Here is a 72089-nt window from a genome sequence, read left to right as displayed (position 1 = left end):
GGAAAGAGCACTGGTCCAGGAGACTGGATACCTGAGTTCCAGTCCCAGGTCTGGAACCAACTAAGCTGTGCCACTTTGGTCAAATCACTTGTCTTCTTGACCTTGGTCTCCTCATGTGTAAAGTAAGTCTGCAAAATGATAAATCACGTTGATGAGAAATTTTAAAAAAAATACGCAATTCTATTAGTAATTGCAGAAAAACCTTTGATAACATGTAGCATCTATTTGTCAAAAAACCACAAAACATATAAGAATGGAAGGATTTTTTTCCTTTATATGATCCAAAATTTCTATTTGAAATCAAGAGCTGCTATTATATATAAGGAAGAAACAGGCATTTCAATGAAGAACCAGGCACTAGCTCTATCTAGATATCTGAAACTACACAGGACCTGGTCACTATCACCATTTCTACTGGAGAAAGTTTTAGAAAGGTTTTAGAAGGCAGTCAACATAATATAGGAATAAATGATAAAAGAGCTGAAAATATCTATATGCCAAAAAAAAATCCAGGAGATTTAACCAAAAAATATAGTAATAAATGACTCCCCAGTACTCTTGGGTGTTAGATAAACAAAACAGAAAGGTAGGTCACTAGAACACAATAAGAAATCTAGGACCTGATGCAGGTAAATATGTGTTTGAGACGGATGTTTGATAAAAACAAGATTATAAAACTTTAGGAAAATCATTATTACTTCAATGCAAGTAGTTGGGAAATTTGGAGAGCACTGTGGTTAAAAATGCATTCAGGTATATATCTCACTAGCAGATATTATAAACTCTAATTGGACACTCAATCTAATTAAAAAACCAGATCAAAAAATTTAAAGAAAAAGGAATATATTCTGTCTCAGTCATAATGAGGGGGAATGTTTTCTAACTGCTCAACAAATTGCTGAACACATAACCCGGGGACTTGGTTATACAAAAATAAGATAATTTTGTAGGACAAAAGAAAACAATGTTTCCAAAATAAAAAGAAAAAAAGGCTTTGGGCACGTTGTTTACTGAAAATATAGCTAATAATAACTTGCCATCTAGAATCTATAAGGAATGGCTACCACTTTATCCTGATGGACACAAACAAACAAATTGTTAAATCAATGTTAAAACTGTTCAATTTCAAATAATCAGATAAATTCAAATGAAAATCACTTAAATCCAGCTTTTAACCATCAAGTTGTCAGCAATGGGAAACGCAGAAACTCAGTAGTACTCAGGCTTCAGGAGGAAAAGCAGGGCATTATAAAATATATGTTACAAAATGTAGTTGATAAACAATTGTCAAGAGCTTACTATGCTCCAGGAGTTGACCGGCCTAGAGAAGAAAGTTCATTGTGGCATGATAATGTGATAGAACTTGTGCTATAAAAAGTGACAAAATGAGAAAGATAAGAAATGCGTCAAGATATTTATAGCAAAACAAGCAAAAACTAGCAGAAATAGAATACTATGATCGTTGATTACGACTTTATCTTTAAAAAAAGATTCACAATGGCAACAAAACTTTCTAACTATAGATGCAAATGACCTTGCAGGGAGAAAAAGCAAAGAAGTTATTTGCTTGTTCAGCTTTTTACCTTCTCCTCGTCTCGCTCTTTGAAAAAAAGAAAAATGTTTGTAGGATCACAGATTAGCATTGGAAGAACCTTTGGACGTCATTTAGTTGGACTCCGGGACTTTAGGACTCCCAAGTCCCAGGCTTTATGAAGTTTACCAAATTGCCTCTTAGTGGAGAGAATGCTGGCTTTGGGTTAGGGGTCTAGTTCAGCTCTGGTTCTTATGTACATGACGTTGAGCTAGTCCCTTGCACTTTCTGGGCCTCAGTTTCCTCATCTGTAAATTAAGGGGGTTGGCTTATACTTTCTCTCTCTTAAGCTCTTCTCCAGTTCTAAAATTCAATGCCTTGTGACCCGTCTGTGGCCTTGTATTTTGGCCTGTGCTGCTGCTGCCCTACTGGCCTTCATCAATATAGGGAGCCAAGCTAGGGCAAGGAGATTCAACCTATATGTAGCTCTGTGCTTCCTGTTTCGGGACAGGTAGGGGGACATCTCAGCTGTGTTCAGTTGCCAGCTTACAGCTAATTCTCTCACCACCATGGGGCCATGAAATAAGTGAGCAATCAGTCCCATGGTGGGGCCCTGGGAAAAGGTGCTAAGAAGAAACCCAACTAAGACTTGCTGGGGGGTGATTCTCACTCAAGTTGTGGCCCAAAAGATTTTAAAAAGCACTGACTCTGGAGTCTGAGGGCCTGAATTCAAATCCTATATCTAATGCTTACTACCTTGGGAAGTGTGGCCTTGGGAAAGTCATTTCTGATTCCTTGTTCTCAATCTTCCCCTCAAAATGAAAGGGTTGGATTAGATGGTTTCTGAGGTCCCTTCCAGCTGTAGGAAATAGCTAAGCACCACAGTAGACAGAGAGCCTGGCCTAGAATCATGAAGACCTGAATCGAAATATTATCTCAAATGTTTACTAGCTGTGTAACCTTGGAAAAGTCATTATTTGCCTATATTTGCCTCAGTTTCCTCAACTGTAAAATGGGATAATAATAGCACCTCTCTTCCATGATTACTGTGAAGATCAAATAATAGAACAGCTGTTAAGCATTTGGGCATATAGGAGACACTAAATCAATACTTATTCTTCTATTTCCTAGATTTAGGATCTTACGCCAGCTCTGTCAGTTACTAGTTCTATGACCTTAAGAAGGCCCTAAGCCTCTTTCTTTATTCGTAAAACAGGGAGAATCAATCCTTTTTCTACGTACTGCACAGGATTCTTGGGAGGATCCAACAGATTCTCAAGTACGTGTTAAGTATTTACTGCGCTACTCTTTTTATGACTGGAGAGTCTCTCTCCCTTTCCCTCCCTCCCCCCTTCTGTCTGTCTGTCTGTCTGTCTGTCTGTCTGTCTCTCTCTCTCTCTCACACACACACACACACACACACACACACACACACACACACATCAGGTAAGAGCTGTGACAATACTTGGATTCCTGCTGAGTAGTACCTTGACTGGGTACAGCACACACAGACCACCACAGGCCCATTTCCCCTACCTAGTCATACAGATGGTCACATCCACTGTGACCATCGGCAAGGACTAATATCTTCAGTATTTGGTAGCTGGGCTTTTACTTCTGAGTGAGGTCTTCAAGGGTGGGCCATCTTAAGGGAAAGAGAAACACAGACACAGGCCAATGAGCAGTAGAGCTCTTCCTCCAATCAGGAAGGGCTAGGGCCTGGAATTCATAAACAGGCTTTCTATTTGGGGTTTCAATATTTGTAGTTGAGGCAAGCTTAATGAAGAGATAAAAGAAATCAGTAAATGGAGCTGGGCATCCGGTTCCACAATAGGGACCACATCAGTGTCTGCTGATCTGTACCCTTCCTGCCCCAAGCACACCTTAGTGCCCTGATCTGTAGCTAGCTTACCTCACTAGGGTAATGGGTGGTAATGGTTCCCTGTGCCATTGTGAGGGTGGGGAGGGGGAAGGGGTTGTTTCATTAAAATACTACCTTAAACTGAAGGACAGACTTTGATGAGGGGAATTTCTGACAATAAGGAATGTTACCCAACGATTTAGAGCTAGAAGAGGCCTTAGGGGTCGTCCAACATCCCCCTTTTACAGATTGGTAAACTGAGGCTTAAATGAGGAAAATAACTTGCCCAAGGTCTCACAACTACTGAGTGTCAGAGATGGTTTGGAGTCTGGAGTCCTACTCCAAGTTGATTTGAGGGCAGCAGAGGGGGCTTCCAGCTAGCCACCTTTGTGGCCTCCTGCCACATGGTCATCAGATCCTACAACGTGGTCAACAGGTCAGATATGGTCATCAGATCCTACAACACAAATAACTGAAGCTTGGTGGAAGAGGCCTCCACATGCCTGGAGGCCAGGTTTGCCTACAACTTCAAACATTCAAGACAACCATATTGGTATCTGAAGGCCTGTGTCTTTTAGGGCCCAGACAAGACTTGGGATTAAAGTTCCCCAGCAAATCCAAGGCAGCAAGGACACTGACACTTATAGTGGTCCCAAATCCCAAGAAGAGACAATAGCTAACCATAGTGGAACAAAGACAGAAGTCAAACCCCAGCAGTCTGGCCCAGGGCCAAAGAGTCCTCCCAAATCAATTAGCCCTGAGAACCGCCCTGTATTAGAGTTCAAAAAATGATTGCTTTCCAGAAGGATGGCATGGAGCCATCTCTACTCTGTTTATAAAAAGGAAGTTGAGTATGTGACCCATTTGAAAAAGGTTTCCAACCCCATCTCCCCACCTGCACTGGCTGTCCCCCATGCCTGGAATATACTCTTTTCTCATCCCTGCCTCTTGGAATCTCTGGTTTTCCACCAAACTCAGCTCCAATGCTACCTTCTACATGAGGCTTTTTCTGTTCCCTTCAGAGGGCACTACCTTCTCCCATCCAAATTATCTTGTATTAGTTTTGTAAATATTCTGACTATATACATGTTTTCTACTCTCCACCCCCACCCCCACTCCAAATGGAAGTTCCTTGAGGGCAAGGAGTGGGTCATTTTTTTCTCTCCATCCCCAGGGCTTGGCACAGTGCCTGGTACATAGTAGGTCCTTATAAATGCTAGTTCATTGATTAATCCACCCCAAATAGGTAAAAGATAAAAAACGAATACCTTTAAGGAGACAAGCTCTAGTTACATGGAGATTTCATTCCCTGATGTTGATTTGCTGTCCTACTTGGCACAGCAAAGCCCAGTGTCCCATGAGTCCAGACGGACTGAATGTGTAAGCAATCCAAAGATTTGGATGAGTTCGCATGGGCCAAACCCATAATAGGCTATTAAGGGAAATGAGAATTTTTTTAATTGAATCCTAGATCTAGAGCCAGAAGGAACCTCAGAGGCCACTGAATCTATTCCCACTTCCTTATTTTACAGAGCAGGAAGCTGAGGCAGAAGTGGTTCCCTGGGTCACACTGCCTAATGTGGAATTTGGACCCAAATCTTTTTTACTCCAAGTCCAAGGTCCTATTCATAGCCTTGATGTTGGGGAGGATAACTAGGCCCTCCCCCAGTATGGATTCATCTGTCCAAGATGGAATCCTGGACTGATGGACTATGAGGCAGTTCACATGTCAGACCAATGTCACTCTGACCCTAACTGGCTAGTTCTAATCTCCTTGCATTCAAAAAAGTCTCATCTAGAAAGAGGACTCTTGGAATTCCTCAAAGCCCCTAACACTGGACAGAAAACAGCTAAGCCTTTATCCTGGATATGTACCAGCTGGTGCAAGTTAGGGAAGGGTGGGCATTCTACACTTACTTGGAAGTGGTCACCAGGCCTCAGATGTGTGTTCTATACTGGTGAAAGTTGGGGAAGGGTGAGCATTCTACACTGCTGGCCATAGTAGGGGGAGGGGTTGGAGACAAAACATTCACAGGGAACAAGGTTCCAAAGGGTAAATTTTCTACATAGATGGTCCCAGAGAGTAATAGGAAGTGATTACATTATATGATCTCCTTTTCCCTCTCCTTAAGTAAATCTGTCTTTCTAATTAGAATCAAAGGATCTTAGATCCAGAACTGGTATAGACTGAAGAAGCCACTAGTCCAATTGCCACATTTCATAGATGAGGAAACTGAAGTTCTGGGAGGTTTGTCCCATAGGGTCCTAGTTCTAGAGCTGGAAGGGACCCTCTAGACCATCTAGCCTCACCCCCTCATCTGACAAAGGAGGAAACTGAGGCTCAGGGAGGGGCAAGGTCATCCAAGCAGTAAGTAGTAGAGTCAGAATTTGAACTCAGGGGCTCTTTCCCTACATTGTCATAGTTTTGCTTTGGTTACTATCACAACGAGGGGTGTTTCTTGAGCAGATTCTAACTGATGGGGCAGGCAGAGGTGCCCCGGAGCCTACTGGAGGCAGGCTAAAATGACTTGTCTGCCATAGTCAATCCAAATGCAATTATTTAAGAGTCAGCAGTATGTATATACTGTGCAAGAAGGGGTGCCCTGGCTAATAGGTAACGCTGAAGAGTCCAAGACTGACCTGTCTCAAAGCCTTATCCAGTGCAGCCATATGCCACCCCCCCTTTCTCCCCCTTCCTGGGCAGTTCATCCTTCTATTCTCAGAAGCTGTCATGCTCACTCAATTGGCTGAAAGTCAGCTGTGAAAGAGAAGTACCCTTGGCCTCTTGCCAGCATAGGCAGGCACAAGATCAAAATGAGGGAGCATCTCTGAGCCCAGCTCGTGGGCCAAAGAAATGGCTTGTGTGGAGTGGGGATGGCTTAACACCCACCACTGCCACTGCCAGGTTGGAGGATACACCCTGAGTGTCAGTGGGCTCATCTGCAAAATGAGAATGAATCTCTTCATTGATGGCTTCAAGAGAGTTGAGGGTGGTGTAGAAAGGATACACACAGGCCCCCCAAGCAAAATAAGTCAACCTAGACACTTATTGGCTGCTATCCTTTTTCTTGAATGGGAAAAAGTCGGTCAGTATAGCCAAAGAACTGTGACCAGGGACTTCGAAGTCCTGTGTAGAACCTGGCCAAGATTAAGCATTAAGAAAAACACTCAGCTGAGGGCTAGCGGCTGAGGTCATTTGGCCTTGTGCACAGCGCAGTCTTTGGGGGCATTTTCCCGACAGGTCCTGGGAGCTGGAAAGCTTGCTACTCAAAACCAACATGTGAACTGCTGGCTGGCATGAACCAGCAGGCACAAGAAGGTTTCTAAGCAAAAGGCATGTCTACTTTGGCTCTCAGACCCCCAGTGGGCAAGGTTGAGGCAGGCTGGCTAAACAGAGAAGCATGGTGGAGTGGAGAGGCAAGACACTGGGCTGCTTTCTTTTTCAACTCTTTGAAGTATCCTAGAGGAAACCCAAACTTCAGAGGCTTAGGTTAGGTCAGCCGAATGGGCAGGAAAATTCCCCAAGATGGTTCCTGGGTGTGTAAAAACACAAAGCTACTGCTATACAACCATTCATCTGGCAGCCAGCTATTAAGCACCCGCTGTGTGCCAAATCTCATCTAATACACAATTAGTGGTGATTGGGTATTGAGAAAAGGGCTTTCTAGGACTAGCTAGTTAGGTTTGCAGTAAGCTGCTGTCTACCTACACCCATCTAGTTTCCCCTCCGATGACATGAGGTAGAGAGATAGCTGACTGGGGGCAAGGTTCCCATAAGGAATGACTAAGGAACTGAGCAAAGCTAAGAAAGGGAAACCCATGCCCTCGGCCTCATTGAAAACATGTTCCATTCCAAGTGGCAGCCTTCCCTCAGTGGGGAGTGCTGGGGGGAGGGGGGATGGAAAAACACTTTATCTCTGTGAGGGAAGTTGAGGTACAAAAGGCACAAACAGAAAACCAGGAATGTGAATCCCTGTGATCAAACTGTGTTGGCCCATGATGGAGAGGGGCATTATGGATAGGGAGAAAAAAAGAAATACCCTCACTACCAGCTACAAACTACCTAACTGTTGACATTTTCCTTGCTGAGTTAGGAACTGGCTCGGAGATAAGTGCCCTGCCACAGACATGGCCTCCAAAGGCCACTTGGATCCAGAACAAGATGGAACTTTCTCATAAGCTAAAACCTCCAAGTGATACAGCTGTTCCTCCAGTTGGATTAGGAGGCACTGCCTTCAAGGCAAGATACTCTGTTAAGTACAACCATTGTCTAGCACAAGGTGGGTGGTACATGTGGCCACAAGACCACAGGTTCCCCATCCAGTATCTAGCCTACCTAGCCTGGATACTGCCATTGGATCCCAGGCCCACATCGAAAGGGTCTTGATCAAAAGTATTTCTTTCTTTTTCTTTCTTTCTTTCTTTTTCCTTCCTTCCTTCTTTCTTTTTCTTTCTTTCTTCCTTCCTTCCTTTCTTTCTTCCTTCTCTCTCTCTCTCTCTCTCTCTCTCTCTCTCTCTCTCTCTCTCTCTCTCTGTCTCTCTCTCTCTCTCTCTCCCTCCTTCCCTCCCTCCCTCCCTCCTTCCCTCCCTCCATCCATCCATCCCTGCCTTTCTTCCTTTCACTCTTTCACTGACCCTGTGATTTGATTGGCATAGAAAATTTCCTCTACAACCTTAAATCTTCAACTATCCTGGAATTTCTAATTTCAGCCAGTTTCAGGGGACACTGAAAGGTTAAGGGTGTGAATTGTCTAGAATCACCAAGGGAGACATTGGACAGTAGGCATCAGAGGCTTCAAACCAGGCCATCCCAACTCTGAGTATAGCTTTCCCCCACTACTCCAGGCTATCTCACTTGTTCCCAGACAGGTGGCAGGATCTACGACAAACTCTTTAGGTATCTTGAAATGCAAATATACAGATGCACCTGTAGCCAATTTTGTAATGAAAACAATGTTAACATGTTCCAGAATGTTGCTGAAAGTAACACATTTCTGCAAAATTCACTATCACCTGCTCTGAATTTTTGAGAAACATAGACCATGTTACCAACTGAAGTATCTCCATGTTTTTGCCTCCCCTCTGTCTTATCTACTACCTTCCTCCCCAGAAATAAACAAGTGACATACATCAGAATTTTGTCTCTTAACGTCCTGCTTGTATATTAAGGATGTTTGCTTTAGCTATGTCACTGCCTAAACTCAGATAACCACTAAATAATAAGTTACTTTTTATATGATGCTCTACAAAATGTTTTTCTATGATTTTCACAACAACCCAGGGAGGCAGGTATAGCAAGTATATTCCAGTTGAAAGAATTGTGGCTCAAGAGAGACTGAGAGAATTGCCCATAGTCGCATAGCTAGGAACTGACTGAGACACGATTTGAACTGAGATCTCACTAGATGTGTGACCATGAGCAAATCCTTTCCGTGCTCTGTGCCTCAGTTTCCTCCTCTGTAAGATGAAGGGGTTGGACAAGATTAGCTAGTTTCTGAGATCCCTTCTAGTCCTGGTTCTGGGAACCTAAGACTAAAATGTTGAAGTCTTTGTCTCCCTAATTATTAGGACCCTCCTGAAGAGTTTTCTCACCTAGAATCTAGGCTAGCATTCATATGAAAAATCCCAAGGGAAAGTTGTAAATACTTGAAAGCCAAGGCCCTGTAGTCTTTTCAAAAGAACCTGCCTCAAGGTCATTCCCCTTGGCTGTGGCCAAGCTGTTCAGAAAGAAAGGAGCTCCTCAGGATGCTGATTGCTTATTCTCTGGCTTACTCTGGCAATTTCACTCTTTTGTTTTAATACTCTAAACTGCTGGAAAGAACATTGGCTGTTTCTCATCAGAGAGTAGCTTTAAAAAAATTTACAAATTTAAAATTTTTTTTAAAAAAATAAAAAAAAATCCTATAGATTTCCGAGTATTATTTTGTCATTATTGTTATCATTACTATATATTCTGTATGTTATGATTCTGTCTATGTTGTATTAATTATATATATTATATATTATATTATGTTATATTATGTCATGTTATGTTATATTATGTTATGTTATGTTATATTATGTTGCATTATATTATATTATATTTCTAAAGGTATAAGAATGATCAGTCTTTTGATCTTACACCCTCCATCCCAGTCAGAAGATCCCCGGCAACTAGAAAATCAAAGTATTATAAACTTGGGTCAGAGATGAGACCTTTTCTGTATGAAGTGGAAACCTGGGGAATGCCTTGCCCATTCCCATATGAAATGCAGCCACATCATCTTGAAGTGTGGGATAGTGGAAAGTGGGCTGGTGTTGGAGTCAGAAGACCTGGGTTTGAATACTAGCTCTGTCACTTATTTGTGTGACCTTGGGTAAATCCTTTCCCTTCCCTGGGTTTCAATTTCCTCTTCATAAAAGGAGGGACTTGGGAGACAGAGCCAAGATAGCAGAATGATAAGAATCAACACAGCAAACTCCCCTCCAGACTCAATCCTGATAGGCAAATCTAGGGAAAAAATCACAGTGAATCATTTATCCAGCTCAGTTTGGCATAGGGAGACGGAAAAAAGAGATCTGCAGACATTGGGGACAGGGTTGGTCCAGGAACTTACTTCATTGCCCAAGGAGAGTCTGCACAGGGGAAGAAGAAGCTCCAGCCCCACATTGCGACAGTGCAAGAGGGATAGGTATGAACTGGCAGCTTTGTCACCCGAGCCCTAGTTCTGGGTCACAGATCCAGGGCAGACTGGGAAGGGGACCTTTGCCCAAGGGTGGTATTCTGCACAGGGAGGGTGGTATATCTGAGAAAGGAAGTTCAGAAGCCAGCAGCAGCAGCCATATGTCTCAGACTCCAGGAGCAGAATGAGGTCTCATTTCCAGCATCTAGCCCAGGTTGCAGAGAATTGACCAGGACTGGAATCCCAGACCGAAGGGGAACCTACAATTCTAGCCTCTGAACCAACAGTCTTCCAGCTGGTGTGCAGGGGTTGAACCTAGCAGCAAGCTTTTCTTGTTCAGACCCAGACCCAAATCAGAAACTTACAGAACTCAGTCAGGGGGGTGGGGGTGGGGGGGGGGGGTGGACAGCGATCAGACTTTGCCCTGGGTCAGATGAGAGTGGAAGCACAGGAAGTTTGTAGGTCTCCAACCTGTTATTGAGCTCCTGGGGTAACAGCATTCCCAACCCCAAGAAAGAAGCAATAATACCAACACAGACCTCCCTTGTAGAAGTGTTGCAGAACCTAGCTCTAAGCTCAAGTCCCATATCAGGAAGTAGGCTGGAAGAATGAGGAAATTTAAAAAAAAAAAGGTTCCCACTCTATAGAGCTATTGTGATGGCAGGCAAGTCCAAGACTCAGTCCCAGAAGAAGAGAATGACTTCAAAACATCTACAAGTAAAGCATCAGAGAAAAACACAGATTGGGAACAAAATCAACTAAAATTCCTGGGAAAGATGAAGCAAGAGTTAAAAAAAAAAGTTGAAAAAAATCTTTTTCTAAATAAAATGAGTGCTTAAGGAAAATACTGGAAAAGAAATGAGAGTTATAGCAGAAAGAATTAGAAAGGGAATTAAGAGCTTGGCACAAGAGTGGAAAACCCGGCCCAAGTAACAACTTTCTGAAAATTAGAATAACTCCATGAAGCAATATGAAATATGACAACAAAGTTAAAAGATTGAAAATATAGAAGAAAATTTAAGGTATCTGTTTCGTAGCCAAAACAATTGACCTGGAAAATATAGAGGAGAAAAATATTAAGAATCATTGGACTATTTGAATCCCATGACCAAAAAATAAAAAGTCCAAGTCATCCTATTTCAAGAAATCTTAGAAGAAAACCCCCAGATCTCTTAGAACCAGAGGTACAGTGGAAATAGAAAGAATCCACCAGTCACCTCCTGAGAGAATCTCAAGATGGAAATTCCCAGGAACATCACTGCCAAAATCCAGTTTCCAGGTAAAAAAAAATACTGAAAACCTCCAGAAAAAATAGTTCAAATACTGTGGAACCATAGTCAGGATTACATACCATTTAGTAACCAGCACTATAAGAAAGTGAAGATCTTGGAATACAAAATTCCAAAGGATATGGGCTTACAGCAAAACTGAGTATAATGCTATGGGAAGGGGAGGCAATGGGGGTGATATGGGTCTTTAATGAAACAGAATTTCAAAGTATTCTTGATGAAAAGATGAGCACCACGGAGAAACTGAAGTTCAAGCACAGGAGTGAAAAGAAACATAAAAAGGTAAACATGAATGAACAATGATAAAGGGATAAACCACTTACATTTAAATATGGGGAGATGCTACATGTGTCCCCTGTGAAGTGTATAACCTTCAAGGCTCAGAGAAGGAGTCCAGTTAGACAAAGCTTGAGAGTGGTTCTGTTATGTCATTATGATCTTAAGAAAAAAATGGAAAGAGGAAGACACTGGGAGAAAAGGGAAAGGAAGGTAGGGGAAACATCACACATAATCAGGATGCGCAAATAGACATCTCTACAGACATGGAGAAGGCAGGGGGAACAGCTGACTAGTCAAAAGAAGGAAGAACACACACACAGACACATACACACAGACACATACACACAGAGTTGAGTACAGAAATATATTTCCCTCAGTAGGGAAATAGGAGGGAAAAGGGAGAAGAGGGAGGGGGAATTAGAGGAAGGGTAGATTAAGGAGAGGTAGCTGGGTGGTGCAGTGGATAGAGTACCAGACCTGGAGTCAGGAAGATTCATCTTCCTGAGTTAAAATCTGGCCTCAGATAATTACTAGCCGTCTGACCCTGGGCAAGTCACTTCACCCCGTTTGCCTCAGTTTCCTCATCTGTAAAATGATCTGGAGAAGGAAATGGCCAACCACTCCAGTTTCTTTGCCAAGAAAACCCCCAACAGGGTCATGAAGAGTCAGACACAACTGAAAAAATGACTAAACAACAACAAAGATTAAGGATAAGTTTAATCCTAAGCAAAACAAACTCTGAGGCTGTACAAAAATATTCATAGCTCTTTTTAAGGTGGCAAAGAATGGGAATCTGAGGAGGTGCCCATAAATGGATGAACAAATCTTGGTACCTAAATGTAGATGGAACACTGTTGTACTGAATTCATTAGCTAGCATATGACTAATCGAGATTCTAGAGGACTAATGATGAAACATGCTACCCACCTCCTGATCAGAGGCAAAGAATTCATTGTGTATAATGGAATAAATTTTTTTTTGGACATGGCCAACGTAGAAATTTATTTTGACTACATATATTTTGATTGACTATACATATATACATTTTTCTCCTGTTCTTGATTTGGAGGGATGGATAAGGTAGGGTAGGAGGGTGAGAAGGCAGATTTTGGCTGATTAAAACAAATACAATATTTTTTAAAGTTAAGAAAAAATAAAATGAGGGGGTTGTATTCCTCTGTGATTCCTCTCAGCTCTAGATCAATTATCCTATTATGGGCAGGAATCGGAAAGAAGCAATAGAACCATGGACCAAAAATGATAGTGAGCCCTCGTTTTACAGAAGAGGAAACTTTGATCAGAGAGGATCAGGGACCTGCCAGGTCACACAACCAGTAAGTGACAAAGGAAGGCCTAGAATTGATGTTACCTGACCCCCAGCTCACTGTATCAGGCTGCATTTCACTAAAGTCATTCCATCACCACAAATTTCATTCATGTCTTCCTTCCAGTTGGATCCCAAAGCAGAAACCCTTAAATCAGGGAAGTGAATTAAAGGCCTTAATGGAGAAGAGAAAAAAGCCAGGTTTGTTAGAAGGGTTAATTCAGGCATGTCCTTGGTAACTCTAAGACAACTGTGGCCACCTTCCCAGAGTTCTCTGCTCTTAACCAGAAAATCAAATGTAGCAACAAGCCGGAGGCAGGAACAAAATTGCCTTCCTGCTGGGAGAAGTGGGCCTCTGGGCCAGTCATTCAACAGCTAAAGGACATAAGTAATGCTCACACACAGAGGTAGGGTGCTAGAAGGCACTGGCCCAAGAAGCTGTGTCTCTGGTTACTCTGAGGCCTGCTTACAAGGTCTCAGATGTTGACTAAGGGAACAGCTCTGCAGGGGCCTCCAACTTGCTATAAATTGATGAGTTCAGAGCTGACTCACATCTTATTCAACCCCCAACTCTTATGATTTCCTGTCACCTGCTCAGAAAGAGTATTTCTTGATTCTGGTATCAGAAGACTTAATTTCAAATCCTGCCCCTGACATTTACTCAGTATATGACCTTGTAAAATGGGACAGCTAAGTAGCACAGTGGATAGAGTCCTGGGCCTGGTGTCAGGAAGACCTGAGTTCAAATTTGGCCCCAGACACTTACTAGCTGTGTGACCCTGGGTAAGTCACTTAGTAGGTAGATGGCACAGTGGATAGAGTGCTGGGTCTGGTGAATCAGGAAGATCTGAGTTCAAATTTGGCCTCCAACACTTACTGTGTGACCCTAGGAAAATCACTTCACTCAGTTTCCTTATCTGTAAAATGAGCTGGAGAAAGAAATGGCAAACCAGTCCAGTATCTTTGCTAAGAAAACTCTAAATGGGGTCACAAAAAGTTGGACACAACTGAACAACAATGACCTTGGAAAAATCACTTTACCTGCTTGGACCTCAGTTTCTTTCTCTGTAAAAAGAGGAGGTTGGCTTCCCTTCCAGCTTTAGCTCTATGAGCCTATGTGTGACTTTGAGTAAATCACTTAACTTCTCTGGGGCTCAGTTCCCTCACCTATAAAATGAGGGGTTCAACCACATCAGAGGTTCTTAACCCTTTGATAGTGTCAAATGAAGCCTATAATGTTTTTAAATGCACAAAATTAAATACAAGGGAATTTTTAAAAAAGAAACCAATATTGAAATAGTTATCAAATAATTTAAAAAATAAATTCATCGACCTCAGGGTAAGAACCCCTTTGGATAAGGAGGCCTCTAAGGTCTCCTCCAGCTCTCACTCTATAAGCCTCTGTGTGACTTTGACCAAATCACTTGCCCTGGGTCTGTTTCCTCATCTGTCAAATGAAGGAGTTGGACTAGATTACCAAAGCACCTTCCAGGTATTTCCTCACTACTAGAAATGTAGAAAAAATAGAAAAAATATTTTTAGAAAAAATACCAATAAATTAATTGATTCTAATGATGGATAGGTCACTGACCTCAAACATCAAGTTCCTAACCACTTACAGTGGACAAATAAACCCACCCAAACCATACATCTGAACAAAAGTGACAAATTGAACAAACCAATATCTGGTCTATGTGCCTTTCTGAATCCAGCTACTTATAAAGCAATCGTGGCCTTGCTTTGTTGTCCTTAGAAAAACGTTGACACATATGTCACTTAGGTTCTGATTCTATCTATCTTGCCGTCTATTCTCTTGTAGGGTAAGTCTTTCCATGTTTCCTCAGTCTTCGTATTTTATTTTTAAAGGTACCATAACATTCTTTTTCACTTCTATAGACTGACATTTATTTGATCATTCTCCAAATTACTGTCATTTTCAGTTGTTTTTTTTTAACTTTTCTATTACAAATAATGCAGCTCTCAATAGTTTTTTATGTAGATGAGTCCCTTTTTTCTTCTTAATGATATATTTAGAGTTTAGATTGAGCAAAGGATTCATCTGTGCCTCTTTGTCTTGCAAGACTGCTCTAGAGAAAGTTTGCCCCTGTCTCCGGGCCTACCCCACAGGCTAAGGGCACCTGTCTTCCTGCCACTGTGGGCAATTTTGGTCAATTTAATGGTACAAGGTAGTACTTGACATTTTTCTTGATTTATCTTATTCTGATCATTAGGCAATTGGAACATTTTGTCTTGAATTATTAACAATGTGCAATTCCTCCTTCAGAAATACTTTTTAAACAATTTCTTCATCAGCAAGCTTACATTACTCGTGTGTGTGTGTGTGTGTGTGTATGTGTGTATTTGTGAAGTCAGCCCTTTAATCTGTTATGTCCACTACAAATAATTACTTTGAGGTCTTTTTCTTCTTTATTTGAGTGATACTGTTTTTGTCATGTCAAATCATTTTATCTTTGCAATAGATTGAGAGCTAGAAGGGACTTCAGGCCATCTAGTTAAACCCATTCATTTTACAGATGAGGAAACTGAGGCCCATAGAGATTAAGTGACTTGTCCAAGGTTGTTCAGCAGATCATTGTTTTAGAATTGGAAACACCCCAGGACCATTTAATTCAACCTCCTCATCTGACAGAGGAGGAAAATGGAACCAAGAGAGGAAAAGTGACTTGTCTAAGGTCATACAGGTAGTTAAGTGTCACATGTGGTATCTGGACTCTGATTTTCTGACTCCAGAGCTAGTGCCCACTCCTCTGTACCATGCCACCTCAAACTAATTTATTGCTATTTTTTTGGTTTCTAATAATAGCTTTGATTTATCTGTTTCCTTTGATGAATCTCAGGTTTCAGCCTCAACTTCTATTGTCTATGACTCACTTTCACCTTCTCATCCTGTGCAATTAGTGACCACACTCTCTCAGAAATCATCGTCGGATCCACCCAGAACATCACATGCCTTCCTGAAGGGTCTCAACATCAGTATTCAACCACCTTTACCAAATGTGTGGGGGAGGGCTGCTTTCTTTTGAGCTCTTTTGAGTTCTTCCTATGATTTATTAATTTCTAAAATCTTTTTTACTTCCTTGGTGATTTTCTTACCAATCTTAAGACTTGCTTGAATTCTTTAAAATGAGTCATCTATCCATTTGACGTCTCCTGGGACACTGTGCATTGTTCCTTTGCCTGCCTGTGTTCTTCTGGTAACTGGCTATTTCAGTGACTCCACGGTATTTTTTTTTTAAGTGCAGCAATATTAATTTGTTCGCTTTCGTTTTGGGCACATCTGTCTGTATTAAAGTGTGCTTTTCAGCCATTTTCCTTCCTTTCAGGTTGTTTTTTTCAGAGAATGTGAGAAGCCTCACTCTCTCTCAATATCTTGCGCTGCCATCTTGACTGGTGGATTCTTTTATTACCTGCTTAGGCAGGGGATACTGAACAGAATGTGGTTAAGGTGACATCAAGTTGTTCTTCCAGAACATGAGGGGAGGGTTGATATAGCTGCCACAAACTCTCATTCCACATGGTTAGGAAAGCATGTCCACAGTTCCTCCAAAGCAGAGATAGGAAATATACTGTTTTATCAAATCCTAGAAATAAGAGTTGGAAGGGACCTTAGGGACATTCTAACCTAACTCCTCTCTCTTATTTTATTTTAGTCTCCTCTCTTATTTTTTATTTTTTTTCCAGTCCTCTCTCTTATTTTTTTCAGTCCTCTTATTTTTTATTTTTTTATTCCTCTCTTATTTTTTATTTTTTAAAATATTTTTCAGTTCTCGCTCTTATTTTTATTTTTTTCCTTTTAAAAATTTTCCTTATTTATTTTTTGTTATATTTTGAGTTCTCAGCTGTCTCTCTCCCTCTCTCCCTACCCCCAATTAGAGAGGGTCAACATTTGACATAGATCTATATATGGAATCATACAATACATACTTCCATATATCAGTTCTTTCTCTGGAGGTGGACAGCATCTTCCTTCATAAGTCCTGCGTAGCTGATTTGAATATTCACATAACTCAGAATAGCTCAGTCATTCAGTTACCTTTTGAATGATATTACTATTTGCTGTATATAACATTTTCTTGGTTCTTCTCGCTTTACACTTCATTATTTCATGCAAGTCTTCCCTTGTTTTTGTAAAATTAACCTGCTCATCGTTTCTTACAGCATAGTAGTATTCCATCACAATCATATACCACAACTTATTCAGCCATTCCCCAATTGATAGGCATCTCCTCAATTTCCAATTTTTTGCCACCATAAAGAGAGCTGCTAGAAATATTTAGAGCATATAGGCTCTTTTTCTTTTTCCCTGATCACCTTGGGAAACAGACCTAATAGTGGTATTGCTGAGTCAAAGAGTATACACAGTTTTATAACTCTTGGACATAATTCCAAAATACTCTTCAAAATGGTTAGATTAGTTCACAGTTTCACCAACACTGTGCTAGTATCCCGGTTTTTCCACATCTCTTTCAGCATTTGTCATTTTCCCCTTCTCTTATTTTAGTCAATCTGATAGGTATGAGATGGTATTTCAAAGTTGTTTTAATTTACGTTACCCTAATCAATAATGATTTAGAGCATTTTTTTTTCATGGACTATATGTAGCTTTAATTTCTTCTTTCAAAAACTGCCTGTTCATATTTTTGAGCATTTATCAATTGGGGAATGACTCACATTCTTATTAATTTGATTAAGTTCTCTATAGATTTGAGATATGAGACATTTATCCAAGAACCTGTCTATAAAAATTTCCCCCAATTTTCTGCTTTCCTTTTAATCTCAGCAACATTGGTTTTATTTGTACAAAGTCTTTTCAAATTTAATGTATTTGAAATTATCCATTTTACATCTTACAATGCTCCCTATCTCTTGTTTATTCATAAATTCTTCTCTTATCCATAAATCTGATAGGGAATATGTTCCATCCTATTCGACTTCACTTATGATATGTCCCTTTATATCTAGGTCATGAATCCATTTTGACCTTATCTTGGTAAATGGTATGAGATCTATACCTAGTTTCTGCCAGACTGCCTTCTAGTGCTATTCTGTTTTTAAAGTCCCAGAAACTGAAGCCCAGAGAAGGGCAAGGATTTTCCCATGGTTGTACAACAACTTCACAACACAGCTAGAACTAGAACCCAGGTCTCCTGACTTTCCACTGTAACTTGGGAAGATTTCTAGGGGAGCTGATAGTCATGCAGGATCTCAAATGATTTGGGTGGGGATGTTGTATTTGAGTAATCAATAACCCATCAACTATACTTAAGATAAAATTAGGATTCAAATGTCTGAGATCCTTGAGAACCTTCTTAAAAATCTAGGGGAAAGGAATATATGTGATCAAATTCATTGTAGTAACCATTCTTCTCCCATCCTCAGAAACAATGGTTTCCATAATTCCAGAGGACTAACGATAAAGCATGTTACTCACTTTCAGACAGATAGATGATAGTGTAGAGAGAAACAATGGGATATTTTCTGGACGTGGACAATGTGACAAATTTCTTTTGTTGGACTTATTTGTTAAAAAGGGTGTTCTTTTTCAATTTATAGGAGGGAGAACAGGAGATAGAGATATGGTAACCAAAAAAGAGGACAAGGAAAGAAAGATAAGAGGGACATTGAAGCATTTTTAGGAATGCACAAAAGAAGATGAAAGGCCAGAAATGAAGATGCCCCTTCAAAGTTACATGTTGAATTTATTATATACTTAAAACAGAAAAGCAAGCTATATGTAATAATAATATGTAATAGTTTCATGTACCATTTTTTATTCTACTTTGCATTTGGAAATGCCAACTTTATTTGGTGTTTAAGTTTGAAAAAAAAAAAAGAAATATTTGGTTTCCTTAAGGGATGAAATTGCATGTATTTGATTTTTAGAACATGATTAGTTTGTGTTACCCACCAAGTCTTAAGAATGCCTTCTGGGTAATTAAGTCGTGCTGGACACAAATGTCCTCTACAGGTTACCGTAATAGTAGCTGTCTCATGGGAGACCATGCTGGTCATCTTCATCAAAAAGCTGGGCTGTATATAGAGCTGTTCTAGGCCAGACAGAGGAGGATAGCTATATAGCTCAAAGGGACCTTAAAAGGCCAATGAGTCCAGCTCCCTCATTTTACAGAGCAGGAAACTGAGGCCCAGAGAGGTGAAGAGATCTACTCAAGATATAAAGCTAGAAGAGATCTCAGGGGCTACCCAGTTCGAGTTAATTTTACAGATGGGGAACCCAAGGTTCATAAAGGGAAACTGACTTTGCCCAAAGTCACACTACTAGTAAGTGTATGAGGTGGGATTTAAACTAGAGGCGCAGTAGATAGTGTGCTAGACTTGGAGTCAGGAGAACCCGAGTTCAAATCCAACCTTACTACTTATTATTATATATTAGCTGTGTGACTCTAAGCAAGTACTTAACCTCTGTCTGCCCTCAGTATAACTATCTGTAAAATGGGCATAATAATAGCGCCTCCCTTTTAGGGTTGTTGTAAAAATAAAATGGAATATTTAAAAAGCACTTTTCAGACCTTAAAGTGCTATGTAAATACTAGCTATCATCATCATCATCAAACTAAGTGCTCTCTCTATTATACCAGTGGTTCCCAATGTTTTTTGTCCTTGAGCCTCTTTCAACAAAAAGGTGATATGAACCTCCAGGGTAATTCAATATACTACTCACACCATTCTTTCAGATTTATTCATTAAGTGCTCAAAATAATGAAATTAACTTTTGCCCCCAAAAGCTGAAAAATAAAATTTACATGATACAATAATAAATATAAAATGTCATTCTGCCTATAATTATGAAAACTCCAAATATAAAATTATAAAATAATTATGACTGTTATGTGTGACATTCCATAAGAATTATAAGTAATCTAGCGAGACTTCTTCATATGTTTATTGTTAATCTGCAAGACTTCATATTAAATTTATTTTATAAAATTTGTTGAATATAAATAACATTTTAAGTGAAATATATTACAACATGCATGATGATTAACATAATGTAATAATCCTACACATGCACTTAATTTCAATGTTAGACTTTTTTCTAAGCGTGCATTTTCATGCATGCATTTAAACCAAAATACATTCATGCATTTAAACCAAAATACAGGCTTACACAAACCTGTGGTAGGAAAGAGTAAGTAGAATTTTATGACCTCTCTGGCTAAGGGATGAAAATTCATTTTTAATTTTTAGCCATCTAACTGATCGACAAAATGAATAGCTACTTAAAATGTAAACTATTTACTTGTGTAATAGCTAATGACAAGAATTGCATTAAATGATAGATGTACTTTAAATTCAATTGCATATAGCACTTCATTTTCAAACATTGTTTATATATAAACTAACTTTGTAAGGAAATAATCACTTCAAACATGACTTTTTTCTCTTCTATTACTGACACACTGTCTATACCTGCTGGGCACCTAGGTGGCACAGTTGTTAGAATGCCAGGCCTGGAGTAGGAAAACCTGGGTTTGAATTTGACCTCAGAAACTCACTAGTTGTGTGACCTTGGGCAAGTCACTTGACCTCTGTTTATTTCAGTTTCCTTAACTGTAAAAAGGAGATAATAAAAGCAACTACCTCCCAAGGTTATTGTGAGGCCCAAATAAGATAATATTTGTAAAATGCTTAGCATAGTGCCTGCCACATGGTAAGCACTTTATAAATGTTAGCTGCTGTTATTATTATATTCTCACAGAAATTCTTTTGAATGACTGACAAGTGCTCCCAACCAGTTTATTTGAAATCTGCCTGATAGGAGAACAGTAGAATAAGTTTAAATTATAAAACAGCCTTAACACTACAGCAAGAGGCAATATAAGATTTGTTTCTGCAGAACATTTGTGATGGTCCATGATGGATTCAAAATGGCTTAAAATACTCACGTCCAGCAATCACAGTTCTCAAACTGCCTGATCTTCTTGCTGCAGCAACCTAAGTGTTCTTAACATCTTGATCATTGATTAAAGAGCTAAGATATACTTGTAGGATAACATAGGAGAACAGTGGAGTTTTTCTGGTGTCAGGTATAGGATGCGAATGCGAGTATGTGCATTCATTTGACTATCTGATGGGACTGATTTATATTCAAATGTCAAACCCCTGTGGCAGTTTGGAAACAATTTGAGGACAGGTTGAGAAACAGTAAGAACATGTTATACTTTGTCAGAAGCAGAGTTTATTATAATTGCTGCACAAACACCAAAATTGTTGTGCACATGATCGTGACGGTTTAAATCACTGCAGAAACAAACCTATAATGATTCACACGTGTCTGCTTGTTGTCGCAGAGGAAAAATATATTTCCAACATCGTTGGGCAATTATTTAGTGCATAAGATACCATTAAAGATTTTTTAGCATAAATCCCTTGGTCCATTGTCCCATGGGAACTTCTAAATGCGACTGCCTTACATCATACTGTCTCTCAGCTAGATAGACACAAGTCCCCTGCCTTCTAGGGGCTCAGAGCTAAAGAGTCCAGGGCCCAACAAAACATTAAACACTGCATGGAAATTTTCATATTGAGAGGTGCCAAACTTCACCCCTTTCCTGGAGTGGGGAACTCCTGAGGAGGGAAGTTGGACTGTGAACTCCTTAAGAATGAGGACTGATTTCTTTCCCTTTTTCTTTCTTTGAACCCCCAGTGTTTAGCACAATACTTGGCACATAGACATTTAATTCATGTTTATTGACTTGATTTGTTCTGTGGAGAACTCAGCATCCCTAGCCTTGACTCATGCTACAACAGAGCCTGTGACAATAATCTTGGAATCGATTCCCCTAAAACTCGTTTGGATCAGGGATAGGAGGTAGCAACCTTTGCATAGTTGAGACTCAATGTGAGTTCTTATTCCCAAGACTGGTTAGGAAGTAGATCAGGGGAGGTGTTAAGGAAAAATTCACAAAGCATCCCCGGCACGATATGTTGTCTGGCCAGCAGACATCTGGGTAATGATGAGGAAGTTGTTCATCTCGTCTGTGCCTTGATTTGCTCGTTCTGAAAATAAAGGCAAGACTACTTGCCACTCTCCACCATTCTATGATTGAGTAACAATTGAGTAAGCTGTGGGACGTACACCAGGATGCCTGGAAGCATGATAATGCCGTTGGATTTTATGAAGTCTTATCTTGTCCAGGGCTAAAAATCCTCTGTGACTTAAAGGGCTTTACAAAAATCTGATAAAATAAATCGCTATAAGCCAAAGAAAGGAATAGCAGAAATGAGCAGAAATAAGAAATGTTGGTGTCTGTGTGGAAGGAAGGAGGTGGACAGAGACCGGGCAGAGGAAAGAAAAGCATAGTGAGACTTGGGTTATTGAGAAAAATGACAAAGCATAAAAGTAGCCCCCTAAGCTAGATACTTGTTCAACTAGAGTTAAAAGGTAAAGAAATAAAAAGGCTTTTTATTTTGTCATTTTTTCTCCTGGAGAGAGTGAGGTATAGGTGGTTAAAAAAAGGCAGTGAGGTACAACAGGAAGTTGCTGGATGTTGATTCAGAGGGCCTGAGTTCAAATCCCAGTTCTTATCCTTTTTGGCTTTTGTCAATTTCTTCTTTTGTAGACTAGGTGTTCTTAGCTTTTCTTGTGTCATGGACCCTTCTGGCACTCTGGTGAAGCCTCTAGATCCCTTCTCTAGGCAGCTAGGTGGTATAGTGGATAAAACCTGGAGACTCCAGAGCCTGAGTCTGGAGTCAGGAAGAGCTGAATTCAAATCTGGCCTCAGACACTTGCTAGTGTGACCCTGGACAAGTCATTTCAGGTCTGTCTGCCTTAGTTTTTTCACCCGCAAAAGGGGATAATAATAGCACCCACCTTGCAGGGTTGTGGTGAGGATAAAATGAGATAATGATTGTAAAATGCCTCAAACTTAGTAGGTACTTAATAAATCAACTTGCTATTCCCTTCTCAGATTAATGGTTGTAAATGAACAAAATAAAATACAGATCACAAAGCAAACTAAAGGCAATGAAAACAGATGCGATTGTGTTTTTTTTCCCATCCAAGTTTATGGACCACAAGAAATCTATTGGTGAGCCCTAGGTTGAGAACCTCTGCTCAAGAACTATGATCCTCTGTGTGACCTTGGGGCAAATCATGTCCCTGCCCTAGATCTCAGTTTTTTCCTCTGTAAAACAGAGTGACCAGTTTACTGGCTAGATCTCCCTCTCCCTCTAGATCTCCCTCTCCCTCCAGATCTCCCTCTCCCTCCAGATCTCCCTTTCCCTCTCCCTCTAGATTTCCCTCTCCCTCTCCCTCTTCCTCTCCCTCTCCCTTTCTTTCTTGTCTTTCCCAAAACCTTAAACCAAGTGCACTCTGAAGTTCGTACATTGCACAAGAGGTCCCTCCCAACTGGATTTACTTATATATTTTCTCTTGCTCATTAAAGGGGCCATCCCCTGATTACTTCTTAAAGAGGCCTATTCACTGAATGAACATCACCTCACTCCAAGTGAGCCCTTGAATAGGCCTTAGGCGAAAAAGGCTGAAGTCCCCATTGCATCCTGGGCTGTCTCCACTCATCCTGATGAATATCTGCTCACTGGATCCAGGAGGAGAAAGTGAGGTTGGTGACCTCACACACCCTCCCTCACTCAAAACAAAGTCAAGTGCAAGTCATGTCATCATTTCTCTGATGGCATGGTCTTCTTCAGCAACGAAGGACGAACACAAAAACTACAACAAAACAGGGTGACCTCTGAGGTTGGTCCCTTCCAGCTAAGGTCCAGAATCCTATGAATATAAGTACTATTGAAGGATATGGTAGAATGGAAACAGCTGGTTTCTGAGGCCTGAGGCCTAGGATTCTATGACCAAGGTTTTCTAAGGTCCCTTCTATCTCTAAATCTAACTCTTACTTGTCATATTGTGGTTATTGATCAATTGTTTCAGTTGTGTGTGACTCTTCGTGACTTCATTTCGGGTTTTCTTGGCAAAGTGGTTTGCCATTTCCCTTTCCAGCTCATTTTACAGATGAGGAAACTGAGGCAAACAGGGTGAAGTAGCTTGCACAGGAGCACACAGTTAGGAAGTATCTGAGGCTGGATTTCAACTCAGGAAGATGAATATTCCTGGTTCCCATCCCAGTGCTCTATCTACTGTGCCACCTAGATACCCCTTGTATAATAAGCCAAATATATACATTGTCATCAATCAATGAACTCCACCGGAGTGCCGAAATTCAGGTTTTGTATTACATATAAACAAGAGGGTCTACCTAAAGTCCTTTCCTTGCTTTGATTTAGCTGGTAACTAGTCTCTTCAGTCCAAACCCCTTGTTTTACAGATGAGGACACTGAGGCTCTGAGAGGGAAAGTAACTTGCCTAAGGTCACACAGCTAATAAATGTCTGAGGTGGAATTTGAACCCAAGTCTTCCTGACTCCAAGTTCAGAGCTCCATATAGTGAATTCATTACACCATATTGACTCTTACCCAGATAGACACATGGCCCTGCCTTCTTCCTTTATTCTGGCCAATTCTTGTCAAGGCTCAGTGCCAGTATCCCACTCTTGCAGCTTGGTCACATATAAAACATATGCAGAGCTGACTTTTGATTTGATGTTGGTAGTGAGAGAGCTTCTCTGAGAAGGGGACAGACCTTCCAGACGACACTGAGCTGCTATTTGGACAAGGTGGAGATCTTCAAAATCAGTTGGGTGACTCCAGGCAGACCTTCCCTTTCAGGGCATGGAGCACCACTGTAAGACAGAGGGCAGATATAGCAGGTCACTTCCTTGGTTTCCTCATTTCAAAGCCCACATAATTTACTTTAAAAGGATGGGCATGAGAAAAAAGATTGCAAAGGGTCCTGCAATCTGAGTGGCTAATGGTAGAGTAGAGAAAAAATACCACTGAGGCCATAGCCACCAGACAGAGAAAAGGACAGTCATCCATGAACTCTTAAGGGCCTTTTGGGCTTCTCATCCTACCTTCCCTCATCACCAAGAAACTAGAAACCTTTCTATTGATCCATGACCAGTATTTTGAAGAGCAGAGGGGGTAGGGACCATGGCTGAAAGATGGAATATCTTTCTCCTTTACTACCTATATGACCTTGGATAAGTTACTTTTCTCTGAGGCTCCACTTTCTCATATGTAAAATGAAGGGATAGGACTAACTAGATAGTCTCTGAGGTTCCTTTTAGTTCTATATCTATGGTTCCAGCTGTGTGACCTTGGACTAGTACCTTTCCTCCCTGGGCCTCAGTTTCCTTATCTGTAAAATAAAGGATTTGGACTAGATGTACTCTAAAGTCCCCAGCCTTAGATCTAGAATGCTCTGTCTGATCTTGGACAAGTCACTTCTGTTCTCTGGGTCTTGGTGTCCTACTCAGTGAAATAAGGGAGCTGGATTAGATGCCATGGCCTTGGAGGCTCCTTCCAGCTCGATACCTTGAATCCTATGAATGTAGATCCTACTGAAGGACAATTCCCCAGATGTCCCTTTGTGGATATATGGTCTACTTAGAATCATTAAGATAGAATTAGGGACAGATAAGGTCCCTCTGTCAGATGAATGTCTTGGGATGCATTGGCATCAGAAAGAATGATTACTAAACCTCAGGGGTCTGAAAAACTAAATGATCTCAAAGGTTTCTTTTATCTCTGGACAGACAATGATTCTACCATACTTAATCAAGAAATGACCTCTGGTGCCCCATTAGAAATAAGCCCAAGAAGAATGAGTAACTGAGCTTGACCCAGGGTAGCAATTCTTAAATATTTCTGGGTCTGGAGTTTGGTAGAAAATGAGAAAGAGGCAAATGAGAGGGCTCTTCAAGAATTTCAGGTAGTTCTATGGAAGATGGATTGAATTGATTCTGTTTGGCCCCTGATGTAGAGTTACCCACAAGGAGGGAAAGCTCTTTCAGTCAGGAAGTAAATTTTCTTTGCATTGGATTATAACAATAATAATTGTTATTATTATAACAATAACTAACATTTATATAGAGCTTACTATATGCCAGGTACCATGAGATCATTTCAAGAGATCTCCAGGCCTGCTATCACAAGACAACTTTCCCCAGTTAATGACTAAAGTAGGCTGAGGCCTTGGCCCTTTCCTAGCACAGCATCATCACTAGCTTCCTCCTCCTGGAGAGGAGGGAGGAGAAGGTGGCTCCTAGTAGCATCTGCTTCTGATCATTCATTTACTGAAAGCTAGAATTCTGCGTTAGGAATTGGCTTGCGTGCATTGGGGATTGGAAAAAAGGTCTGAATATCATCTGCTACGTAAGCCTTTAAAGGCGAGGACCTGGAAATTCACAACCTTTGCTGAGAGAATGAAATTTACAGGCGTCTTTTAAACCACTTTTCCTCTTGGAACCTGAAGATCAGTAGGAAGCTGCTCCCTCTGGTGGAAGAAAAATAAAAGGCAGAGGTTTGGATTCTGCATCACAGGTGAGCATTTGTGACAAAAGAAGGAAGTCCCTTTCTCCTCCATTCCTCCTCCTCCTCCTCCACACACACACACACACACACACACACACACACACACACACACACACACACACACAAAAGGCAGAGGTTTGGATTCTGCATCACAGGTGAGCATTTGTGACAAAGGAAGGAAGTCCCTTTCTCCTCCATTCCTCCTCCTCTTCCACACACACACACACACACACACACACACACACACACACACACACACACACTATATAAAGGATTAGAGAAGAAGTCCTCAGAGACAAAGGAGCTCGATAACCAATGTCATTGTTGGGATTAGTTCCAGAAGAGAGGAAATTAACAAAATCCATTTACTGAGCATCTATGTAACAGGTAACTAACTGGTGAAATACTCAAATTAGAGACTTGAACCCTATCTTAATATCAGTGATCTAAAGCTAGAAAGTTTCAAATTCCTAATTTTACAGAGGAGGAAAATGAGAGCTAGGAAAGTCAAATCACTTATCTAAAGTTTTAGAGCTAGTAATATCTGATTTGACAGATATTAATGTCCATCTTGACTCCAAGTTCAGTGCTCTATTTACTGTCCCATGTTGCCTTATCAGCAATAGGGGATCAGACCTGAGTGAAGGAAGCCCATGGTGCTGACATAAAGAGGCCCGACTTTAGCTTAGAAGGCAATAAAAATCCATCAGAGGTTTCAGAATGCTGATCTGATAGGAGATCAAAATGAGCACTTGAGAAAGATCACTCTGTTAGCAGTGTTTGTGCATGATCAACCAGTGAGGCAAGGAAACCAGGTGTGTTACAGTATAGACATGCAATGAATAAGGGCCTGATCTAGGGAGGCAGGAGGAAGAATCATACTGAAACTAAAGATCAAGCCCTAGGAATACAGGAAATTAGCCAGAGATACCTCTATGGATCAAATAGCAGGGAGAGATGGGGTAGTGGTAGCTATAGGGACTCTTGTTGTCTAGTTGTTTTTGCAACCCCATTTGAGGTTTTGTTGGCAAAGATACTGGAGTGGTTTGCCATTTCCTTCTCTAGCTCATTTTACAGATGAGGAAACTGAGGCAGAGTGAAGTGACTTGCCCAGGGCCACTCAGCTAGGAAGTGTCTGAAGCCAGATTTGAACTCAGGATGAGTCTTCCTGACTCCAGGCCCAGTGCTCTATGTACTATGGCTCCACCTAGCTGCCCCAAAGGATCCTTAGGGATCCTTAGGCTGCTCTAAAAATCAAGCTCCCTGATTCCGTGGAAGGACACATCCCCACACACCATCTTCCACAATTTTAATCAGATTTCACTTATATTAAAAAGTGAATGGCCCAACCAACAACTTCTCCCAAGAAGGAGTCAGATTCTTCCTTCCATCTTTTCCCTCTGGACACTTAGCTCCCTGAAGCTATACCAGAGGGAGCCTGGGGACAAAGGATTCCTTTGGAATAATGGAAACAAGCCATTGAGAGGATTGTGTGCTTGGAACAAGGAAGAAAAGAAAATGAGGTGATTCATGAGTCCTTTCCATTGGGGAGAAGCATTTCCATTGGCAGCAAGACAGTATGGCCCACATGTGCAGTTGAGTCAAAGGCTGATTTTAGACATCCTGAAAGGAAGCCTTGGGTAAAGGGGGAGAATAATGTTGGGGGAAATGAAGAGCCCCTGAAGCAAACATTTCAGGAAGGCCTGCTTTGCCTGGGGAATGATGGGCAGCCTCCCTTCACAGGCTCCCTTAACTGGGTAACATCTATGTCAGTGGAGGCACTAGAATCTTATATTTAAGCATGGGATTTTGGGCACAAGGAGGCTATGGCCTCCAAGATCATCTAGTCCAACTCCTGAATTTTTCAGATGAGGAGACTGAGGCCTTGAGAGAAGAAATGACTTTCCCAAGGTTACTCAGTCAAACAAAACTGGTACTAGAACCCAAGCCTCCTGGGTTTCTTATCCAGTCAAAGGCTCCTTTTACTACAACAAGGGTTCTTAACCTAGGGCCAGAGACCCCCCCCCCCCAAGTGACCTATAGATAGATTCTAGGGGAGTCATGAACATGGTTAGGACAAGGATTGCATCTTTCATTTTCACTAACCTCTAACTGAAATTTTGCATTTCCTTCACTTATTTAAAACATGATTCTGAGACAGGGTCCACAGGCTTCACCAGACTGCCAGATGAGTCCAGAATACAAAGAAAGTTAAAAGCCTCTCCTTGCACTAGACCATACTTGCCGATTTTCTTATGATTAGCCTAGCAATTGAAGCAAAGATGATTTTTGAGTGTTTCAGTTGAAATCTAGTTAATTGCGGTTGTATGCTTCGTGCTTCAGTCTAATCATTAAAAGGAACAGACTGGCAGAAGAGACTATGATGATGGAGGCAGAATCAGCCTGGCACTGGGAGGGCAGTGTCTCACCCACCTCTGCCACCCAAAACCAAACCAACCCCCAAACCACCCAAACCTCTCCTATAGCCAGGGTGATTACAGCTTGGGGGCCTTTGATCTTACTCGGTGGTAACTCTAAGGGAAGTGACATTGTAAAAAAAAATATCTCCCATAAAAAAGAAAGCATTATAGAAATGATTATATAAATACAGATTCAGCTACAGACCAAGCAGAGGCCCCACTTGGCTCATCAGGGTTCCAGGGACTACTACACAACAGCAACTACTGCTTCAAGAAAACCACCCCCATTTTGACTAATTGTTCACAAGAAATGCAGATGTGAAAGTAAAATCTCTAGCAGTTTTCACAGCTACAGGCACTACAGGGAGCCTGGCAGGATGGACAGGGTGCTGGCATTGGGGGTCAAAAGGAAAGACCTAGTAGCTGGTATGCCTCAGTTTCCTTATCTGTAAAGTGAGGTCCCTAAGAGACCACTCTAAGACTTTGGCTGGGAATGTGGTCATTTGTATCTTCACAACAACACTCATATAGGTACCCTTATTTTTACTCACATAGCAGCCCCCTCCCCAGTTTGGACCCTCACAATATCTCACTTTGATGACTGAACTAGCCTTCTAATTGGTCTCCCAGATTTAAAATCTCTAATCCACGCTCCATTCAGCCTCCAAGGTGATTTTTCTATAGCATAGGTCTGACCGGGTCACTCCTCTGCTCAATGAGCTCCAAGGGCTCCTTATTACCCCCTGAATCAAATACAAACTCTTCTCTTTGACATTTAACGCTCTTTATAACCTGGTCCCTTCCTACTTTTCTAGTCTTATTATACTTCTCTCCCCTCTATGTACTTTCTGATCTGGTGACACTGGACTCTTTGCTGATCCTCACACAGGACACTGCATCTCCCATCTCCCTGACTTTGCAAACACTATCCCCCATGCTGGGAATTCTGTCCCCTCATCCCCACCTTTCGCTTCCCTGAGCTTCCTTCAAGACTTAGCTTAAGTCCTACCTTCTCAGAGAGGCCTTTCCTGCCATTCCCCTCTATTTCTCAATGAACAAATGATCTTCCATCTACTTGGTATATATCACGTATATACCCAGATAAAAATGTAAACTCTTTGTGGGAAGGGACCATTTTTGCCTTTCTTTGTATCCCCAACCCTTACCACGGTACCTGGTACTTAAATGCTTGCTGACTGACTATAAGATTAAATACCTGCTTGGGTCCGTTTCCTTCTTTGTAAAATGAGAGAATTAGATTAGATGGCCTTTGAGATCTCTTCTAGTCCCAGCCTTCTGCTCCTATGCGTGACCTTAGATGAGTCCCTTTCCCTCCCTGGGCCTTAGTTTCCTCCTCTGTAAAATGAGGGGCTTGGCTTAGATGGCCTCAGAGGTCCCTGACAGCTCTAACTCTGAGATCCTATGAGTGCTGGCATACCAATGTGATTACATTTTTGATTTGTAATCTGCCTCCACAAACATTTGCTACATGTACTTTATGCATCTGAGGAAAGATGGCTCAGTCTGAATATTTATTACCCCCTCAATTTACAATGGGGGAAGCTGAAGCTCATGGTTGGCAGTAATTCCCAAGGTAACCTTCACATCCCTCTTTTGCATATGGAAAAACCAAAGTATAGGGGAAAAAATGATGGGGTGTCCTAGAATCAGCAGGAGGCTCAGCTATTTGAGGAAAAAGAGGAACCACCTGGCTACTGTGGGTTGGCACACCCAATGTGTGACATGCATTTTCTTTTGGCAAGAGTTTCCCTGTTACGATACTTGGAAATACAAATCCTGGGGAATGCAGGCTCATGTAGCATTTTGACTGCCTATGGATTCTGGGGCTTGGCTGGCAGTGAACCTCAAAGTCTCTATCTCTTTCTGAAAGTGACATGTCTCCTGTTACTGGACCTCACTCCACTGTTCCAGTTTCTCCCTGAAGTGATCACTGATCATTTTCTGCTTTTTGACAACCCCCCTCTCTTGTGCAGTCCTTGTAGTGGTAGAAAAATCTTCACTCCTGGAAACTCATGCTCAGGGTTGTGGCCAGGACAGATTCTATGGCCAGGCTAGCCAGCCTAACCATGCCACCTATAAATCTACTTAGTGGAGGAAAGGGATATCCCTTCTGACAGGTAGCTGACAGAAAGCCTGTCTTCTTTGTTCTTCCCTTTTCTGTGGAGTAGCCAGGATTTTAAAGCCTGGGCTATAGGTAGAGTCAGAAGATCTGGGTTCAAATGCTGCTTCTGATGCTTACTCCTTGGGCAGCTAGGTGGTGCAGTGGATAGAGCACCAGTGGAGGAGTCAGGAGGACCTGAGTTCAAATCTCACCTCAGACACTTGACACTCACTAGCTGTGTGACCTTGGGTAAGTCATTTAACCCCAATTGCCTCATCCTGGGTCATCTCCAGTCATCCTGATGAATATCTGGTCACTGGATTCATATGGCTCTGGAGGAGAAGTGAGGCTGGTGACCTGCACAGCCCTCCCTCACTCAAAACAAAGTCAAGTGCAAGTCATGTTATTATTTCTCTGATGGCATGCTCTTCTTTGGCAACAAAGGATGAGAACCAATGCTTACTCCCTATGTAATCTTAGGCAAATCTCTTGCCTTTGGTTTCTTAATATATAAAATGAGAGGGTAGCCCGTTGTGAATCCCTTCCAGCTGGGAGGCTAGGATTATAAAGAGATCAAGGACCTCCATGGATCTCACTATGGTTCATCATGGGCCTTCATCTATAAAGTGAGGTTCTTTCCAACTCTTGATATAGGATCCTATGTGTACCCTTGGGCAAAGTCACTGACCTCATTTCAATTTCCTTGTCTGTATAATAAGGGGATTGAACTAGATGGTATCTGAGGTCCCTTTCAGCTATTACTATAAAGAAGAGTTGAAGTACCTTCCTGGGTCTCCTTTTCCTCCTATGTGAAATGAGAAGCAGATGCAGGGAAGCTAAGTGGTACAACTGATAGAACTTTGGACCTGGAGTCAAGAAAGCCTGGGTTCAAATTTGGCTTCAAACACTTATTATGTGACTCTGGGGCAAGTCAAGTTACTTAACCTTTGTTTGCCTCAGTGTCCCCTAAATGTAAAATGGGGATAATGCAAGTTTGTTGTGAGAGTCAAATGAGGTTTGTGTCAAGTGTTTGGCACATAGTAGGCACGTGATACATGCTTATTCACTGGTCTGTTTTACATCTAGGATCCTAGCTATGTGATCCACGTGCCTCGGTTTTCTCCTCCATAAAATGGAGGAGGTTTGACTAAATGTCCGCTGGCTGCTTTACCGCTTAGGACCGCGAGAAGGGCTGCCCCTAGCATGGAGGAGGGATGAGCATTGAGCACCTGCCTCCGCTCCAGTCCCCTTCGCTGGGCTGCGCAGGCGCGGAGCGTGCGGACTGCATCCTTGCCCAGGCTTTGCACGGCCTGGCCTTGACCTCCACCTGGGCCAGGCCCGGCCTGGGGTCCAGAGAGCTCCCTCGGCTGCAATGCGAGTCCGTCTGCAGACAGCTGCTAGCCCACCTGCCGCATTCCACCACCACCCCCAAAATCGGAGGGCGTGGCGCACGTTGGCCGCAGCGTAGTGGGCCCCGAGGTGGGAGGGAGGGAAGGAGGGAGCGCCAGAGTAGCGCCTCGTGCATCCCTCTGGGACCCTGCAGCTCAGCCGTCCCTAACCTCCCAGGGCATGCCCGCTGGAGGCCGGGTTACCCCTGGGATAATTTGATTGTTCTGCAGCGCTCCCTTGAGTCCCGCACAGGCCAACACAATGCCCATAGGCTGCGGGGATACGGGAGGGGTGGCGGGGAAGGCGGGGCAGCTCTGGAGGCAAACTCCTGTAGGGCAGCATAGGACGCTATGTTACAGCAAATGACGTCCTCATAGGTATGATTAACTCTCCTCCCGCCTCACCTTCAGATCCAACCTAGGGCCAAGTCTGGTAGACTCAGAGACTCCACAGTATCTCTTCCATCTGCCTCTGAACTCCTTGGACACAGCCACCACCCTGTTGCAGGTATCCATCATCTCACCCCTGCATTACTGCACTAGCTGCAATAAAGGCTTCTCTGCCTCAGGTCCTTTCCTCCCCTCTACTGTCAAAGCAGACCATGTCACCCCCAAGCTCCTGTTGCCTCTAAAATCAAACACAAAACTTGTTTTTTGGTTTTTTTTTTTAACCTTTAAAACCCTTCACAGAGGTTAGCTCCAGCCTATCTTTCCAGGAAGATTGCATCCCTTCATCTCTCATTCCTCAACCCTTTGCAATTTGGCTTTCAATTTTATCAAGCAACTCTCTCCAAAATTCCCAATGATCTTTTTACTGATAGATATCAGTCTTTTATCAGTCCTAATTCTGCTTGACCTATCTGCTGCATTTGACACTGTCAATCACACTCCCCTCCTAAATCTGCCCTTTAGGCTTTTGGAGGAGGGAGAACAAACCTTTATTAAACACCTACTATGTGCTAGGCACTTTACAAATCTCTCATTTGATAATACCTGACACCACGCTCTCTTGTTTCTCCTCCTACTTGTATGCCCACTCTGTCTTTTTGCTGGCTTATCACACCCCATAACTGTAAGTAGTCCCCAAAGTTCTGTCTTCAGTCTTCTCCTCTCCCTCTGAACATTATTCTCTCTTTCTCCTCTCCTCCTTCTTCCTCTTCTTCTTTTCTCTCTCTCTCATATAGTAATGATTTTAACTATCATCTCAATGCTGATGACTCTTAGATCAATATATCCAGTCTCAGTCTCAACACCCCCCACCCCCAGCTTCAATCCACCATCACTGACTGCCTATTGGACATTTCAAACTGTATGTCTCAATCATCTCTAAAATGGAACTCATTTTTTTCCCCAAACCCTCCCCTCTTCTTAATTTCCCAATTTGTACCAAAGGCAACAACCATCCTCTCAATGTCTCAGGTTCGTCATCTTGATATTATCCTAGGCTCCTCACTTTCCCTCACCCCACATATCCAATTCATTCACCGAATCTTGTATCTACCTGTATAACATCTCTTCAAACTAACTCTTTATTTCTATTCACAGAGCTGCCACCTTAGTTCAGACCTTTGTCACCTCTGTATCCTACATTATTGCAACAGCTTTCTAATAGGCCTCCCAGACTCCAGTCTCTCCCCATTCCAGTCCATGTTACACATACTTCTGCCAAAACAATTTTCCCTAAGCACAGATACCACAATTTGACTCCTGTACTCAATAAGCTCCAGTGGTTTTTTAGGGTTAAATAGAACTCCCATTTAGTTTTTAAAATGCTTCACAAAATGGCCTCAACCTCTCTTTCTAGTCTCATTGGCCAACCTTTCCTTTTCCAAACTCTACAATCTAGCCAAATTGGCTTTGTCCTCATTCCCTCAAGCAGGTGACTCTGTTTCCCACCTGTGTTTTTGTACTGCCTGTGTCCCATGTTTGGAATGCACTCCCTTCTTACCTCTGTGTAATACAGCCCTTCTTTTCCTTTAAGATACAGATCAGACATCTATCTTTTTAAATAGTATTTCATTTTTTTCCAATTAAATGTAAAGATAATTTCGAACATTCATTTTTTATAAAATTCTGAGTTCCAAATTTTCTCCACCCTTTGCCCCCAAGATGGTAAGCAATTTGATTCATTATCTTGAAAGCCTTTCCCAATGCCCCCACATGCTGGTACCTTATCTACCAGACTACCATTTATTTTACTTTTATGTATTGATAAACTTCATTTTTATGCTAATGTTCTATCTGTACTTGTCTTCCCCATTAGGATGTGAACCCTTTATGAGTAGGGACTGTTCCATTCTTTGTACATGCATATCTTGTTTTACTGTGCTTTGTAGCTATTTGCATTTTTTCCACAGCACAGCATGTATTTCTGTGTTACATTTGGGTGATTCTGTCAGTATTTCAAACTGTTTCATTATTATTCTGTCTGTTATGGTGATCTATGATCAGTGATCTTTGTTTGATGTTCCTCTGGTTCTTGTTTTGGGGTGTCATAAACCAGGCCCGTGGAAGATAGTAAATTTAATTGATAAATGTTATATGTGTTTGAACTGCTCTCCCTCCCTCCCCATTTCCTGAGATGCAGCAATACTGAAATAAGGCCAATTAATAACCCTAAATGGCCTCCAAGTGTATAAGAGAAAGGAAGAGTTTATCATGGTGGCACACTTCATTTTTGTCTTATTTTAAGAAATTGCCACAGTCACCCAACCTTCAGCAGCCACCACCTTGATCAGTCAGCAGCCTCAACATTGAGGCAAGACTCTCCATCAGCAAAAGATTATGACCCGTTGAAGGCTCAGATGATGGTCAGCATTTTTAACATTAAACTATTTTTAATTAAGGTATATGTTTTTAAAAACATACTCATAGACTACAGTACAGTGTAAACCTAACTTTTATATGCATTGGGAAACCAAAAAATTTGTGTGATTCTTTATTGTGATATTTCTTTTATTACAGTGGTCTGGACCCCAAACTGCATATCTTTGAGGTATGCCTGTACCTCTTCCAGTATCAAACACATAGTAGGAAGTTAACACTTATTTGGTGAGTTGATTGATACCCCAGCTGGCCTATTTACCCTTCCCTCAACACTGATCATATTCCATTTCCCATCTCCCAGTCTTTAGACAGTAGAGACTGTCCCCTGTGTCTTCCCCTTGCCTCTTAGAGGCCCTCACTGGCTCTATAGTATCCTCTATACTCTATATTATACTATACTATACTATACAGCTCAGATACTATCTTCCATATGAGGCCTTTCCTGTCCCCACCCCTTAGTTGGTGGTATTCTTTAGCTTTTGAAATTATTTTTATAACTTTGTAAATAATTGGATGTTTACTTCTCTGAGTACATGTTGTATAGAACCCATAGTAATATATAAGTTCCTGGAGTCCAAGACTTGTTTCATTTTTGTCTTTGTACTCCCAACATCCTACACACGGTGGGGATAGGATAAATGTTTGTTGAATTTAATTTCAGGCACTTCTGATCTAGTAGAATGACCAGATATATAGGCATCAAACAATTAAGGACCCAATTCTTCATGGTAGAAAGAATAACTTTAGAGTGGGGGAACCTGAATTCAAATGTTGGCTTTGTTAGTTTGATGCAAGTTACCTGTGTAACCTTGAGCATGTTACCTCACTTCCCTGGTCCTCAGTTCCTTCATTTAGAAAATAAGGTTAGATTTCTAAAGAAGCATACTATGGAAAGAACACTGGCCCTAGAGTCAGACAATTGTTCAGTTGTTTCAGTTGTGCCTGACTCTTCTTGTCCCAATTTGGGGTTTTCTTGGCAAAGATGCTGGAGTGGTTTGCCATTTCCTTTTCCAGCTCATTTTACAGATGAGGAAACTGAGGCAAATAGGGATTACATGACTTGCCCAGGGTTACACAGCTAGTAAGTGTCTGAAACTAGATTTGAACTCAGGTCTTCCTAACTCCAGGCCCAGGGCTGTATGCACTATGGAGCCACCTAGCTGCCCCTAGTCAGAGAATCTGAGTTCAGATCCTACTTCAGATGCTACCATGGACAAGTCTCTTCCTTTCCTTGGGCCTCTGTTTCCTACTCTATAAAATGAGGGAGTGGGACTAAGATGACCTTTGAGGTTCCTTTCAACTCTAGATGACTTAGAAAAGGAAGTGGTGATGACAGAGTCAGTATGCCTTCATTAAGAACAAGTTATGCCAGTTTTATATATTTATGAATGCAAGGCAGTATGTTTGGTTACCTAAAAGAGTGAATCATTTCTAGGTCCACGATCAATGCTTCAGACAGGGATAATTAGTCTGGACTAGAGCGCTTTGAAGGTTTTTAAGGGTAGTGGGCCTGGAAGGATTCTTAGAAAGAAGCGGAAAAGCAAGGCATTCCTGGTGAGGTAGAAGAGATGGGAATGGGCCCTGGCTTGTTCATAGGGCAGTCTGTGAACCAACTTTGTCAACTTCTACTATCTGACAGGCTCTGGGTATCCTAAAAATCAAAAAAATGAAAAAGTAAACCATACCAAAAGGAAATCGTGGCATACATGCATACACATATACATATATATACACACATGCATATATGTATCTATACACATATATTTATGTTTATATATATTTATGTACACACACACACACACACACACACATATAAAATTTTCTGGCCTAGCCTCCCTCAGTTCTCCAAGTTCTATATAGAGATCAAGTTTCCCTTGGCCCGCCAAAGCAAGACCTCTCGCCTCGGAAGAGCCGAAGCCTCCCAAATCTCGGTGGTTTGTTTTTCGGTGGCTCGCTTCGCGTCTGTTGGAGTACCAGAGGTCAGGGATCATCTCCTTTTCCTGGAGTAGAGTTACCTGGCCTTGGCCTAGAGCCACCTCCCACGCCCGCCCAGCCGCCGCAGGGCTCAGTTCCTCCTCCAGGCCGGCAGGGGGCAGAGCCCCGCGCATGCGCACCCGGCGTCCCCTCCAGGCGCCCGCAGCCGTCCGCTGTAGTGAGCAGCGCCGGTGGCGGGCGTGGCGGCGGCGTAGTCGTCGTTGGGCGAGGCGAAGTAGGAGGAGAAAAAGGAGGAGGAGGAGGCGGCCAGTGCTGCAGCCTGGGCAGTCTGGGCGGCGGCAGCGGTCGCGGTCTCCTCGCGTCCAGGGCCTCGCTTGGGCCCCCTCCCCCATGCCCGCAGGCGGCCTATGAGCAACGCCGGCGGTGCCCGCCCGCCCAGGCCTGGGGAAGAGAGCCGCGGCGGCTGCAGCGATAGCGGCAGCGGCAGCATGGCGGACGACGGGAACGCGGCGGCTTTGGCCGAGAAGTTCCTGACGCCGGACGAGCCCTTCCCTCTGCTGGCCCCCCCGCGCGGCCCGGGCACCTGCTTCAGCGAGGAGTCGGGCTGCCTGGACGTCAGCGACTTCGGCTGCCAGCTGTCCTCCTGCCACCGCACCGACCCCCTGCACCGCTTCCATACCAACAGGTATGGGGCCGCCCACCCCCTCCCCCTTCCCCAGGACCCTGGCACCTGCTCCTCGCCCCCCACCCAGCTCCCTCTGCTCGATTCCCGCCCTTCCCCCGGGACCCGGGCACCTGCTCCTCGCCCTTCCCCCTCTTCGCCCCCCCACCATGCGCACCCCCTTCCCCTGGACCCCGGCACCTCGGCACCTGCTCCTCCACTCCCCCGCTCCTTGATTTCAAGCCCCGTCTCGGCTCCCACCCCTCCCATGTACCGCCCCCCCTCCTGGGACCCTGGCACCTGCTCCGCTCCTCCCCCTCCTTAATCTCCCCTACACCCACATCGGGGGATCCCTTCCTAGCCCCCCTGCCTCAGTCGCCCGAGACCTTGGCTCCTCCCCTCCCCCACTTCGTCTCTTCCTTCCCTCCCGACCCCCCCTTTCCCTTGGTTCCTTTCCCCCACGGTGGGCCCCTTGCCATTCTCTGCTCCTAGCAACCCAACTAGTCTCTCGCCAGAGCCCTGGCGTCTTCTCTGTCCTCGCCCCTCATCCTCCGAGTTCCTCATAGGTCCACAAATCTGTAGCTAGGAGGGCTCAGAGATCGGGAACTGGAAGGCACTGTGGAGACCAGGGAATATTGTGTTCAGTGCTGCAGGCTACAGCTGTAAGAGGACATTGACCAGCTGGAAAATGTCCAGAGGGGGCATGAGAAAAATGAGGGCCTGGGAGGTGAAGTTATCCTACCTTTGTTCAAGATCACACCTAGGATCATAGATCAAGGCCTGTAAAAGGACCCTAGAGACCATAATCCAACCCCCTTGTTTTTACAGGGAAGGAAACTGAGGCCCCAGGAGGGGGAAGTGATTTGCCCAAGGTCACCCACAGGATTTTAGATTTCCAATTGGAAGGAGCTTCAGGGCCATCTAGTCCAACCCCCTCATTTTCCATTCACTGTTCTGCAGTTGCCCAGTTGTTAGCCTACCTCCTCCCCAGCAACCATCTTCTATATATTGCATGCTTAGATTCATAGATTCATAAGACCTTAAAAAATCATCTAATTCCACATTCTCATTTACAGATGAAGAATCCAAGGTCCAGAGGCAACATCTCGGCTAATAAGTGATGAAGCCCTGGTCCCAGCCCAACTCCTCTGACTCCAAATTCAACATTTCCCCCAGCACCAGGCTGCCTCTCCTCATATGGAGTTTTGTTATTGGCTCCCATTCTTTCCTAAGCTTCTTCCACCTCCCAGATCTGCCCAGGCTCATTGTTTACCCTGTTGCATGTATTTTGTTCTTTTTTTCTTTCCTCTTTCCCTGTTCCCATTTTAAGTACACGTTAAATATACTCTACCACTACTGGTGCTAAGTCCCTACCTTTTGCCACATTTCTCGGTACTTAATCCCTTGGATTCCAAGTCTAATACATAGAATCTCAAAACTTTTGAATCCAACTCTTCCCCCCTACCCCCCACATACCCCATGGAGATATTCTTTCTGTATTTTGATTGAGCATCTTCAGTGAATGGTGGGAAATTTACTACCTAGAAAGCCATGGTTGGATAGCTCTAGTTGTTAGAAAGTTTTGCCTTATATTGATTTGACTTCTCCCCATTTATTCTGGTTCTATTTTCAGAAGCCACACAGCACAAGTCTAATATTTCTTCAACCTGACAGCCTCTTATAAATATTTGAAGATAGCTTTCATAAGATTGGTAAGGTAAAGGGAAAGGTATATCTATAAGCTGCATCTCCAGGGTTGCAGTCATTCTAAAATACTTTTAACTGAACAACTAAGGGCTTAACATAAATCCTTCTTTCTGCTATAAAAATCCCTAACTCTGAAAAGTGAGCCCTTTTGAGTTTATCTTATGCCTAGGGCTTTATCTTAATATTCAGTAAAATTCAGCAAATATTTATTAAGTAACCATTTCTCTTGATTGCACCTGGGGAAAATATCTTCCCTTGAACTGCTCAGAGGATTGTGAGTAGTTACTGGGTTTTTTGAGCCAGGTACTAGATTTCAGTCTTTTTTTTTTTTTTTTTGCAAAGGAAGCATTATTCCCAAATATATATTTGGTTTATAGTTGTTTTTTTAAACATATAATTTTACTGATATAAGAAACACCTATCAATTCAGATCAAAAACTGTTCTTCAGTTTATAAAAACAATTTTAGTTGACTGGGGCACCGAGAGTTTAAATAACTTACTCAAGGTCATGCAGCCAGTGTGTGTCAGAGGCCATACTTGAATAAAGATATTCTTGACTCTGACACTAGCTTTCTGTATATTAAGACATGCTGCCCATCTTATGTTTCTTCTAAGGGGCCCTAAAAAACCAAATTAAAGACTTTTTTCAGGTCTGAGAAGCAAAAGACTAGGAACTTGGGAGGCTGTTATGATAATCCAGACCAGAGGTGATAGAGGAGAGCCTAACCTGTAATGGTAGCCATGTGAGTGGAGAGGAGACTGATTTGCGAAATGTGGAGGTGGAGGCAAAAGGATCTGGGGATAAGAGTCACAGGTGACCTTGAGGTTCCATATTTGTGTGACTGGAATGATGATGGAATGCTCAGAAGAAATAGGGAAACTTGAAGGAAGGGTAGGTGACAGAAGGAAAACAAGTTCTATTTTGGACACATCTAGTTTGAGACATCCACTCTGTACTGTGCAGTGGATGATGTGTGATTGGAGTTCAGAAGAAATATTTGGGCTGGATATGGATATTTGGGAATCATCCACATAGAAGTGGTTCTGTCTGTAGAAGCTGCCAAGCTTGATGAGAGATTATATAGATAGAGAAGGCACAGGATGGAACCTTGGTCAGTACTGACCAAGAGGGCAGGAGATGGATGGTGATGTAGCAATGGAAACTCAGAGTGTATTAGATAGGTAAGAGAAGAATCAGGAGAGTGCAATATCAAAGGGAGGAAACATGAGTGGGGAACCTGCAGCCTCTAGATCCTTGAGTGTGGCCTTTTCACGGAATCCAGACTTCACAGAATAAATTCCCTTAATAAAAGGATTTGTTCTGTAAAACTTGGACTTAGTCGAAAGGCCCAACCCAAGGACCTAAAACACCACATATGGCCTTGAGGCCACAGCTTCCCCACCTCTAATTAGGAGAAGGTGGTTGGCAGTCATAAAAGCTTCACAGAATTCAAAGATAAAAGAGAACTGAGAACAGGCCATCAGATTTAGCATTTGAGATCACTGGCAACGTTGGTGAGAACAATTTATTAACTAGTACTGTCAGGAACCCAGGGAACAAGGTAAAGAAATGGAGGGTAGTCAAGAAACTAGACTTAGGAGACACTAACTGTCTGATTGCAAAGAGAGAAGAGGTACAAGAAGATAATTTGAGGTGGCAGGATTGAGTGAAGGGTTTTCCAGGAAAAGAGAGACCTGGGTATGGGTGGTAGGAAAGGAGCCAGTAGATAGAGGAGGAAGATGAGAGTGAATGATGTAGTGGTCAGACTCTCAGTGCTGACAGGAGGGGATGTTATCAAGAGCATGAGTAGGAGGTTAGCTAGTTTGGCTCAAATGTAGAGTACCTGAAGGGGAATGATGTCAGGTATGTTGAGGGGATCATTTTTCAGGTATGTTTTGGATGCTGAAATTCTGGGATCCAAGGCCAGAGCATATAGTACATTGGGTTTGAACTATGAGATAAAGACAGAGTAAACTGAGCAGTATCTAGCATTGGAGAGGGTTGCCAGAGATGTAGTATGTTCCTGAGGGATCCAGGTTTCTGTGAGTGTCATGAGATAGAATATGAGAAGAGGAGGTCTAGGATGAAGAGAAGTATATTAATGATAAAATGAGAATCCCATATAGGGTACAATAGAAGAAGAGGTTAGAGAAAGTACAGGTCTTATGGGTATTAGTGATGGGAGTGTGCAGAGTGGTAGTAGAGGAAAAGGGTGACAGTCCTTTAATAGATGACATCTTTGAATCAGACACTAGGACAAGAGCAGGTGGGAAACAGCAGGGCGCTGGTGAGGAGTCAGACTATACTCTCCCAAACAACAGAGGAATGGTTTGATGCAGCAAGGAGAAAGGGTTGAGTCGAGCTGGGTTGGTAAATATCTGGTGATCAGGTCTCAAGAGGTCTGACTGAACTGGTGCCGGTTCCTTTGCCTTATCCCAAGGTGATAGAGGATGGTGCAGCCTCAGAAGACAGCCTGCATGTGGCTCTTGGCTCTTTGTGGGGCCTGGGGGCTGCTGGACAGAGGGCTAAGGCAGAGGTGGGGAACCTACAGCCTGGAGGCCACATGTGACCCTCTTAGCTCCTCAAGGGTGGTCCTTTGACTGAATCTAAATTTCACAGAACAGATCCCCCTTTAATAAAAGCATTTGTTATGTAAAGTTTGGATTCAATCAAAGGACCACCCCTGAGGACCTAGAAGGCCACATGTGGCCCCCAGGCCACAGGTTACCAACCCCTGGGCTAAGGTATTGTTGCTTATGCTAGCTTTGTGTACAAAGGTGAGGTCAGCAGTGTCAGCATATGTGGCAGTAGAAGGGAGAAGAGGTCTTCAGATACAGTCCCTGGACTTTCAGTAATAATAAAGAACTATCGCCTTGTTTTCTCAGATGGTTTGGCAACCCAAGACAGAGCAGAGATTCCTCTACAAGTAGGAATAAGTTCCAGGGTAAGAACTTCAAAGGAAGAAAAACAGGTATTGGGACAAGAGCCATGTCCAGGCACCAGCAGTGGTCTCCTATTTGGTGCTTGGCTCATTGAGGCTATTTATTGGCAGAAACATTCAACCAGAATATATGGATGTCAGCCCTTGGTTACCTCTGGGCTCCAGAGTTTCTAATGCTCAGGTTCACTAGGCCATGGTGCCTTCTTTAGACAGCAGCTAGCAATCTTCTCTGATGTTCAGACAGAACCCTCTGTTTCATGTCTGGCAAACACAGTGTTAAATCTCTTATTGATGTTGCAGCTCTGCCTGGACTGTGCTGTTGGCAGGGAGTCTTCTCTGACCTTGTCCCAGTTTGGGACCTCTCCCTTCTGCTAAAGATTTACAAAATAAAGACTCCCACTCTTTTTCTCAAGCACTCTGGGGCTTTTCAGCAGCCCGAGGTGTTTCTTCCTCCCCCCCCCTCCTTCCCCGCCTTGTACAAGTTGTGCTTTTAGTAGAGTGCCCAGTGAAAGGGAGGCATCTATAGTATGACTTGTAAAGATTTGTTCCTGGGCACATCCCCTCATGGTAACCAGGTAGTTGGGGTGCAAAGCGCTAAGAACAATGGAAAGGAAATAACAAAGTGAGAGATTTTGCTCCTGGTACAGTCATCAGCTCTCCCTGTGACCAAAGGCAAATGAAACAATTTGCCACTTTCCCCCAATCAAAGCAACCCATATTTGAGTGCCTCCTGTGTCTCAGCTACTGTGCTGGCTTCTGTGGGGAGTACACAGAATGGGAGCCATTCTTAGGGTTCTGGCGTTCTTGTTGGGGGAGCAAGGCACCAATTCTATTGAGTTAAGTAGTCATCATGATAGCTAACATTGATAGAGCTTATATAAGTATAGAAGACAAAAATACAAATGAAGTGACAAGGCAGTAGTTCCAGCTCTGCTTGCAGTGTCTAACACTTGTTGCTTTAGAGCAGATCCTCATTTTGTTCTTGAAGATTTTCAAAATGCCTTGCTTCCATGACTTTATTTTCACTTGACAACTCTGGGAGTGTGTGATTATCTCCATTTTGAAGACCATTAGATTTTTGTGCTGCATTCAAGACCATGTACAATATGCCCCCAACCTGAGCCTTTCCAGGATTCTCTCCATTCTAACCTAAGGGACTCATCCACCATCTCCTTACTACCAAACATACTTCAGCTGGGTTAGACTGCTCTCCAGACACAAGTTAAGCTTTCAGACTTTTGCCAGCCTGGTCTCCATCTGGAAAACCCTCCCTTTTCTCTTCTTTGCCCTGGTCCTTCAAGAGCTGCTGACCACCCCAAGTCTCTCCTTCTCTGACCGGTTCAAGAATTCAACATTTATTAAATACCTATTGCATGCAAGGTAGGATAAAACGAAGAAAATAAGAGTTCCTGCTCTCAATGAGCTTATATTCTACTAGGGATATTACAAGCATAGATATTTAAATACAAAGTAATCTGAGGAAAGAAAAAGCACTTACTGGGGGAGGGTGATCTGAGAAAGGAGAGATCACAGAAGCCCACAGTTAGCACCTCCTACTCTGAAATCAGTACTTGTCTAAAAGAATGAAAAAAGTGCTCAATGGAGAACCAGTTAATTAACATGCGTTCAGTGAGTGGCTGCTGTGTGCCAGACACTTTGCAAATACTATCTCATTTGATCTTTGCAATATCCCTGAGAGGTAGGTGCTATTAGTGTCCCCGTTTTACAGATGAGGAAACAGGTTGGTTAAGGGTCTTGCCTGACACTTAAGTATCTTGAGGCTAGATTTTAACTCGAGTCTTTCCGACTCCAGGAGTAACCTTCTGTCCACTATACTTCCTAACTGCCTCAAAATCTTGTTGTCTTCAAAATGGGGATAATCACTCACCGATAATGTTGGGAACTTAAAAGAAGCCAGAAAGTAGAATGTTCCAGGTGTGGAGGATACTCAGTGAAAAGGCCCGGAGTCAGGAGATGGAATGTCTATAATAGCAGGGCAGCCAGTGTTAGTGGATCAGTGTTATGTGGGGGTGTAAGAAGCCTAGAAAGGTAGGAATGGGTCCCATTCTGAAGGACTTGGAAACCAAACAGAAGATTTGGGGCCACTAGGCAGCCCCTGAAGTTAATTGAATTGAGGTATGTGGGTGTTTGTGAGAGCGACAGACATGTTCAGACCCGAGCTTTAGGGGGATGCGTTTGACATCTGAGTAGAGAAGGGAGTGGCGTGGGGAGAGACTTGTGGTAGGAAGACTGACCAGCTGGCTGTTGCAGTATTCCAGGTATGAAGTGATGACCCTGCACTGGGGTAGGGGCAGTGTCAGAGGAGAGAAGGGGATGTATTGGAGAGAAATTTTACAGGTGAAAATGTCAACAGATTGGATATTGGTGGGGGTGGGGTGAAAGAGTGAGGAGTCAAGGATGACACCTAAAATGAGAGACTGGCAGGATGGTGGTGCTGTCCTCCACAGTAATAAGAAAGGAAGAGGGGAAGTTTTGTGGGGAAAGAGGATTTGGTTTTGGAAATACTGAGTTCAATAATATCTACAGGACATCCAGCTTGAAATGTCCAATAGGCAGTTGGGAGATGCAAGCCTGGAGGAAAAGAGAGAGATTAAGGCTGGACAAATAGGTCTAAGAATCATTTGCTTAGAGATGAAAATTAAATTCATCTGAGTTGATTGGCAGCTAGGTGGTGCAGTGGATAGAGTGTCAAAGACTCCCCTTCCTGAAATATGCCCTTAGACACTGACTAGCTGTATGACCCTGGACAAATTACTACACCCTGTTTGCCTCAGTTCTTCATCTATAGAATGAGCTGAAGAAAGAAGTGGCAAACTGCTCCAGTATCTTTGCCAGGAAAACCCCAAAAGGGCCACAAAGAGTTGGACATGATTAAAATGACTGAACAGTGAAAGAGTTGAGGTTGCCAAGAGAATTAGTTAAGAGGGAGGAGAGGGGCCAGGAAACATACTTAGGACCCATAGTTATTGGGCATGACTTAGCTGAAAATCCAGCAAAGGAGACTGGGAAGGAGCACAGTCAGGCAAGTAGGAGGACAACAAGGAGAAGCCCAGGATCATAAAAGCTTAGAGGGTGTCGAGAGATGAGTGGCACAGGATTACGGAATATGTTACAGGATTGCCTTGCTTCCCTGGAGGCCCATACATTTATAGAGGGTCCAGTCATTACTGGGTTTTGATTTTTTTTCCGGTTTGATTCAGTAGCAGGTTAGAACAAAAGCAGGGATTGGTGAGGGTAAATCAGGACTGGGATTTGGCAAAATAAGGAATCAAGGGGCTCCAGAGAAGAGGAGAGGTAAAGTTGAACTGTTCTCCAAAGGCGTCAAGCTAGAGAAGGGAGGAGAGGAGCCAGTGGACAGGCGATAGACTGGGATTAAGAACTGAAGGCTGGTGGGATTAGAGGGAGAACAGAGTTGGTGGTTGGTTGTAAGGCAGAGGGAGGGGGTGGAATGACAATAGATTATGATCAAATAAAGGAATTTCAGAGTTTTAGAACATGGATGTAGGAACGCTTGTTGGTGATGCTAGGATTCAAGGTGTGACCATGTCTGTGTGTGACTCTGGTGAGGTGGAAGAGGGGGTCTTGGGGAATGATTGAATTGAGGACCTGAGTGATTAGGGCAGGGATGAGGAAACTGTGACCTTCTAAGTCCTCAGGTGCAGCCTTTTGAGCAAGTCCAGGTTTTACAAAACAAATCCTTTTATTAAGGGAATTTGTTTTGTGAAGTTTGGATTCCGTCAAAGGGCTGCACTCGAGGACCTAGAGGGCCACATAGGGCGTTGAGGCCCCTGGGTTAGGGTATTTGAAGGAGAGTCATTATAAATGTTGAAGTCCGTTAGTATGAGGGCAGCAGTGAAAAGGAGAGAGAGATGGGGAGCCAGGTACTGAAGAAGGTATGATGGGGAGTAGGGGTGGGACATGGAGATACAACAGCTAGGAGACTTTGGATTCAGTGGTAAGTGTGGATTGAACAAACCTCAGAAGAGCAGAGGTTCCGGGGTAGGGGTGAGAGGGAGAGTCTTCAGGTACCAGTGGGAAATAAGGAGTATTCTGACCATCCTGACCAGGAAGGGTATGGGGGGATGGGGCCATGCATGAAAGTGTATCTAGTGCTTGCAGGAGGCAGCCCTCTTCTGGCCTTCTTGCCAACCCTTTGGGCTGAAGGGGAGAATCCCCTGAAAGTTACAGAGCTCCCAAAAGAGGCATTTGCTGTTTTCTCCAAAACTGGCGTTGTAGTGCCCTGGTGTCTGCCCCCCACAGTTTCTTATGCTTGGAGACTCCTGTTTTTACTGCCCATAGCTAGCCATCCCGAAGGCCAGAGGCTGTGGTGTTCTACTGTATGCTATATTAGCCTCCTTTCCTATCTGGGGGTGAGGACATCAAGAGATGCTTGGGGATGTTCAAGCCTTCCTGGCTTTCCACTTTTGTCCTGTTTACCTTCAACTGTACACAGACTGAAGTTGTTTTCAAAGGGATTTGAGATGCTATACAACCAGAAGGGAACATCACATCCTCAGTGGATTCCCAGGCTCAGGTCCTCCTGCAGACATTCCACTGGAATGAATCACCTGACCTGTCTTCGGTTTTAGTGGCCAGTGCACAGAACTTGAAGCTCTTGATTTCTTCTCTCCCCTCAGCAATCACTGGCTTGAACAGTGGTCTTTAGGGCATATTTGATGCCTATGAAACTCTGCTAAGTCATTTTAAGGTTCCAATTCACTGACAAGTAAAAGATATCTAAACAACTTTTACAAAATTACTTCCCATTCCCAACAGTTTAGCTTATCCAACTGGCACAGACCAGTCACTTTCCTTCTCACTACCTCAGTTGCCTGTCTTCCTTCTCACTACCTCAAAATTTGAAGGTCCTCTTGAGACCAGTGGTTTGTGATGATCAAACATGGAATCACTTGTCAGTTATGTGACACCTGTAACCTCTGTTAGCCAATGGAAGTACCGCACAAGTAAGTGCCCTGTAGAGTCTAGCATCCTGTAATATCTGCTCATACAGAATGTAGAGAGCTTGGAGAACTTTATGGGACGAGCTCCTTGGGATTTGTTCCCTGGTCTGTCTCTGCACTGTCAAAGGATCTTATTGACAATCCCCTTGGAGCAAATGAGAAATCTTTTAAAGAGTATTTTGTTTCTGTTTAGATTTGATGACTGACCTGAGTTTCTGTCTCCAAGAGGTTGTGTTTTTTTTTCTTTTTGAAGAGATAAATAGCATTTCAGTTATCCAGAAAATATTAGGGTCTTTTTTCAAATGCTCATATACACTATATATTTTATTTGCCAGGAAAGATTTTCTGATGTAAAAGATTATCACCCCTAAAACTGAATTCTTTTTACTCCTCACATCTATATAAATCCTTTGATATTAAAAGAGTGTGAAAACTCTAGAAGAATTGTACTTGATATACAATTTAGATCTTGTTGGTAGCATATTAGAACTACAGTCAAGGCCAGAGGCTCTTGGCCAGAGCAGTAAAGAGCTAGCTTTTTTTAAAAAACAACAATTCTGTGCTGAAGGTAGTAGAGAATTATCCCCATTTTACAGGTGAGTAAATTGAGGTTCAAAGGTGATTTGCCTAATCACATAGCTCGGAAATGTCAGGATATCAATCCTGACTAATTTGACTAATTTGACTTTTTTTGACTAATTTGATTTTGATTCTCCCACACTACCTCTTTTCTGTGACTTATATGTTATGGAACTATAGAACAGTAATGATTTCACACAGACTTCCACAGAACTATGGGCTCAGCATACTCCTGTACTTCTGCAATGAAGAAATTAGGTTTCAAAGAGCTATTGGTTATACCTGGAAGGATTCAGTGGCCCAGCATGGCCAACTGCTTGGTCCTTCCTTCAAAGGTTGCTGTGAAGGTCATGGAGGCCTGTGCAAAAATGTCTGAAGTAGTTTCATGTTAAACTGCCACATCCTCAAAGTCTCTCCTGTCTGTCTTTCATGTTCTTGCAGGTGCTAAGAAGATTCATTTCCTCGTAGCTTAAATTGAGTTAAGCACCATCTCATGGATTTGGCTTTTTCATAAATTTGGAACATTTCCATTTTCAATAACCCTTTTAACCTTGCCTTTATAAGCCTGTGGCCAGTGCTTAGCACATGGTGACCATTTCCTGGGTGTTAGTGACTGACAGAACATTAGACCCAATCACAAACTTTTACTAGTCAATCCTCAATCCTTTGGGAGGGGAAAACAACAGGGCCTTAGGTGACACAAGACAGAGTTGTATGTGATCTTGGCTTTATTGAACGTTGGCATTTGTGTTTGCTTTTAGGTCTCACAAGCCCCTTGAGGGCAGGCACTGTTCCCTTTTTGTATTTCCATTGTCTGGGAGCTCACTAAATGCTTATTGTTGCTGCTGCTTGTCTTGCTTAGAACCATGATGTGCTTTTCAGTTTTTTAGCTGATTATAAACTGGTTTTGATGATTTTTTTATCATAGTTGAGATCTGGTAATTCTGGGCCTTCATTCCTACTTTTTTTACATTATAGTCCTTCACAATTTTGTTTTGTCTAGTTTTCTTTAATATATATTATAATTAATATAATTTAATATTTATACATTTAGGAACTATAATTATTCTTAAGCATCTCAGTTTCTTTAATGATTCATAGTTTTCTAAGTAAATCATTAAGATCTTCTGCAAATAGGGATAGCTTTGTTTTCTTTTTGCTAATATTTATACTTTTAGTTATTCTGGTGTCTTTTGGCTATGTTTAGCCTTTCCAGTTTCTTGTCAAATAGTAGTGGGGTGTGGAGCATTTTTGTATTTATTTTTCTAACTGGAAAAAAGTGGTATATTTGTCTTGAACTTGAGCATCTTTTCATACTTAGTGGTTTTCCCTCAAAATTCACTTAGTATTTGTGAGTAGGGACCTCATTTGGAATACAGTAACATTTTATAAACTAGCTGTTTAATTCTAGGACTTGAGCCTGTTGCAAATACTAACCTTGCAGCATCTCTACTAGTAGGTGGTAAAAGGAGAGGAATTTGCTGACTTTGCTGTGCCTTGTAGTGAGTCACTTGCAGAGCTGTGCTTAGAAATCACAAGTTCTTCCTTAGAGTCCCTGTGGCTTCAATCTGACTGTGCCTGTTTTTCATAGAAATTGTTTTTGTACAAAAGTTTTTGGAAACCAGGGGCCTGGAATTCATTGTTTTTTTTTTCTTTAAAATCACATCGTATTTAGTTGGGCTCTAGGCCTAGTCCTGCTACTGACCATTTACTTGGGGTGGCTCATCTTTTTCTGATTTAATTTTCTCATTTTTAAAAATGAGATGTTTGGACTGAGTGACCCCTAAGGCCCCTTTCTAACTGACAGAGTATGATTCCATGATTTGCTTGATTTTAGTCAGAATTCTCAATCACTGCCTGCCTCCATTTCCTCTCAATGTATAATGTGTACAGTCATTAAAATGTGGAGTTAACAATATTGTAAATTCACAGGTAGCAAGGAAATTGAGCTTATATTTAATTGGATTTATGTTTTTGCATATATCGTGTTGTTTCCTCCTAAGCACTTTGAGAAACCGTGTTTACTTTTTAGTTGTTAACCTTTTATAAAGGAGGTAAATTCTTTTTTTGTATTTTTATTATTATGAATTTAGTAAGCATCAACAAACAAATATTTCTTTATACAAAAGAAGATCAGAAAGAGAATTGTCTATGATTTCACCAGGGCTATATCACATGAAGTCTGTTTTTTAAAGTATTTCTTAAATTGAACCCAATAGTTGCATTCCTTCCCTTCTTTCCTGGGTCCTCCTTTAATTTAATTTAAAGGTAAATTTTTCCTTGAGTGAACCTTCTTTAGCCTACACATCCAGTCTTTGGCTTCAGTTCATCAAATGTACAAGGGGTGTGACTGTTTGTGAGCATGCATGCACGTGCGTGCATGTGTGATTTTGAATTAAAGTATTGCTCCTTTTGTTGTAAATGACTGTTGTTACTCATTTACTCTGTTGGGTTTTATACAGGTGGAACCTGACTTCCTGTGGAACCAGTGTAGCAAGCTCTGAATGCAGTGAGGAGCTCTTTTCTTCAGTTTCTGTTGGTGACCAGGATGATTGTTATTCTCTGCTAGATGACCAGGATTTCACATCTTTTGATTTATTCCCTGAGGGAAGTGTCTGCAGTGATGTCTCTTCATCTATTAGCACTTATTGGGACTGGTCAGACAGTGAATTTGAGTGGCAGGTAGGTTTCTTCTTTTCTCTTTTATCAGTAGACATACAAAATATGATTCCCTTGATGGCACTTTGCTTTTCATCATAATTTCAAGTGTCTCTTGGATCCGATAGCTTAATCTAAAACTGATAATTCAAGGGGGTAATAATTGTCATTGTTATATTGGTTGATATTGTAGTTATAATGATAGGACTCTAATGTGAAATCATTTGGGCTAAGTGGTCCTTATGTCCATAAAGCAATGACTGACAAGTTTGTATTTTTCCATCGTTCTGATCTATTTTAACCTTGTGTCAATCTTTGCAACTTCTGACCCCAGCTACAGCATGCTTGCCACGATGCCACACTGCCCCTAGGAGGCTTATTACTTGCTGAATTTTTTTCTTTTCATTCATTTCTTCCCTGGCCATCTGCAGTGACCTGTAAGCTACTCCTGCTGCGGCCTCAGATAGCCAACTCAAACCCTCTCCCAGTTTCTGGTCTCAATAAAGAAGTGCCCCTCCCTGAGCCTGGTATCTATAAGTGACCCCAAGAACTTCACCACATCTAGGTCTGATTAGGAATGCCCTCTCCCACATCTGCACTGATGACCTATTCTCCCCCAAGCCCATCCTAGGGGCATAAAGCTTCCATACCTAAACCTCAACTTTCAGTATGTATTTTCTCTGATATGACTCACTCCCTCTAGTGTTTGGAGGACTTCTTGTATCTGTGGGGATAAACCTCTTTCTATATTGCCACAGAGAATATATGTGTGTCCTTTTTTTGTTGTTGTGCCTGCTCCTGTTTGTACCAGCTTCCTTAGTACCAATTTCTTGCAATTCCATGAATCCCAACTCTTTGCTTTAATCTAAGCTATGAGGCCAGATAAAACAAGGGGAATACTTATTTTACTCCATTTTAGTTAATGGATCTTATAAATTTCTGATGCTTGTTGTAGGCATTCTTGCTAATTTGTTATATAATCTAATGACTTATGTGTGTTATATGAGACGAGTCAAAGACCTTGAGGACCATAGATGAGAATTAGGCAGAAATAATAATTATAATCGCTCTCATTTTAGGACATGTTGAGATTTGCTGAGTACTTGACATGTTATTTCATTTGATCCCCACAAAAACCCTGGGAAGTGGGTGCTGTTATTATCCCCATTTTACAGATGAGGAAACTGAGACACACTAAGCAAAAAGTACATAAGGGCTTTTGGATCACCTAATATGCAAAGAATTATTTGGTAGAATTGGAGCCAAAAGAGATCTAAGAGATGAGACAGTAGAGATCCTGACTCACACACATCCTAGGTAGAAGAGTCAGAATTTACAACCATGTCTTCCAACTCCAGCTACAGCATGCTTGCCACAGTGCCACACTGCCTTTAGGAGTCTCATCACTTGTTGAGTTTTTTCCTTTCCTTTCTTCCTTGGTCCTATCCTTGTCCTCAAAACATGCATATATAAAATGTCTTTTGTTTCAGATTAGATTAAGATGCTGGTATACCTTGGGTATAGCCTCCATCAGCAAATGCAAATATATTGTTGTAACATTGCAGTTTGGGTGCCAATATCCTCCCTTGCCCACAACTTGTCCCTTGTTCACAGTAAGGGCCTACAAAGTTTCCCAGTAGAGCAGTGATATTGAATCACCAGAGGGTCCTCTAAGAAATGACACTTTTTTTACCTTGCTTATCGCATGGAGTCTATTTAGCATTTTCACATGTAATTCAAAGGAAAAGCTACCACCAGTATTTGCTGTTGTGTAAATGTGAGTGTTTAAAGTATTAGACCAGGCTCTAATTATATCCGGTAATGCTTTCTGTCTTCTGAAATTAGAGTATATATACTTTCTTAATAATCTGATGGATTTATTTGCATAAATATGCTGTTTAAACAAGTTGGAAAACATTTAAAAAAACATTCTTTTGTCATTGAGAGATTCTAACTAAATTTGTATAAATATTTCAAAAATTTAAATCTTAGAAATTTAGGTTTCTGGGGGAGTTGATTCTCTTTTTCACTGATCAAAAGAGAAAGTCCCTTTCTTTCACAGGATCCTAGGTTTAGAACTGGAAGGACCTTACAGACTAGCCATGGGGTTGTTACCAGGATCAAATAAGTTGATGTGTGTTAAGTGTCTTACAAATCTTCAAGCATCATAGAAATGAGTACTTGAGATGAAGTCAGACTCCAACTCAGGTTGAGGCTTCTGCCACCATTGGGCCAAACAAACATACACCTCACCTGGTCCTCAGTGTCTTCATGTCTGAGAACTTGGGTAGATGATGATGATCATAGCTAGCATCTCAATAACACTTTAAGATTTGCAAAGCATGTTGCCTCTGTTATCTCATCTGATCTTCACAACACCCTGGGAGGCAGGTGCTGTTATTATCCTTATTTTATGATGATGAATGTGAGACTGAAAGAGTTGGGGAGTAACTTGCCCAGGGTCACACAGCTACTAACATTCTTATGCAGGATTCAAATTCAGGTGTTGCTGACTTCAAGTCTAGCACTCTATCCATTTTGCCATCTGCCTGCTAGAAGGTGACAAATGGTTTTGGTCATAGCATTAATACAGAAGGCCTTAATCTTTTTTGTGTCCTGTAACCCTTTGGCAGTGTAGTGAAGCCTCTTCTCAGAATATTTTTGCATGCATAAAATAAAATACATAGGATGCAGAGGATTCCCATTTATAGTGAAATAGTTATCAAAATATTTTTTAAAAACCACAAATTCACAGACTTAAGGTTACGAGCCCTTGCACTAAGGTGTGGAGCAGTGAGCTGGAACAGTGGAAGAGGTGCCCACATTGATGAAATTTTACACCCTTAAACTGTTGTCATCCTCTCTGTCCCATTTATCTCCTATCTGGAGCATATGGACCTGATTAGAGAATGTGGAAGGGCATGTCCTGTTATGTGGAGTACAGAGTTCAACTCCTGACTCAGTTTATGTGACCTCAGGCAAGTCTCTTTACCTTTTCTGTACCTCTTCTTTTCAGAAGAGATTGGATTAGCTATTTGTGATGTCCTTTTTCATAAATCTATGAGAAAACTGAAGTCTAGATAGTTTAGTTACTTTCCCAAGATCACATAGTTAATAAGTAGCAGTACTGGGATTTGAAACCAGGTCCTCTGACTTCAAATTCAACTCTTCTCACTGCATGCCTTTCTTCCTTTTCTTTCTTTAAAAAAGTTCCAAATTCTCTACCCCACCCCACTGAGAAGGCAAGAAATATGATACCCATTATACAATGACATCATGTAAAACATATTTTTGGCATTAGTTATGTTCCAAGGTGGGGGGGAAGCAAGAAAAATAATGGAAAAAAATATGCTTCAATCTGCATTCAGAGTCCATCAGTTCTCTCTTTGCAAGTGGGATAGCATTTTTCATCATGAGTCATTTGGAATTGTCTTGGATCATTGTGTTGATCAGAGTAGCTAAGTCATTCACAGTTGATCATCTTACAACATTGCTATTGCTGTGTACAGTATTCTGGTTCTGCTCACTCCACATTGCATCATTTCATATAGGTCTTCCCAGGTTTCTCTGAAATCACCCTCCTCGTTATTTCTTACAACACAGTAGTGTTACTTTTCTTCAGTGTTGAGAATCTTGCCCATTTGTTTTGTCCATATCGATTTCCTTATGATCTTTTCTCAATCTGTTGTGCTTTTTTTCTGAGACAGAGCAATACCAAATAATTTCTTTACTCTCAAGTTAAAATTCAAAACCACTATTCTTTAATTACCTTCTCAATCTGCTTCTTCAAAAAGTATGTTCTAATTGTATTTTTTCCTCTATTTTTTCTCAATTACATGTAAAAAACCCCAGCTTTTAACATTCTTTTTTAAAATTTTGAGTTCTAAATTCTTCCCCCCTCCCCTCCTTGAGAAGGCAAGCAATTTGATGTAGATTATGTATGTATAGTCCTGCAAAACATATTTCCATATTAGCTATGCTGCTAAAGAAAACATAAGGCCAAAAAAACCCCAAGAAGAATAAAATGAAAAATAGCGTGCTTCAATCTGCTTTCAGATAACATCAGTTCTTTCTCTCAAGATGGATAGCATTTTCCATCATGAGTCCTTTAAGATTATCTTGGATCGTTGTATTTCTGAATATAGCTGAGTCTTTCACATTTTCTTCATCATACAATATTGCTGTTACTGTGTACAGTGTTCTACTAGTTCTACTCACTTCACTTTGTATCACTACATGTAAGTCTTTACAGGGTTTTCTGAAATCATCTTGCTTGTCATTTCTTACAGCACAGTAGTATTCAATCACAGCTTTGTACTACAACTTGTTCAACCATTCCTTAATTGATGGGCTTCCCTTCAATTTCCAATTATTTGCCATCACAAAAAGAGCTGTTATAAATAATTTTGTGCATAGAGATCCTTTTTTCTTTTTTTTCATCTCTATGGGATGTAGACCTAGTAGTGGTGTTGCCAAGTAAAAGGGTATGCACAGTTTTATAACCCTTTGAGCATAGTTCTAAATTGCTCTCCAGAATGGTTGGATCACAACTCCACTAACAGTGCATTAGTCTCCCAATTTTTCTACATCCCCTCCAATATTTATCATATTTCTTTTTTTGTCATATTAGCCAATCTAATAGGTATGAAGTGGTAGAACATTTTTTTTATATGACAATAGATAGCTTTGATTTCTTCTGAAAACTACCTTTCTTTTGACAATTTAGCAATTGGGGAATGACTTGTATTCTTATAAATATGACTCAGTTCCCTCTATATATGAAAAATCAGAGAAATTTGCTTTAAAATTTTCCCCTCAGTTTCCTGCTTTCCTTCTAATCTCGGCAACATTGGTTTTGTTTGTGCAAAACCTTTTTAATTTAATGTAATCAAAATTATCCATTTTACATCCCATAATACTCTATATCTCTTGTTTGGTCATAAATTTTTTCCCTTATAAGTAGATCTGACAGCTCAAATTTTCCATGCTCTTCTAATTTACTTATGATATCTTCCTTTATGTCTAAACCAAGTACCCATTTTGACCTTATTTTGGTATACATTTTGAGATCTTAATCTGTACCTAGTTTCTGCTTAACTGCTCTCTAGTTTTCCCACCAATTTTTGTCAAATAGTGAATTCTTGTCCCCAAACCTTGGATCCTTTGGCTTTATTAGGCACTAGATTACTATGGCCCCTTTGTTGAAATGAAATAATTAACCTCTCTTGCACACATCGAGCTGGAATTTACTTGGTGGGAAGTATACTGTTTAGGATGTGGGATTAAGTCCCTTTCCCACCAAATTGCCAAGGAATATCCTTTTTTTATTAAGTTTAGTAGTCTTCTATTTCTCTACTTGTCATCTAATTTTCAGGATTTCTTTTTCTCTTGTTTATTTATTTGTTCTGAACTTAACAAATATCAAATTTCTTTATATAGAGTAGATTAGAAAAAGAAGATTATTATACATGAAGCTGTGGATCTCTTGTCTTTCTTTTAAAGCATGTGACATATTCAACAGGTAACTTTAAGCTGTCCTGGTTGTCTGTGATTCCTTATAGCCTATTTTTTCTGTTCTCTTCTGGGCATTAATTTTTTTTAAAATGCTTCAGTGGCTTCCTTTTTTAAAAAAAGTCTTTATATTTTTTAGCAATATCAAGACTGGGTTTCCATTCTTTCCCCCTTTCCCATCCCCACTAGAAAAAAAAGAAAAATTCCTTTTAAAGAAATACAGTCAAGTAAAGCAAATTTCCCCACATTGACTATGTCTGAAAATACATGTCTCATTCTGCAGCCATAGTCCATCACTTCTCTGTCAGGAGGTGTGGGTATCATGCTTCATCAGTCCTCAGGAATCAGGGGTGGTCATTGCATTGATTTGATTGAGTTCTTAAGTCTTTAAAAATTCCAACCATTTTTTTAAAGAATGTTTGTTAAATAATGAATCCTTTGCTGATTTTTGTTTTCTATAAATAAGTTCACCAAACTTAGCAGTGTTTTGTAAACATTTGGTTGATTTCCTGGTGTATCTGTTCTATTCCATTGTTATTTGTGTCTCATTCTTGCCTGGTACCAGATAGTTTTGCCGATAAACCACTCAGTAATGTGTTTGCCAGCCTTGGGGTGTAAGAGACCTCTTGTTAGCTTTTTTCTTTGTGTACTTCCTTTGCAGTTCTTGCCTACTTGTTCCCTTTTTTGTTATTAATTTAGAAATCAAGAAACATAAACATTTCAGGATACAAAGAACAGAAAGAGGATTTTATACGAGGCATGTATGTGAACTTGTATATTATACATACACACACATATAAGTCTATATTAAATTTAATACAGTAGTAACAAAACTGCCCTGCTTATCCCCTTCAGACCTTTCCTCTACTCTCATCTATGTATTTTTAAAATTTTTCATTTATTCTCTTCTTTCTTTTTGCACTATTATCACTATCCACCCCCTCCTCCCTAGGTGCTTTCCTTTGTAACAAAAACTCACTTTTTTCCATATAAATTTCATTGTTATTTTGTCATGTTCAATAAAGGGAGTTTCTTCATAATTTTGTTTGGTATCATATTGAATACAGTCCATTAATTTGGGGCATGTTATTAATTTTCCTGTATTAATCAGACCCATCCATGAATACCCATCCCTTTTTACCATTGCTGCCACCCTAATCCAGGCCGCTGGGGACCTTGGGTTCTTGTTGAGCATTATCACTCATGCCCTAGTCCTTTTATTTTAATACATCTTTCACTAAAGCATTCTCAGTAATCATTCATATTTCATTTAACCAGTTTTGATGCTTAAATTGTCACTACAGTTTTTCAGTTACTCCTTTTAAATTTCCTTCATGATTCTTGGTTTTTTCACTCTTCACTTTTTTTTCTCATATGTTGATTTGCTGTACCGCTTTTATTTTTCTTTGTTACAAGAAATGGGTCACTATGTAGGGGAGAAGAGAGACATATTTGGAAGTGAATGTGATGTAAAAAAAAAGAAATCAACAAAAATAACATTTAAAAAACCTTTAATATTGAACATCAGTACTCCCATCTAAACTTTCTCAGCATTTATTAATATTTAAATTGCTTAATTTTTATGGATAAAGTATCTTAACAATTTTTCATTATGATTCTGGGATTGTTCACTCTTCTGCTTTCTTCTCTTTGCATTCTTTTAGAAGGGTTTTTCTGGGTAACTATCTTCCTCAGATATATTGGTGTTAATTGCCCTGTCAGTATTCACAAATATTCATAGAGGTCATCTAATTTAACCCTTTTATTTTACAGAAGATAAAGCTGCTACCAGATGAGATTAGGTGATGCTCAAAGGCACACAGGGAGAAGTAGTATGGCCAGGATTTCAATTCAGCTCAAAGATTCCTAGCTCTTGAGCTGAACGAGGCCGTAGGATATAGGGAAGAGGGCCATAGAGACCAACCCCCTCCTTTTACAAGTGAACACATTAAGTCCTAGAGAGGTGGGGTGGCTTACGCAGGATCCTATAGGGAGTAACAAGTGACCAAGACAAGATATGGAAGGCAGACACTCCAACTCCGGAGCCTGTGTTCTTTCTACTGCATCATGGGGCCTTATACTAATGTGCCAAACTCCAGAAATCCAAAGCCCATTATTAAACACCATCAATTTAACCAAATGTTTACTGTCCAAATTTGCCCTTCTCGTCTGATGTTGTTGCCTTATATTGGAAGCAGTGATAAAAATGCCACCTCTGCTCCTAAGATCTTGAGTTTCTTGTCCAAGTCATTATAATCTTTAGCAATCCTTTCTGGATTCCTTCTGGTAGTCTGATTTGTCCCCAGACTGAATCACCAGAAGTGTATAGTAATCATTCAGTTTGGAAGGTCGTGGTAGGTTTTCTGTTGCATATTGGATTCTTGCTCTAGGAACAGAGCAGATTACAATTATTCTCAGGCTAACAAATAACTCCCTTTCTAATACTTAGTGAGAATTCACCATTACTACTGATTTCTTCCTCCTGTGACCCTTACTAAATGATCTCTTACCTAACAATTGGACCCATGTCATTCCTTGGAACACAGTCAATTTTTTCTTCTCAAGGAAGAGATTCATTTGGCTGATATTACCACCAAGGCTTCCATGGTTTTTGATCCTTTCTTTTTCCAACATCTTCCTCTTCTGATCCATTTTCTTTTTTTCACATTAAAGCCCTTTTTTACGTATTTTAAAGTAACCCCAGAAATAAAAAAAAAAAACCCTTTGCATTTTTCATACTTGCTAGAAATGAGACCCTTAGCATTTGCTAATAATAGCTTCCCTAAAAATTCTGTTCTTAACCTTATTTGTGTCCTAGACCCCTTTGGCAGTCTGCTGAAGCCTTCTCAGAAGCATATTTTTACTTTTAATTTTTTTATTTAAATATTTTATTTTTTTCCAGTTACATGTAAAAACAATTTTTAACATTTGTATTTTAAAATTTTTAGTTCCAAATTTTCTCCCTTCTTCCCCTTCCTTTCATTGAGAAGGCAAGCAATTTAATATAGGGTATACATGTGCAATCATGCAAAACATTTCCATATTAGTCATCTTGTCATAAACCAAAAAAAACCAAGAAAAGTAAAGTAAAAAAGTATGCTTCTGTCCTCATTCTGACTCTTCTCAGTTTTCTCTCAGAAGGTGGATAGCATTTTTCATCATAAGTACTTTGGAATTATCTTGGATCATAGTGTTGCTCAGAATAGCTAAAGCATTCACAGCTGATTATCTTTATAATATTGCTGTTACTGTGCATAGTGTTCAGATTCTGCTCAGCTCATTTTGCATCAGTTCATGTAAGTCTTTCAAGGTTTTTCTGAAAGCATCCTGCCCATCATTTCTCATAGCACGGTATTATTCCATCACGCTCTCATACCACAAATTATTCAGCCATTCTCGAATTGATGGGCATCCCCTCAATTTTCAATTCTTTGCCACTACAAAAAGAGCTATTACAATTATTTTTGTACGTATAAGTCATTTTCTTTTTTTAAAATCTCTTTGGGATACAGACCTAGTGGTGATATTGCTAGGTCAAAGGGTATGCACAATTTTATGGGTGTAATTTTGGGTATAATTGCAAATTGCTCTCCAGAATGGTTGGATCAGTTCACAAATCTACTAACAGTGCTTTAGTAGAATACATAGGGTTAACAAAGGAGCTTTGTATTGTAATTGTTGTAATTAAATAAATAAATTATTAAATTTAAACAATATTATTAATTGACAATTAAACAATATTATTAATTAGCAAATTTAATACTTGTTTATTAATATGATAATTGAATATTATTTAAATTCCTTTGTTGTAATTATTGTAGTAAATTATTGTAAAGTAATTTTTGACATGAAGTTTGAGACTCCCTGCTGTTTTTTGGTCAGAATATTATTTGAAGTTTTTGAATTGATATTCACTAGTGATATTGGTTCTTTTTGTTTTAGACTCCCTAGTTTAAGTGCTGGAACTATTTATTTTATAAGAGGGGCTTGGAAGTGATATTCTTTTCAACTTGAGAAAATAATTTATATAATTAAATATTAATTGTTCTTTGAAAGTTTGATAGCATACACCCATAAATCCATCAGGGACATGTCATCCTGGCCCCTTTTGGTTCAAAATGGACATGGGTGTAGTTTTGTTTGGAAAGTGCAAGAGTTCAGAAGGAGCTCTGTGTCTAGACTTGCTGCACCATCAGTAGTAGTCATAGCCAAGCTTGATCTGTTTGCCAAGCAATTCTGTATTTGTGATTTGATTGATTTGAGGATTCCTCATATAGAAGCTCCCTATACTAATGCAGATTCTAAATTTAAGTTGAGTTAACTGGGGCACTGAGAAGTGACATGATATGCCTGTGTATGTATGATGTCAGATATGTAATAATGTCAGAAGCAGGACTTGAACTCAAGTCTTCTTGACCCTAGGATTGCCCCCTCTTCCCTATGCTAGCTGATCACTAAGCAAGTCTACAATATGAATTGCCTTTTGGGGACTGACTATTTTGGTCTCTGTAATCTCCATTTGTCGCCATGTAATCATTTATCTCATAAAGTATCATTATGATTTGTGTGTGTGAAATTATTTCCGAAAACATTCTTTTGTTATATGACAACAAAAACAATAGTGTATTAAAGAATTATGTAAAATAACTTGATAAATGTTAGCTGACATTGTCATCAATATTTCTCTAATATAAATTATTCTATGGGCCTATTCATATGGGCCTATGGTATTTTGGCTTTCTGTAGTAACCAGTGATTTCTTATCAGCAATATTAACAAATATAAATTAAAGTTGGTCAATTCTTAAAATAGATTTGCTTTAAGTTTTGTGTATGAAATATCTAAAGCTCTAGTTGAATCAGAGTTAAATTATTCACCGAGGTATGACCAAACTTTGAAAGACTAGTCTTAGCCAGAGATGCACCTAAATGATCTTCTTTCTTTCCTCCAGAAAGAGATCTCCCATTATATTGGTTATTTTTTGTTGGATTTAAAAATCCTTTGGATGTTTTTGAGAAATAGAAATAGAAACCTAAAAAGAATTTAGGGTAGCTAGTTGGCTCACTGGATATAGTGGCAGGCCTGGAGTCAGGAAGATCTGAGTTCAAATCTGGCCTCAGACATTTACTAGCTGTGTGACCCTGGGTAAATCACTACACCTCTGTTTGCTTTAATCCATTGGAGAAGGAAATAGCAAACCACTCCAGTATCTTTGCCCAAAAAAAAAACAAAAAACCAACCCATGGACAGTACGGTCTACGGGGCCACAGAGTTGGGCACAACTGAATGAATGAACAACAACAACATCAAAAAGAAAATTTATCGTGTAACTCTATTGTAGTTATGAAACTAGGATGCCAAGATTTCCTGGAACCCTGAGAAACACATTAATAAAATAGCTTATGTTTCTGCAGTGTGTCATAACCACCCTGATTGGAAGCAGGTAGTTGAAGTCACATTATCCCAGGTTTACCAGTAGAAAACTCAAGCCTGCAGAAGTGACTTGCCCCAGGTCACTCAGTCAGGAAGTATCTGAGCTGGGAGCTGAACACAGGTCTCGTGGACCTCAGTCTACACTTACTGTCTCTGCAGGAATATCCAGTAATAAAGCCCTTCCATCCACTGTTAACTGTTTTCATTTTGAGGCGATAGGCTTTGCATTTTCCCTCCACTTAATAGTATTTTATTTTTTTCCACTTACATGTAAGGATAATTTTCATCGTTTTGAGTTCCAGATTTTTTTCTCCTTCCCTCTCTCCTCTCCCCACTCCCCACGACAGCAAGCACTCTGTTATAGATTATACATGTACAATCATATTAGACATATTTCCTCATTAGTCATGTTGTGAAAGAAAAATCAGAACAAAAGGGAAAAACCATGAGAAAGAAAAAAACAAAAAGAGAAAATAGTCCGCTTTGGTCTGCATTCAGACTCCATAGTTACTTTTCTGAATGTGGATAGCATTTTCATCATGAGTCTTTTGGAATTCAGATGTTGCATTTCAAGGCTTTCTATGTCCCATCCTTAGGTACCATCCTCTTTTCTTCAAATTTATTTGCAAAGGATAACTTGTATGTTGATATTAACAAATCAAACTGCATTGACTGACTCATTGAATAACTGCCTAGTGTTTCTCGTTTAGGTGCCTGAAATTTTGGCTAAAAGTTGTCATTCTGAGTTTCTTTATTTACCTTTAAGCTTACCTTGTCTTGTAACCTCTGATTAGATTGTAAGCTTCTGTAAGACTGGGATTATTTTTTGCCTCTCTGTATTCCTCCCTCTTAGAGAAATATCTGGCACATAGTATGCACCTAATCTGTGCTTATTGATTGACTGATTGAACTGATTTTGTTTGCTTAGGCCCTTGACTCCTACAGAACTGAAAGTTTGGTTCTTTTTCCCCCTTTTGAAGTTACCAGGCAGTGACATTGCAAGTGGGAGCGATGTGTTCTCTGATGTCATCCCCAGCATTCCCAGCTCACCATGCCTGCTTCCCAAGAAGAAAAACAAACACCGCAACCTAGATGAGCTCCCCTGGAGCGCCATGACAAATGACGAGCAGGTAGAACTCTCTTCTCCATTTGTAATTAAAAGGTGAAGGTCAATGGAATATCTCTTTAAAGCTGGAGTGCACGTATAGGCAATCTGAACTCGAACTCACCTTTAGAGAGAGCTTTTTGTTCCCCCTGTAGAGCTTTCGGGCTTTCAAAGTGCTTTGCTCACAACAGCCTTATGAGGTAGGAGAGCCAGCTTTCGGCAGGGGGGCGGGAGTGGGGAGGGGGAAAGGCGCTTTACCTGACCTGTTCAAGCAAAACAAGGCATTGCAAAGTACTTTTTGGAAATATGTGACACAATATCTATCCGTGGAATATATACTAAATATTAACAGGTTTTAGTAACAGCACTCTTTTTCATTAAATAGGTTGAATATATTGAGTACTTGAGTCGTAAAGTCAGTACTGAAATGGGTCTTCGGGAACAACTTGATATCATTAAAATTATTGATCCCACTGCACAGATCTCCCCTACAGACAGTGAGTTTATTATTGAACTGAACTGTCTCACAGATGAAAAACTCAAACAGGTACGTGAGGAAAAAACAAATTCGTGTCTATGGATCTAATCAGAAAGAATCACAAATGTTAAACATTGTATAAAAGGTCACATTTCTGTATAAATTAGCATGGATGATTAAGATTTGCATTTCAACCCTGAAAAAATTGCTAAAAAGAACAGTTGAAGTTTTAGATAGCACATTATGGTTTACTAAGTTGTATGTGCAGTGATGTCATTTGATCCTTATCCCAAGGCTTTGAAGGAGGCAAGTCAGATAGTATTATCTCCATTTTAAAGATGAGAAAATTGGATTTGATTTTGGTTTGTTTTTTTTCATGGTTTCTCCCATTCATTTTAATTCTTCTATGCAACATGACTAATGTGAACATGTTAATATCATTATAAAAATAGTTTTTTACCTCAAAGACCCCCTCTAAAGGTCTCAGAAGACCTGCAGGGGTTTGAGGACCACACTTTGACAGTGCTTTATACCACAAACATTAGTCTCTGATATTGCTTTTTATTTTTTGATAGTCTAGTTATATGTTAGATTTTTTTTTTGAAGCCTCAAACACTGGCATGTTTTTATTTTTGCTACTTTTTCTGGTTTTAAAAACTCACCTGTTCCTTGGACATATCTAGCACATTTAGCTGTACCCATATTGGGAAGGAAATCTGATGTGATTTTGTAGTGGATTGTTGAAAGACCATGGAGGTCCCAGACTTGAGCCACTTTTCTTGTGTATGCTTCAAGGTGAGAAACTACATCAAGGAGCATGGGCCTCGTCAGCGGGCCATGAGAGAACCCTGGAAGAGAAGCAGCTACAACTGTGGCAGCACCAGCGGTGTGAGCGGCGCCAGCGCCAGCAGCAGCAGTGCCAGCATGGTCAGCTCTGCCAGCAGTACTGGATCCAGTGTGGGCAACTCCGCTTCCAACTCAAGCGCGAACATGAGCCGGGCACACAGTGATAGCAACCTGTCTACCAGTGCAGCGGAGAGGATTCGAGATTCTAAGGTAAAGTGTCCCATTGGTAAGTGCGAGGGCCTAGTGCAGTTTTGATAGTTAGTGATAGTATTTCCATGTCCCAACTTGGAATGCACTGAGATGCTTTCCAAACTAGATTCTGGGGAATGGGGACTTGGTTGTTTTGTTGCATGAGCTGGATGCAGTGTTAAAAATTGCATGCCCTGAGGGAGCAGGCCTTCATTTGTTCAGTTTCTTCATGATGTCTGACACTGTTGCTTTCTATGAATGAATCAGGAAAAGTGATTTTTAAAAATGCAACTGTCCTTAAGGATTTATTACCTCACCACCACTGCCGTGTTTATAAAGAGTCATCCATAGCAGAGATGTCAAATGTGCTGCACAGGCTGTGGCCCACGACACTCCAGAGAACCTCCTGAACCAAATTAAAATGGCATTGGGAAATATTTAACAAAATATTGGAAATACAATAGAACAGGTAATTCAGTTATAGTTTTCTAAGTCAGTATGTGGCCTTTTGGGATCCTTATTTACCTTTAGTAGCCCCTGTTTGAGTAAGATACTACTGGGCTGGAAGACGGGACAGTTAATTTTTTTTTTAATTTTCAATTAACAGGCATTTATTCTCCTCCCCTGCCCCCCCCCCCCCCAAGTTGAGAAAGAACAACAAAACCTTTGTAACAAATAATTCGGTCAAGAGAAAACAAACTCCCACATTGGTCATGACCAAAATTCTATGTCTCATTCTGCATTTTGAGTCTTTCACTTCTCTGGCAAGTGGTGGGTGTCATCATGGGTCCTCTGGAACTGTGGTTGGTCATTGTATTGTTCCAAATTCTTAGGTCTTTCAAAATTGTATATCATGACAATATTTTTATTTCACTTGTTTTCCTGGTTCTGCTCACTTCACTCTGCATCAGTTCATTCAAATTTTCTGAGTCCAAGTAGGGGAGTGCTTGGCATGCTGGTGAAATTTGCCTCCCCCTGTCCCCTGTCATGTGAAGGTCTGTCAGGTGTTCGGGCACAGGTAACTCTGGGCTTGGTGCCAGGAGCTTCCTGTCTGCTTCTGTCACCTCTAGAGCTGGAAAAGGGACCTTAGAGGTCATGAAGCGGAGGAAACTGAGGTCTAGGAAGGGGAAAGGACTTGCCCAGGGTGACATAGCTAAGAAGGCTGGATTGAGACCCAGCTTTTCCTGAGCTCTGCTCTTCATCACACTGCCTAGCTGCATGATCATGGGTGAGACACCTATCCTCACCTCTACCCAGAGCACCTACTTCATAGCACCAGGCATCAAAGAAGCTAATCTGTATGTAAAGTGCTCTGTAAATGTCAGTGCCTGTTATGATGGCCTTAAAGCCAGACAGCAGTTTTCAGGTTTGTCTGAATGCAAACTTCATAGAAATATATTGTCCTTTAAGAGCAAGAGAACTGCTGAAAATAGAATTAGTGATTCAGAGGGTTGGATTATTTCTTAAGGTTCATTGTTGAGTCAGTGTCACCATGGAACATGAAATGGGGATGGTGCCCTGGCAGAACGTACTGTCCCACACATGGCCTCCCCATTCTCCAAGGGCCCTGTCAGCTCTTAGGTCTATGTGCTTATAAACTTGTACGCTAAATGCTTGTTCCATGCCAATTTGCATAGGAGATACTTCCTCCTTTGTGATTTCTGCCTGACAGAATTCTTTTCTTTCTCAGAAGTTAAACATTGTGTATAGTTTTTCTGGCCTTAACAAACAGAAGTCATGTTAATAGAGTTCTTTGATGTCTCTCAGTGGGGCTTTGGGGTCCTTGCCATGGCAACTGAGCCTCGAGCCTGGTTCATGAGCATGGAGGTGTTCCTCCAACTCTGTGGGAACCAGTAGAGAAGAGCACCATGGTCCTTGGAGGCAGGACCATAGCTAGCTTTGTAGGAGGCGAGAAGTGTCCCCGATTCTTCTCCAGCCTGCATGGCCCAGCTCCAAGGTACTTATTTTCACCTGCATTTAAAAAGCCTCCTTGATGCCTGGGCATCCAGATCTGTAATGGGACCAAGCCTTCCCTCATAAGGATGACCTACACTAGGCAATAATAAACCAAGCAGAGCAAATTGGGAGGGAAGGCAGTTGTGAGGAGTGTAAAAGGGAGGGCCAGTTGAGTTGCTGAGAATAACTTAGGGGTAAAGGGGATCTGCAGAGGCCTCTAGAGCAGGAGCTGCCTGATGGGAGCTTGCACAGTAGGAGAGATGGGCTGATTTAACAAGATAAATGGGTGATTGAGCTGGGGAATCCAGAGGGACCAGCGGGGAGCCATGGGGATATGGGGGAGGGCAGGACGGGAAGGGGAGACAGGCAATAGTCCCAAAGAATCATACAGCCTTACCTGGACCTTGTCCATAGGCGGCATCAGTCATGTTCATTTGGCCTTGCTACTAGTGGGCCTTAATTACAATTAACAGAGAAGTTAATTTAAACCAGAGTTAACTCAGTCCTTATTACTAGATGAAATCATCTTCTTTAAACTCTGCTTGATCTAAAGAGGAAGGGATGTATTGGTCAAATACCATTACAGCATAACCCTCGACCGCAGCTGGAAAATGGCTTTCTGGTTTTGATTTTTTCCTACATGTCACAACCAGAAAAATAATTGAACTCTATATAATATTATTGTGCTGATTTGAAGTCTGATTTCAGATTTTGTCTATCACCCACTGCTTTCATAGGGATCATAGTTTTACAGTTCTAAAAAATTGTTTTTCTAAACAAAATTGCATTCATTTTACTCTCCCAAATGTAACTACTGCTGAATATCTGTGGTATTTCACCTGGCATTAGGCAGGGCACAGGGATTCTACTTGCCCCAGTGTATTTTTTTCCATTGTGGGAATTTCTTGTTGGAAACCTTCCTAGGGCCCATCATAGAGCACTGAGGTTTGGGGAGGAAAGATTCCAAATGGGAATCCAAGAAATAGATCTTGAGTGACATGTTATATTCTATAACTTTATAAGCTTGACAACATCATTGACAGTATCTTGATAATTTCATGGTTGCCCAAAAAAGAAAACCATTTTGATCCCTTTTAAAAACAGTCTCCATGTAGTTACTTCAGCTTCTTTCAGTTGTTTTTTTTTCCTCATTCATTTGTTCTTCAGAAGGTTCATTTTTTATCACTTCCCTTATTGGAGTACCTACACACAAATGATCCCCTCATTGATTTTAGCCTCACAGGTTCTTGGAAATTTATTTTTCAGATAAGGAAAACTGGTATTGTTTGATCCATTTTTCAGTGGACCAAATTTTACTTTTTAATGGTGGTAAGGTAACTTTTTCAGGACTAGCCACCAGCTAGCTTTTCTTTATCCCTCATTCTTTTTGGGAATCAGTTGTTTTCTTTGAGGCCAGTGGTTTTTTAATGTATTGTGGCTTGTTTTTTTGTGTCTCCAGTCCTGCTCATAAATAAAGTGATACTCTTGGAGAGGCACATTGGAGTCCTGATAAGAGAGAACAGTCCCTTTTAGATACCCAGAATGTTGTTTTGAACATACTTTGATGTCCTTTCTTGTACGACATTTCATCCTATTTTTAGTTTGGAAGCTAAAAGTTCACCTTGATTTTTGGATGCATTAAGATCCCAAACAAGGTAATTTATGTCTTTTTGAGTTGTTAACTGAGGCTTTTGAGAACAGAGAGTTATTTCCAGTGAGGAATCGGTCACCCCCCGTGTGGTCTGCTGAGCAGCCTTGTCCTTGTAATCAGAATCATCAGGTTCATCTTTTTCTGTTTTTCAAGTTTATGTAACAGGTAGTTTGTTCTTTAAAAAAGATCTTATCCTGTTACGTTTGTTTAACAAAAATAGCAAACTCTTTTGAGTGGTCTTTTAGGGAATTTTAGGAACCTTAAAAGGCATGTGCTGAAGTCCATGGGATTCAGTCAGTTATCTAAGGGTCTTTAAGTTTTATCTTTTGTGACCAAAATTGAGTTCCACTACTTTCCTAGCTTGAGGAATGGGGAGAGGTTTAGTTCTTGAACTTTAAGTGTTAGTCATTACCATTTGGATGATCAACACACTTCTAAGGCATAGGGAGCATTGGAGTAATGCACATGTCTCCAGAGCACAAAACATCTGAGGACAAATTAGAAAGAAGAAGAATATTTCCCAAATAATGCCCAGCGTCCAACTACTAGGACATCTTGAAGCATATTGAGAGGTTTACTGCTTGACTAAACATGTGAATGAACGTGGCCCAGCCTGCTTTGCCATCTAGCATGTAAGGGTCTTTATACCAATGACTTCTCACTATACTACGCCCCCCTCTCCAAACTGTACTTCATTACTGTTTCATATCACATAATTTATATCACAGTTTACTTGTTACTCCATAACAGTGGGTGCTAGAGAAACTCCTTATGTGTTTTTTGATTCAGCATCAAAAATGTATATAAAATAGCAAGAAATGTTTATGTGACAAAATGTGGATTCCGTGCTAGAACCTGTATTTAATAAAACTGCCAAGCCCCAGGCTGTGGCCTCTTTACTCAAGCAAGGTGAGCTGTAGCACCGGAATCTGAACAGTCCCTTAGCCTTCTTAATACTGTGCTTTGACCTGTGAAGTTCTTGCTGAGCAAGACAAGGGTACACCACAACTGATACTATTTTCCAAACTTGATTTTTCCCAGAAACGTTCCAAGCAGCGGAAGTTACAGCAGAAGGCCTTCCGCAAGAGGCAGCTCAAGGAGCAGAGGCAGGCCCGCAAAGAGAGGCTCAGTGGGCTCTTTCTCAATGAAGAGGTGCTGTCTCTGAAAGTGACCGAAGAAGACCATGAAGGAGATGTTGATGTTTTAATGTAACCAGGGAGAATTTGGCCTTAATGTTACCCTCAAAGTTTATGTGGATTTTTTTTAACCAAAATTTTGATTAGAGCTGTGCTGATGATTTAGATAAATGTTCGACTCCTAAAACTTAAGTGTAGTAAAGAAAGTGGCTTTTTGCAAAAAGATAAATGCTTTTCCAAGTTAGAAGACTTCACAGTTTGGTTTGTAATTAAATCCATTCATGTTGGTGTGTAGATTTACAATCACTCTCCAAGGTATATGATTCTCTTTGCGGTAGTACCAGTTGAGTTTTTCCAAAGGGTTGCTGTTTTTGTGTTTGATGCCCAGCTGAAAATCTTTTTTGTGGTGTTGGGGGCAAGGAGGCAGGGCTGCAGGTGAAGGTACCATTTGTATATTTTTAGGGTGTATTGTCTTGTGTCTTCACCTGTTATTTATTCATAAAATCATAGATATAAGATTAGAAACCTACTTTTCTTCTCCTTTCCATTCTTTGTGAAGTCAAAATCCCCTTGGAATTTGAGCCTGAATGATTATAGGGGAATAGTAGTACACGTAATCACAAGGCAGGAAGCCTAATGTCATGCTGAATCGTAGTCATTGGATGAGAAAGCTTTGAAAGGGGGAATTGCTTTCCAACATTCTCTGGGCCTTTAGCATCTAGAATTATTTTTCTCTCTAAGGCTGATTTTTCTTTTCAGTTTGATCTAATCATTGCAGTTGATTTCCTTTAGCCCAACTTGAGCTTTTAAGTTTGAGTAATGGTTTCTGGCTTGCTAAGAGACTCATGTACAAAATTCCCTGATGATAATCCTGGAAACTTTTCTGGACTTCTGTGTGAAACATTTGATAGTACATAAAAACTTTGAGTCATGGGAGTTTTCCATAAGAACCATAATTTAAAGTGTTTATCATGAACGTGAACTAGATACATGTTTATATATTGACTAGTTTATTGCCACCTTGTAAGATAGTGTGAAATGAGGGCATTCTTTAAAGTATTTTCATAGTAGTATGTTTTGAGTATTAGAAATACTGAAAATTTTAAGTAGCTTAAGACAGACTTTGAATCTTTCTGTAGGGAAGTTTATGATGGGGATGATTCATGTTGACAGTTGATGGGCTGCTCTTTAAAATTGTTTGATGATAACATTCTTGGGGGTAAAATGTTTTTGGGTGATTACAACTCTATAAAAGAAACAAGTCAGAGTAATCATGCCATGGAATCCACATTCTTCTCCAGTGTTTTACTTTTCTCTATTTAGTTCTAAAAGCAGGTAATTTATTGAGGAGAGGAGTGTTCTAAATTTCTACTTTGATGTCTTGGGGTGACTTTATTTTTATTTCACTTTGATACCTAGAGAGTTAAATAATGAAACTGAGGGGAAAGAAAAATGACAAATGAAAAAGAACCAGTATAGCTTTTGTGACACATGGTCAGAATGTTGGGAATGCTACCATGTGGCTCTTTATTAGTATATGGTGAAAGACCACATTCATAAGAGACCCCATTGTTTTCTTACAGTAATTGTGCCCCTCTTCTTCCCTTCCTACTTTTTACACCCTCAGATGATTCTGTTGCTTCAGAAGCAAGAAGGCCAGACACTAGAATTCTCCAAGAGAGGGTAGGCAAAGCCATACTGGTGGACCACATGGCTCTAGACCACGTGTCAAACTCAAATAGAAACAGATCCCTGAGGCTCCATATTGACTTAAAGAACAACAAAATAACGTTATCTGTGTTGTGTTGTAAGGTTTTAATCTGGGTCAACCCATGGCATTAAGTTTGACACCTCTGCTTTAGATAATTTAAGTAATAGGAACAGATTTCGTACAACCAAGCCATGAAAAAAATTCAAGCCAAGAAAGAAGTTCAAGGCAATGATTGGCTGGTCTGTGGAGCTGTTTTTCAAGGGAAGTGGGACAGTTGTTAGTCTTTGGTTTGAAAAAATATCTTTTGTCCATCAGATAAATAGAAATTTTTTCCAAAGGTGGATTCAGATGAACTTTATTTGCATTTCATTTCTTTTCACAATGAAAGTGTTTCAGATTCAGTGATAACCATCAAGACTCATCTGTCAGACTCCATAGTGTCCTATCTTGGCTGATGTCTTATATTGTATCCATGTGGGCATGTTGGATAATGGATACTAGAGAATTTGTGTTGTCCCTTTAGTTGGATGCCTTTTCCCCATTCAGTGATATCCCTCCCCAGTTTCACTTCAATTCAGTGGATCTGTGATCTTATCAATGTGTGTGTTCCTGCAGCATTGCAGAGAGTAAATACCCCATCCTGTGTGGATGTTGTCCATCCTGTGCCTCTTGTCTATCCTGTGTGGTTCTTGCCTGTGCTTTCTTGTAACTCCTCCATTAGGGCTTCACCCAGTGCTGGGACCTTTCCTCAAGTTCTTGTGATACGGAGAGGATTGGGAATACCAGAGGAGTGAGTTAATGACTATCAGTTATCCCTTTCTTTATACAAAGCTAGCCCACCCCCTTCATAGTAACTTTCCTTAAACTGTCTAATATTGCAATTGCAACTGACTGCACATGTCACTTTATGCTATTATTGTTTTCCATTTCTTAACAGAAAGGAAGCATGTTGTAACATTAGTTGTGTGAAACCAATATTAGTTGTATTTGATTTGAATTCTTGTCTTCATTTCTACTGTATAATCACTGTGTGTGTATTCTTTGATTCTGCTGCCTTGGCTTTGTGTCACTTCAAACAAATTATAGATTTCACTGTTATCCTTTATGCCACTTTTTCTGTGTAGTTTCTCTTTGATAATCTGTGGCAGTCTATTCACATGTGTCTTTCCCTTGTTGACCCTCAACTTGACATCTTAAGAGACTGGGATATTCCATGACTTGGAGCCATACTATACCACAGGAAGAATCTTAATGCCAAAAATATGGACCTTTGTTTTAGGGTGAAATTTGGGTCATTTAAAACCCTGCATGCTTTCCCAAAGGCAACCCAGTCAACCCTCTTGCTCCTACTCAACTCTAGGCTCAGGTCATTATACATCTCCAGTGTCTGTCAGAAGTAGAGGGGTTTCCATTTTAACTGCATGTTGTAGTCTAAACAATATACATTTCTAAAAATCTTTTAAAAATATTGACAT

General features: G+C 41.0%; 1 protein-coding gene across 2 annotated transcripts; it reads left to right on the top strand.

Moving 5' to 3' along the window:
- Positions 1-37249: 37249 nt before the first annotated feature.
- Positions 37250-70003, top strand: FAM199X (family with sequence similarity 199, X-linked). 2 transcript variants are annotated; one of them, XM_072626370.1, is made up of 6 exons: positions 37250-37753; positions 50403-50622; positions 62523-62672; positions 63033-63194; positions 63921-64181; positions 68809-70003. In XM_072626370.1, exons 1-6 carry the CDS (start codon positions 37476-37478, stop codon positions 68977-68979), a joined length of 1242 nt encoding a protein of 413 aa, XP_072482471.1. In that variant the 5' UTR covers positions 37250-37475; the 3' UTR covers positions 68980-70003. The 2 variants fall into 2 exon arrangements, with proteins under 2 accessions (XP_072482471.1, XP_072482472.1); XM_072626371.1 differs by having other exon boundaries at positions 37381-37753; positions 63129-63194.
- Positions 70004-72089: the final 2086 nt, after the last annotated feature.

Source organism: Notamacropus eugenii, chromosome X (genome assembly GCF_028372415.1).
Source record: "Notamacropus eugenii isolate mMacEug1 chromosome X, mMacEug1.pri_v2, whole genome shotgun sequence".
In the NCBI taxonomy this organism is placed as follows: Eukaryota; Metazoa; Chordata; class Mammalia; order Diprotodontia; family Macropodidae; genus Notamacropus; species Notamacropus eugenii.
Note: the sequence above shows the minus strand (reverse complement) of the source record. Positions and strands in the feature narration are given on the sequence as shown.

Bases quoted from the DNA above. Each gene is read 5' to 3' on its own strand.
- FAM199X (XM_072626370.1), top strand. From the start codon at position 37,476: ATGAGCAACGCCGGCGGTGCCCGCCCGCCCAGGCCTGGGGAAGAGAGC. The intron at 50,623-62,522 runs GTAGGTTTCTTC...CCCCTTTTGAAG, and splicing joins ACAGTGAATTTGAGTGGCAG to TTACCAGGCAGTGACATTGC. The intron at 64,182-68,808 runs GTAAAGTGTCCC...GATTTTTCCCAG, and splicing joins AGAGGATTCGAGATTCTAAG to AAACGTTCCAAGCAGCGGAA.